At 43.1% G+C, this 72,089-nt stretch overlaps 2 protein-coding genes across 3 annotated transcripts; both read right to left on the reverse strand.

Annotated features, from left to right (window-relative positions):
* Nucleotides 1-13,003: 13,003 nt before the first annotated feature.
* LOC131554869 (ragulator complex protein LAMTOR1-like) lies at nucleotides 13,004-15,480 on the reverse strand. Its single transcript, XM_058800456.1, is given in 6 exon segments — nucleotides 13,004-13,096; nucleotides 13,786-13,871; nucleotides 13,874-13,911; nucleotides 14,974-15,028; nucleotides 15,133-15,136; nucleotides 15,343-15,480. Coding segments are annotated over 6 exon segments (414 nt in total).
* Nucleotides 15,481-17,095: 1,615 nt separating this feature from the next.
* On the reverse strand, nucleotides 17,096-36,949 carry C2H21orf91 (chromosome 2 C21orf91 homolog). Of its 2 annotated transcripts, none has more exons than XM_058825421.1 (5): nucleotides 36,889-36,949; nucleotides 36,375-36,504; nucleotides 23,494-24,009; nucleotides 20,108-20,170; nucleotides 17,096-18,115 (listed from the first exon to the last, which is right to left on the reverse strand). In XM_058825421.1, exons 2-5 carry the CDS (start codon nucleotides 36,496-36,498, stop codon nucleotides 17,955-17,957), a joined length of 864 nt encoding a protein of 287 aa, XP_058681404.1. In that variant the 5' UTR covers nucleotides 36,499-36,504; nucleotides 36,889-36,949; the 3' UTR covers nucleotides 17,096-17,954. The 2 variants fall into 2 exon arrangements, with proteins under 2 accessions (XP_058681404.1, XP_058681405.1); XM_058825422.1 differs by lacking the exon at nucleotides 36,889-36,949 and adding an exon at nucleotides 36,836-36,852.
* Between the last annotated feature and the right edge of the window lie 35,140 nt (nucleotides 36,950-72,089).

Below are 72,089 nucleotides of genomic sequence, written 5' to 3' on the forward strand. Positions count from 1 at the left end.
AGAAAGGATGGCTTTGGTGCCAACAGGAGCCTTTGTAGTAGATGCAATCAAACAAGTAGGGCTAGACCTAAAAGAACAGGCAAAATCCTCTCAAAGTCAGGTGTTAGCTGCTCTTGCACCTCTTCAAACGTCGGCAGCACTGCCTCCGACGGCTAATTGGGGCCAAAAATGCCACTCGGACACGCACAATACGAGTGCCTGCAAGCAGAGACCGGGAAGTACGAACCGCAGTGACCAGGCACCAACAGAAGTCGTCGCTGCAGCATCAGCACCTCCTCCTGCCTCCAACCCGCCACAGCAGGGAGCCTCGGCATGGACCTGGCAGCCGCAGTAGATGTTACACTGATGACTCCACACCCGCAAAAAATCCCGACAGGGATTCAAGGACCTATTATCATACAGGATAAAGCGGTGGGTGCTTTGCTCTTCGGAAGATCATCTGCATCTATGTTGGGACTATTTGTTTTGCCTGGCGTTATTGACGCGGACTATACGGGAGAGATTATGGTGATGGCATACACCCCTTTTCCCCCACTTCAGATTAATAAGGGACAAAGGATTGCTCAGTTGGTACCACTCGAACAAATGACTAAGGGAATACAACCCATAAAAGGACAATAGAGGGGGGAAATGGTTTTGAATCCACCGGAGGACTTAACTTATTGACTTTGAACTTTCCTGAGAAACCCAAGAAAAGGGTGGATGTGAAAATTTCAAGGACAAAAAAGGTCATTCTCAGGCCTACTGGATACTGGAGCAGATTCCAGCATCATTAGTCCTAGCTGCTGGCCTCAACACTGGCCTTTGCAGCCAGCAGCCACTGCAGTAACTGGGGTCAGAGGATTTACCCTGGCTAGCCGTTCGCCTCCCCTCCGAGTTCACATAGACAGAAAACAGCTCACAGCGACTTTTTCAGTGGTCCAGCTACCACCTACTGTGCAATGCTTTATAGGGTGGGACATTATGGCCCAGCTGGGGGTGGTTTTAACCCTTTGGGGTAAAAGCCATTGCTCAGACCGTGGCTGGGGAACCTTATAGAGATACTAAGTATGCTTTTAAATGCTTTTGTTTACTTTGCTTTGTATTTTTGGTTGTATTCAAGATATGGTCAGTAGAAGGATAGAAAAACCTGGCATACCAACCTCCTTGTGCAAAAAAGAAAAAAAAAAAGCGGGAATTTGTTGGAGAATTTTGCTCAGACATGGCTTGAAGGAAAAAAGGCCATGAAAATATACAGCTGATGGAAAAGTAAAAGGCAGCTGTAAAGCAGCAGTTCCCAAGCCTATTTCTGTAAATAACTAGGTTCTCAGGCACATTTTTATAAACAGCAGGATTCTCAGACAGTCTTCTCATAACAGGTAAACATTCTGTCCTTGGCTGTTATGGGAACAGACATGGAGGTTTTGAGAACCCTTCATATCAGGGTGAGAACAAAAATCTTGGTTTCAATAAACAAACCACAGGTATTGAAAACAAAGGGAGGGGTTAGTGTTTGCTCTGTAGACTATCGTGAGCTCGAATTTTGCAATATATATGATCTTAATTAACACGGTTATAAAAACGTGCCTTTTTGGATCAATAAATCTGGAGTTCAATGCTGATCAACAAGGATGGGTCGTCTACCTTCACTTCATCAGGTTAATGTTCAAAGTAGGTCATACATAGCCTCCTCAAGGTGTAGAAAATTGGTGCCCTTAACACAGCATTCTGTTGTAGCACCCCTTAAAGGAGATCCTGATAAAGCATTAGACCAATGCATTAAGGAACTACAGGAGTGGAGACTACAAGTGTCAGGAGCGGTCAAGTTAGGAGCGGTAAAGTTAAAGGTTGATAAGAAAAAGAAAGCGAGAAAGAAAACAGAAAAATGAGGCTTATTTTTGTTATACTGCTCAGTGCTGTGACGGCTGGAGCACTAGGAGTAACGCGCTTTAATCAACCAAGAGATAATATATGGATAACGCTTGCTAATCAAACTAACCAATCATCGCTTTGTCTTAGCCTTGGAGGGGTTACTAACCCATTTCGAACATGCTTGGTGGGACTCCCAGTGTGGTCTCCTTGGAAATTTTGCAGTCTGATAACCAAACTCTATGCATGCACAATATGACAAACATTAGGTTACCCATGCAACAAGGGTACACTGCAAGTCAAAGTAACTGTTACTGCCAATGATTAATAATCTTATCACTTAATACTACCTTGTATTCTCCTCCAGAGCAGTTGGATCTCTTCGGAAGTGCAAACGCCAGTATGACTAACAACTCAAATGGCGGATGGTTCAGTTTCGATCCCTTAGATCCCCAGAATTTAAATCAGCATAGAGGAACATGGGCTACCCTAGATTCATCCCTGAATTTGGGTACAGTGTCTCAGCAGCTTTACAGCCAATGCAACGGCACTAACATCACGGCACCGATGAAATTACCCACAGGGATATTTTTAATTTGTGGAGACAGAGCTTGGAATGGTATACCAGCCAGGCCACAGGGTGGACCTTGCTATTTGGGAAAATTGTCATTGTTTCACCCCAGTGTGTCTTTATTAATGCAATTGAGTCAAAATTCAAGCAGGGAGAGACGCAGCCTGCATGACTTAGACTGCAGCCAGATAGGAAACCCACAGTTTTGGAGTGAGTTAAAACAAGTGATAGTTTCAACTATCTTGCCAGGAGGAGCTGCAAATAAAGCTATGAACTTAGCAAAGCAATTGGGATGCTGGGCCAAGGATGAGTTAAACAAGACGTCACAAATTTTAGATATGCTAACTGCAGATGTGCAAAGTGTTAATCATGCTGTTTTGCAAAATAGAGCCGCTATAGATTTTTTGCTTTTAGCACAAGGACATGGATGTGAAGAGTTTGAGGGAATGTGCTGCATGAATTTGTCCGATCACTCTGTATCTATTCATGCTAAGATAAAAGAATTGCAGCAGGGATTTCACAATCTCAAAGAAGAAGAAGGTCTAGGAATCGACGAATGGCTTAAAAGCTTGGGACTTGGACCACGGCTTGTGGGATCTCAGCACATCAGACCTGATATGCAGAGTCACCGAGACAACCCTTGGGGGGCTCGGAGGTCCTGGAATGTTGCCAGAAGATTCTGGTGGCTGGACTTTGATCCTGCACAGGAGACAACACCTGTGTGAGGATGGGAGGATCTCACGGGGATAAATGGTGAAGGGATAGGTTAATTATAGTGTGAAACACAGGTTTTAGAATTTCGGTACAGGGGGGGTCTAGAGAAGTAAGATGGAGGAATTGGGGCGTTTCCTGTCCTTCTTCTTGGCCTCCATCTTCTGTGGTGGTGGTGGCACTTTGGGATTGGTTCTTACTAAAGGTGCACTTGTCAATAAGGGTGAAAGGCATTGGGGAAAATAGGTAAATATCTTATACGTAGTTTTGGGTATAAAGATAAGTGACCGCCCCGAGGGCTTGCAGTGTGCTCATGGCTGGCGTGCTGTGCGGACCTCTGTTGGGCCGAGAGAAAATCTTGTAGATAAAAACTAATAAACACTGAAGACTGAGAAAAAACCTGAAGACTCTTCTCGTCCTTTGGAGCGCGGGCTGTCCCAAGGCCATCCCGAGCCTTTCCAGGCCATCAGAAACAGCCGAGAACGGGACAGTGGCTGAGGAACCTTGTGACATATGCTATAGGGATACTGGGTGTGCTTTTAATGCTTTTGCTTATTTTGCCTTGTATTTTTAATTGTATTCAAAATATGGTTAGCTGAATGATAGAAAAAACCTGGCAGACTAACCTTCTTGCACAAAAAGAAAACGGGGAAAGTGTGGAGAGTTTTGTGCAGACGTGGCTTGAGGGGAAAAGCCATGATCATATACCGCTGGTTAAGCAGTAAAAATGCAGCTGTAAGCAGTAAGTTCTCAGCCTTCTGATTAACAGGCAAGGACACTGTGCCCTTGAGCAGGTAACTGTAAGACAACAACAACGGGATGTAAAAACAAGTACTACTCTCAACAGAAAACCACAAGCATCCTGAGAATGTAGCCACAAAGGAGGAGATGACATTTAACCTGTAGCCAATGATGAGCTTAGCTTTTGCAATATGTATGAGCTTGATTAACGCTATTATTAACGCATGTAAACCGGATCAATGAATTTGAGACTTGTTGATCATCATCGGATGTGCTTGTCTCCCTTCACTCTGTCATGTCTCTGAAGAGTGAAAGTTTTGTTTGGGTTTCTCTTATCAGGGACACAGAGACGGGCAGTACATAGAGCTGTTTTCACTTTTTGGTTTTGCTTTTGGCTATCTGCTTTGCTCGCTCTCTCTCTGTTCTTGCCTCTGCTCCTGCTTATTAGCTAGTTTAGCTAAACAGTCCAAATTCCTTCCTGGACTGTTTCTCCTCTCCTTTTTCTTCGACCATCTTGAACCTGCTCTGGACTGGGACCTGGGAACACCGAGGATTTGCACCGTTTAGCTGCAGCAGCTGCCCCAGCGCCAGAGGGACTAACAGAGCAAACGCCCCCGAAAGAGACTTTCTGATTTTGTCACCTTTTTCAGAGAGGTGTCATCCGGTATTGTTCATTTTGTGTGCTGGGGGATGCTGTGCCTGTTAAATAAACAGGTTCTTTCCACTTCTCGCTGAGGAATTCTTCCCGAACCAGTTGGGGGAAGGGGCCGTGTGGGTTTGCTTTCTGGAGGGGCCATCCTTTGGAGATTCTCTACCAAATTTGCCCTAAACCAGGACAGGGGGTTATGGAGACAAGATGGAGGAATTAGGTCGTGTCTTGTCCTTCTTCTTTCTTCTTCTTGTCATCCATTTTCTGTAGTGATGTTGGCACTTTGGGATTGGTTCTTGGTGAAGGTGCACTTGCTAATATGGGTGAAAGGTATTGGGAAATAAAGGTAAATATGATGTATGTAGTTTTTAGTATAAAAATAGATGACCTCCCAGTGGGAGGTCAGAGTGCCCTTGGCTGCCTTGCTAGTCAGACCTCTGTCGGGCTGGAAGAAAATTTTGTAGATAAGAAATAATAAACAATACTGAAGAATGAAAATCTGAAGAGTCCAGACTCGTCCTTTGAAGTGCGGGCTGTCCCAAGGCCATCCTACGTGTGACCGTGCAGAGACAAACAGCCGGACCGGTCACTTCGGATAACCTTTTTGCATCCTTCACAGGTGTTTGCATAAGCAAAGTTGTGAAGCAGAAGTGGATGAGCCCACATCATCTTCACACTGTCTCTCTAGATCTTGCCTGCTCTAGAGCTGTCAAGATGGAGGAATCAGGGCGTGTCTTGTCCTTCTTTCTTCTTCTTGCCATCCATTTTCTGTGGTGATGTTAGCACTTTGGGATTGATTCTTGGTGAAGGTGCACTTGCTAATGTGGGTGAAAGGTATTGGGAAATAAAGGTAAATATGATGTATGTAGCTTTTAGTATAAAAAGAGACGACAGCCCAGTGGGAGGTCAGAGTGCCCTTGGCTGCCTTGCTGGTGAGACCTCTGTCGGGCTGGAAGAAAATTTTGTAGATAAGGAATAATAAACAACATCAAGGACTGAAAATCTGAAGAGTCCAGACTCATCTTTTGAAGTGTGGGCTGTCCCAAGGCCATCCTACGTGTGACCGTGCAGAGACAAACAGCCGGACCAGTCAGTGGTTGCCTTCTTCAATATCATATTCAGTCAATTCATCCTGGCCTCTCTCCTGTCCATGAGTTTTGTACAGAGACCACGTTCTCTGTAACATGAAGCAGAATTCCCAGTCACACAGGAGCCACTGGGCATGCTGCCTCCCCTGAGCTGGCACTCATGGCCAGGAGGGCACAGTAATGCAAAGCACATAGCCCCAGGGAGAAGGGACATGGAGCAGGATGGGCTCCAGAGCTGAGATCCCAGTGGTCAGCCTTGGCCATTAGCTCTGATCGACTTTCATTCCCCTCCCTGGAACCCCATCCTAAATCCCAGCCTCCCCACCAACATCAACACAGAGAGTTCCATCTCTGGAAGGGGGGATATGAGGTGGGATATGGTGTCTTCCCTCCAGAAAAGGCTGAGCAAGAGTACAAAATACTTCCCATTTCCCCTCCCAGGATTTCTGCTTAGGTAAAGGTTTTCCACTGGGATTTGAAGAACTTGAGTCTAGGTACCCAGCTAGGAAAACTGCTTCAAGGCAGCATCACCAGAGCAGCTACTGGCACCCTGCCTTTCACACCCAGGACCTCCTTTGCTCTGAACCCAGGCTCTGGCAAGGATTTCCATCTGGAAGTTTCCCATCAGGAAGCTTTCCCTTCCACAGGCTGCTGCAGGAAAGCTGCTGGCACCTCACAAAGATGCTGATGTGGGTTCAGGGGGTCACTTTGTGGAGAGGGAAGCTGCAGACAGCAGGCCAGACTCTCTCAGAGGTCAGGGGCACTGAGCAGGGGCAGTCCCTTTCCCCAGCACCAGCAGAGGAAACCATGGATGAAGGAGATCCTCTCTGGCAGTGGCTGCTCCAGCACAGACTCCCCCTCCTTGATCCTGTGGCTGGAAGACTGCAAGGCTTGCATTAACTCCTTCTGGAGGGATTAGACCAACACTGAGGTTTGTGCAGCAGGGTTTGCTGAGCCAGGGCTGGCTCTGGGGCGCTGCTCTGCCTTCTGCCCCCACACCAGGGCCAGCAGAGCCAGGACCAACCACAGGGAGCAGAATCCCCCGGAATTCCCCTGCTGGAGCCAGGCAGCCAACACCCCCTGGCACTGCTTCCCATTCTGCCTGCCAGCCCCAGCATCCAGCACAGCACAGGGAGTTGTGGTGGCCCCACTGGCTGGGAAGCACCACAGGGGCCAGTCTGTGCATGCAGCCTCGGGCTTTTCTTGCTGGATTTTGGGAAGCTGAAGCTTCGTCTTGCACTTATTTGTGACTACACTCTTCCTGAGCAGCCACCAGTTCATGGAATATCCTGAGCTGGAGGAGACCCACAAAGGTTATTAAACCAAACTGCAGCTCAGAAATGGCATGCCCAAAACCCACACCAATCATGCTTGATCAGCACTGCTTCAGTACTGCCACTTACTCCCAACGTGCCAAAAACAAGAACCTGGCCTGGGACAGGGGCTGCCACGAGGATTTGCTCCTCCTCACAGACTTCCTCTTGTGCCACCAGGAGCTCTCAGATCAGCCAGCTGCTGTGGCAGCTGCCCTGCTGCCACCCCCCTTTATCAAGCAATGGCCAGGCCTCTTTAGAGAGCACACGCCACCAGGATCCCTGCTAATCCCAGCTGGAGCACAGAGCCAGGAGATTAACCAGGTCTGACTAAATATATCTGTGGTGCAGGCAGCTCCTTCCTCCCCACCCACTGCAGGCAGATCCCTGCTCCAGGCAGGCTCTCCTTACCCTGTGCAGGAGGTAATTATAGAGACAGGCTCCCAGTGAGCCTCCTACTGGAAGGGTTTGAAAGCAATGCACGGCAGCTTCACACCCTCTCCATTTGTTTTTGTCAGCTCTTCAACCACCAGGCTTCGTCCCACCTCTGATGCCCATTATGGCCTGTAGATTTTAGTTGCCCCTTGCTCCCAGGGAACACAATTCCTGAAGGAGGCATTCCTCCCACCCCTGGCCAGCCATGTCAGGTCCCAGGGCAGAGCACACAGGCTCCATCCTGACCACACCATACTCAGCAGCAGCCTGACATCCCCAGGCCACAGAAGCACCTCATGAGGCAGAAATTGTCATTCTTTACACTGCTTTCCAGATACAAGGCTTCCTCAGGATCCCAAGGCTGCCACTCAGGAAAAGTTGCTGGGTGTTCCCTCACCAGAGCAGCACCAACAGAAATGGATAATCACCTGTGCAGCTGCAGGAACCTTTGTGCCACTGGCAGCAGCACTCAGGTCTTTTCTACAACGCCAGGAGTGAACCCAGATGTTAAGTGCCAGATGTGATAACAGGTCTCAAAGGACAGGAACTCTGACCAAAACATTCCCTGGGCAGCTCTGTGGTACCCAACAGCTCTGCAGGCAGACCACAGCTGTGCAGTGCCATAGAGGAGATGCAGATCCCAGCATCTCATAGGCTAGAGGAGGAATAAATACCCCCCACCCCCACTCCCACCCTGCCCAAGACAGGAGCCCTTAGCTCCTGGGGGCTGAGGCCATGGCTCCAGGGACAGCACAGACCCAGCTGTATGGTCTGAAATGTGCACAGCTCCCCATACTCACATTTTGTGGATAATTCTGATGAAGACACTGCAGTCCTGGAGCTGGGACAGATCATTGACGGGATCAGGACAAACCTTGGTGCTGTTCACCTAGAAATGGGGTGGGACAGTCAGAAACCAACACTGTGCTGTGCCACTCATCACCTCCAGTCCTGGCAGGGGACAGCAAGACAGGTCTGGAGGTGAAAGTAAATCCACCCCTTTAAATCACCCCTTCCCAGGGAACAGAGGAACACGATCCCCACAGCTCCCCATCTGGGAGTCTGGCACAGGTCCCATTTATCACACTGCTGGAGCCCTGTTCCTTGGAGAGGCTGAGAGACCTGGGGGTGTTCAGCCTGAAGAAAAGAAGGCTCCAGGGAGACCTTAGAGTCCCTGCCAGTGCCTAAATGGGGTTCAAAAGAGCTGGAGAGGGACTTTGGACAAAAGCCTGGAGTGACAGGACAAGAGGAAATGGCTTCCCACTGACATAGGGCAGGGTTAGATGGGATATTGGGAGGAAATTCTTCCCTGTGAGGGTCGTCCAGAGAAGCCCTTGGCTGCCCTATCCCTTGAAGTGTTCAAGGCAAGGCTGGACATGGTTTGGAGCAACTGGTGTAGTGAGAGGTCTCCATGTCCATAGCAGGGCACTCCAGCTGAATGAGTTTAAAAGTCCCTTCTAACCCAAACTATTCTGAGTTTTTGCTTGGGCACAGCAGTGCTTTGTGAGACAGATCCAACAATGTGACCATGGTCACAGGGGTTTTCAGGTGCAAGGAGAGACGAGAATGTTGACTCCATGTTCAGAAGGCTTGATTTATTATTTTATGATATATATATATTACATTATAACTATACTAAAAAGAAAAGGTTTCCTCAGAAGCTAGCTAAGCTAAGAATAGAATAGAAAAGAATGATAACAAAGCCAGCTCTCTCGGACTCTGTCCAAGATAGCTCGGTCCTTGATTGGCCATTAATTATAAACATTCAAGATGGCCCAATCAAGAATCCACCTGTTGCATTCTACAGCAGCAGATAACCATTGTTTATATTCTTTTTCTGGGGCCTCAGCTTCCCAGAAGGGAAAATCCTAAAGAAAGGATTTTTAGTGAAAAAGATGTCTGCGACACAACAACACCTTTGCAGTACAGCTGCTGCCTGCTTCAGGCTCAGCTCCATCTCCCTTGGCAGCTTTCATGACCAGACCAAGCCATTCCAGCATTTCTGGTTGCTCAACAGGAAGGGTGAACAAGGCTTCTCCTGCAAACACCCACCTGCCCAGCAACAGTAGGAACTGGACTACCCTAGGACCTGCCCCAGCCACAATCCCTCCCTTGACAAGCCCCAGCATCGTTCCCCTCCAGCACAGGAAGGGGAACTTTCCTAATCAAGGAGAGCAGCAACTCTTGTGCCCTGAAGAGACATGGTGGCCAGCCTATCAGGTCCCTGCCCACATCTAAAAACAACAAAAAACGTAAAGTATAGTAACTAAGTTCCTAAATGATTTAGGCCCAGCACCTAAGGCATTTGTGCCCCCCAAGGAAGGATGTGTCCCTGCATCTGGCCAGCTGTGCAGGAGCAGCCAGCACCCTCCTGCTTCCCCACAAGCTCAGAGTGGGGAGCAATGCTGAGCAGCAGCCAGGTCCACTCCCACAGATTAGGATTCTGACAAGGGGTCAGTGGAAAACTGCTGCTCGGGCTCCTCATTCTCCTGCGGCGCCTACCTCCCTCGCCTGCAAATGTCACTAACATTTCTTGCCCAGCAAGGCAGTGGCCAAGCCATTGAAGAGCTGCCAGCTCCCCTTCCACTGCTGCTAGTGAAAGAACCACTTGCTGGGGGCACAGGGAGCTCACAGCTGCATTGGGTGGGAGCGGGGATGAGCTGGGATCACTGCCAGCTCCCCTTCACAGCCACCTTTGCCTCCACACTGGCTGCCCCCAGTGCCACCCTGGCAGTCTTCCAGGAGAGGGGACTGCTGGGAGCCAAAAAGTCACCCAGATGAGGAGGGGGCTCCTCAGCCTGTATTATTGCACCTGGACACCGGCACCGTGACGGGCCAGGAGCCTGGCTGGGATCTGCAGCTGCTCAGCACAGCACAGCCAACCACGCACGGTGGCTTTGGGGACTACAGAGCTCCCGCTGCCGTCAGTCCAGCTGGGAAGAATGGAGGGAGGACCTGTCCTGCTGAGGATCCCAATTTGGCAAAAACCCAGCTCCTTGTCCCATGGCTGGATCACTCAGCAACTACTGTCCCTCCCCCCGGTGGCACAGCCAAGACTTCTCCCTAAAAATCCACCCAAAGGCACCGGGCAAAGCACTCGAGCAGCACTGGATGCAGACCCTCAGGAGAACCCGTCGAGCTGGGTTTTACCAGAACCAGTTTGCGAAAGCACTGGTGCCTGGTGTAGGATCTGCACGGGCATGGCCTGGTGACACGGGCCACCCTGAGCACCTGAGACAGCGCCACGACCCTCCGTGAGGACGTGCCATTCATGATGGCAGGCGGGAAGCGGTCGGGGAGCGCCTTCCAGCTCCATCCACGCCGAGAGAAGCTGCAGGGGGGCGGCGGGGACCGGGGAACGAGCTCCGGAGGTGGCGGCGGCCGCGGCGGCATCGTCCTTCCCCTCCTTCCCTGCGCCGCTCCGGTCACAACACGGCGTTACGCAAGCCCGCGCTCCGGAGCTCCCGACGGGCCAATGCGCCGGGGGCTGTCCCAGGCCAAGGAAGCACCCAGGCGGGGAGAGTGAGCCACGGCAGCCCCCGGCACGGACGGGCCCGCAGGAGGCGCGGGGCAGAGGGAAGAGCAGCCGCCGACCCGAGCGCCCGGGTGTTGGCGAGCCTGGCTTGGCACCCGCGGCCCAGGGGGCTGGCGAGGGGTCGGGCCGGGAGCCGTACGCTGGGAGCTGGTGTTAATCTGCCACGAGCGCTGGCAAGCCGGGAAGGGCCGGGGAGCCAGCGGCCACGCACAAAAGAAAAGTTAAGCCTTTCTGCAGCGGGGCTGGCAGGTAGCGGTTCCCCTTCCTGGCCCCACGTCACCGCGGCGGGGCCGCACTCGTTAAAGACGCACGGCACAGAAACCTCCGGCGCCTCGCCACGGGGAGGGGAATCGTCCGAGCCCGGACGCGCTCACTGCCGTCACCCTGCCCGAGTCACTCCGGGTGACAGGGTGCCAGTGGGGCCGGCACAGACCCGCTCTCGGCCCCAGCGCAGCTCTGGGAAGCCGGGGCTCGGTAGAGAATGGCCCCTGATGCTCCGTCTCCTTCTAAACCTGAGTGGAGTCGCATGCAGCTGATCCCTGAAAATCTACCCCCGATACGCACACAGATTGAACGGAACCCGGACCCTACGGGTCACCAGCTAGACCAGGGAGGAGTCGGGCGAGGAAGGGACGCTCACCCCTCGCTGATGTTCTGGAGACCCTCGGAAGGAATCTCCCCAGCGCCCGGGCTGCCTGAGGAGCTCAGGGCCGCAGGATGGGCTAGGCTGAGCACGGCACAGGAAGGGCACAAGGAGAAGGTTCTTTCGAACCTGCGCTGGAAATAGCAAAGGAACCCGCGAGGAACGCGGCCGCCGAGTGCCGCTGGCGAAGCCTCCCGAGAAAAGAAGAGCCACACGCCCGCCCTTAGGGAAGGGGACCCGCCGAGGGAACCACCGCGTGTCAGCCTTACGCGTACCGTGGCTGGGGAATCGTGTCCATCTTCATCTCCTGCATCGCTGCCGAGGCTCCAGCTCTACCCGGGCGCCGATCCCGAACCGCTGATATTCGAAGGATCGCGCCGGCCCGGCCCCCCTGCGGCCCATTGGGCACCGCCGGACAGGGGCGGACTGGGGCAGGTCGGGGGCGGACCGGGGGCGGCCCGGGCCGGGGCCGGCACACACGGCGGACTGCAGGGGGCACGCTCTGCCCGACACCGCGACACACTGAGCATCCCGTTCCCACAGCACCGAGAGATAAACTGTGTGTCTCAAACATAGATAATCCTGGCTGTTTAGTCTAGCCAGGGCTGCAGGTAATAAACAACTGTAGGGCGGCATTGGAAAAACAACCTTGTTGTAGTTCCTGCGCTGTAGGATGTGAGTGTAGAATGAGATTAAGACCAAGTGTGTAATTTAGTAACAAAACTTTCTGATTATTTGCAAAGCCTCTGAGTTTTGACATTCCTTTCGACCATGAGCATTTATGAATCTTAGCTGCTTCCTTCCCCTTAGCTGGGTCATTATACCTTCTCTGTCCCCTTGTCCTCATGGGACATGATCAAAGAGGTGACAAGGGACAGACATGTGTGTACCCCCCACCAGGGCATGGCTCCTGCATCCTGTCCATGCTGTGTCTGACAGAGAAGAGTGGAGACACGCTCTGGATGAACATGGCATTATCTACTGTGGCAAAAAAATAATAGTAATTTAAAAAAACAACCAAACAAAAACAAACAACCAAAATAAAGGTCTAAATGTGTAAAAAGGAGAAGGGATGGTGTTGGAGCCACCAGGCCCCATGCAGAGCATCACATCTGCCTGGCTCCAGCCCACCCATCCTGGTGACCTGGCACATGGCGCTGATCCACACCAGGGCCTCCTTGCACCAGCTGTTCCCTTTGTGCTTGTCCCTGTGCAAGGCAGCATCCAGCTCACACAGCCTGCTCCCCACCGCACACATCCAACCATGAGGAGGAGAAAGCCTCAAGCAATTCAGGTGGGCTCAACGTGCCAATGATGGGCGCCTTGGCATTTAGTAGGAAACAGGGTATCTGTCCAAGTTCTGTGGCAGCAGCATGGGGAGGGAAGGGATATAAAGAGAAAAAAAAAAAAAAAAGAGGAAAAAAGCAAAAACAACCCAAAGCATTGAAGCAGCAGTGGTGAGGGCAGGTTCAGGGGATGCCAAACTGTACAACCAGTTCTTCTTTGGCGTTGACATGGATCTGTGAGAGAGCACTGGAGGCGTAGGCAGCTATCCGGGACACCTGCAGGCACGAAGACATGGCTGTGTCACTGGTGGCTACTGAAACCCCCAGTTATCCCAAAGACACTGCTGCAGGTTAGCCTCCAGCCCTTACAAGTCCCTAAGCCTGTCCTGAGCTTTGCCCCCACATCTAACAAGGCCTTAAACCTGACCTAGGCTTTGCCCTCAGCTCTAACAAGTCATGTGTGGTATTCACATGTCCTCTGAACAGAGAGAAGCAGCGAGAGAAGCAGAGAAAAGAATGATCAAAACAATTCTTATCTCATTTGCTGCTCCTGTGTTTTTGAACATGTGGAAGGTGCTGGAAGATTATTTACCTGAAGGGATTGCTTGATTGGATTCTGGTGATGGTTTTTTGATTAATTGACCAATTGGATCCATGTGTGGGTGTTGGGACTGCCAGCAGACAGGCACAAATTTTCAGTAGTTAGTGAGAAGTATGATGTAGTATAGTATGTATTTCTTTGATATAGTTACAGTATAATATAGTATAATAAAGTAATTAATTAGCCTTTTGATATCATGGAGTTCTGTGCATCATTCTTCCCTCTTTCCTGTGTTGGGGGATCCTCATAAATCCAAGTCATGCCAGGGCTCTGGGCAAGCTAGGAAGGCATTACTGCTCCCCCAGGACAAGGATGTGTCCCTGGGGAGCATCCCAAGGGCTCAGGTGAGCCCAGCCCTGCTCACCTGCTGCAGGTCTGCAAAGGGAACAGGGTCACTGGCGAGCACTTGGTGTGGCTGGTTAGTCAGGGATGGCAGCAGCGGGAACTTCTCCAGTGCGTCAGGTTGTTGCTGAGCATGGCCAGGCGTGTGCTGTGAGGGGAGAGCAGCCAACATCAGTGCCATGCCAAGACATGGGCACATCCAGAAGATGGGTGCTGCACCCCCAGAGAGAGAAAGGGAGAGCTGTGGTGCTGCACTCCCAGCATCCAGCCCTCTTCACTCCCTGCAGCAGGAGGGTGAGGGAGCTTCCAGCTCTCCCACACAGGCACCTGTCAAGCAGAAGCAGCCACATCCAGCCCCCCAGCATCTGCCCAAGGACTGGGTGAACACAGGAGCCCTTTGTCCTGGGCTCTGCTGCCTGCACTGCCATCAGCCTTCCTCTCAGGGCCTTTCTGGGTCGCTGTGACCCCAAGATTCTTCAAAGTCTCTTTTCCCAGCCCGGGCGCTTGAAGAATGAATTGGAGTTCTTCAGTTCTCAGTCTCAAGGTTGTTTATTGTGTCTTATCTATAAAAAATTTTCTCCTGTCCTGCCAAGATCCATCCAGCAGGACAGTTCCCCTCACTCTGCCTCCCCCAGGGCTGTGTTATGTCTTTATACTAAAAACTATGTATACAATGTTTACAATCACTTTCCAATAGCTATCACCTATGTTAGACAGTGAGCTTCTACTCTAAACCAATCTAAAAGTGCCAACATCACAGCAGAAGATGAAGGCCAAGAAGAAGGAGGAAGGCTGGACACAGCCAGTTCCCTCCATCTTGCCTCCTGAACCCCCATACCAAAACCCCCAAAATCTACTTTTCTACCCTGTGATAACTTCACTAATATTCTACTTAAACTGTTGTGGCTTGCTGATCTTCATATAAGGTTGGTAACTTGCTCCACGGGTCATAATCAAAACCACAGGTGTTTTGGGCTCTGTGCCAGGGCTTCTGAGCCCCCTGGCAGGGGTCTTGGCCATCCTGGACAGCCAGAGGGATGTCCTGGGTTCCCACATCTTCCCTGAGCAGGCTGCACCCTGCTCTCTGAGATGAGGCAACTCTTCTACATGCTGAGTTCACTGCCCCAGGCCAAAACCCCTGGGACCTGTCCAGGGACACACACAGCAGTGAAGGACTGTGGGCACCCCAGGGGAGAAGTGCAGGTCCCACCTGTACTGCCTGGCTCTGCCCAGGTACTCATGCTGCTCCATGCCCTGGGAATCCACTGTTGAGATGTAGGGGGACAGAATATAAGAAAATAAAGATGGTGTAGAAAGTAACCTTACCCCTAAGGAGTTGCAGCTGGGCCAATTATCAAAGATCAGGAACAGGCCTGACTTTAACAGGCCACAGCTGTAAGCAATGAGAAGAAGAGTGCTGTAAAAGAGTGGGGTGGCTGGTTGAATAAGGAATTGGCTGCTTTGTGAAGAGGAAAGAGTCAGTGCTCTGAGGAGCTGACCATAAGAAACAGCAAGAAGGTGTGAAACTTTTGCAATAAGGAGAAAACAGTGTGGACCCCCTACAATAAGATGACAACACTGACACATCAATGATGTTGCTGCAGAGACCTGAGACAGTGGCTCCCACTGGAGCCTCATTGCTCCCCCTGAGTTCCCTCCCCATCTCAGAGCATCCTCTGACCAGGGCAGACAAAGTCCAGCACCCCAAGACAAACATCTCAAGGCCCAACTCGCCTGGCCACAACTGTGCCAGGCTGGGCTGGCTGTTCTCCAGGAGGGAAATGCCAGGGACTGTTTGCCCACAGCTGCCCTGGGGCAGAGGGAGGCAGGCAGAGGCTGCAGGAAGCTGGGGGCTGGTCTGGGCTCTGGGGAGCTTGGCATGCAGCCACCTGGAGATAAAAGGAACCTCTGGGAGGACAATGTCCTTGGCAGATATCCTGAGAGCCCCTGTACCAGGCCCTGGGCTCACAGAGGACCTGGACCCTTGCCCAGGGCCCTGCTGAGCCCCATTGTATGCACCCCAGAGCAGAGCAGTGCTCAGAGCTGCTGTGGCCCTGCATGCTGGACGCACACAGTGGCCACTAGCTCTGCAATGTCAGGCAGGGGAGCAGAGGGGCCTACGAACATCCCAAAGCCCTCCCAGCCAGGCTGGACACAGCCCTCTCCCCACAGTGCCCCTGTACATTTGAGGAAAAGACTCCTCAGAAGGGGATGCAGTGCTGCTGGCCCTCCAGCCACCCTCTCCACATCCCCATGGACTCACTTTCCTACCCAAACCCTGGCCTCAGGTTGTGCCAGGGAGGTTTGGGATGGCCCCAGCTTCCTCAGCCTTTTCTTGTAAGACAGATGCTCTATCCCTTCATCATCTCTGCAACCTCTGCTGGAGCTGCTCCAGGAGCTCCCTGTCTCTCTTGTCCTGAGGGGCCCAGGACTGGACACAGCACTCCAGAGGTGCCTCACCAGGGCTAAGCAGAGGGGCAGGATTGCTCCCTAACCTGCTGGCAGTGCTGTTCCTAATCATCCCAGGATCCCCACTGGCCTCCTTGGCCACAAGGAAGCTCAGGGATAGTTTGTTCTCCACCAGGACCCTCAGGTCCTTCTCAGAGAGGCTTCTCTTACCTGACCCTTACCTTGGTACCAAATCAACAAGGTTTACCAACACACTTGTACCTGGAGATTAATCATCTTCTGACAACTAGAATCAGGGATTTTCTACTGCCCACTTACACAAGCAATGATGCTGCTGATTTTTTCCCCTCCTGAACTATACAATACTCAGATAAGCTCAAGCCCCTACTCCTGCATTTGTAGAGGGGCTTTGGAACAGCTGGAGGATATGGAAGAAAACAATAAAAAATAATAAAAACACAAACCCAACCTGTCCTATGACACCCAGTTATCACTAAACATAGGCCAATCAATAAACATGCTCTGAACTTTGGCTTATTTCTCAGCTTGAGTTTAAAATCAAACCTAAACCTTTCTTCATGCTGGTCATGCCTTCAGCTCAGCTATAGAAGTTACTCCATTGTCACTTCAAGAGCTAAAACCACATAAGACTTTTAACTTTTTTGTGTGTGTGTCTGTATCTTCCACTCATCCCATCCTCCCCCAGATTTTTTCAGTGCAACTCAGCAACTTTCAGCTACTCAAATGCAGCCCTGCAGTATTTTTGGCAGAGAGTAAGATTTCTTGTCATGGTAGACAGACATGAGTTTAAAAAATACAAAAGGCTGTTCTGATTTATTATGTATCATTACTACTTGCATTTCAGAATTAAAACACTTTATCAGTCTGATCCAACTTCATAAATAAATCATAACAAGGCAGTGTAGTATTACAAATTTATTGAGTTTTGTCAAAGTAATTTTTCAGCATTGAAAATTTCACATATATAAAACAACTTCTATGCATTAAAACCAAAGTATGGATTCTTTTTTTAATTTAAAGCAAATGCTGTGCTTTTTTAAACATCTCACGAACCAAATTCTTCAGTTATAAAGCTGATAAAAATAATTGATACACCACTAGTTTTTTCTTCAACATGTGAAATTCATCTCTTTGGGAAACAATACTTTTTAAAATTGTATCATGAAAGATACAGACCTGAAAAAGGATAAACAATCATACACAAGGCATAAACGTTACACAGAGTAACTCAGACATTTTATAAAGAGATCTGGAAAAGTACCTAAAATAGTGATATTTATTTAGTATAAAATTTCAATAATAAAATATTGCTCATAATAAATAAGAAGACATGAGTTTCATTAATACTGTTCTCCCCTTAAAGCTCTCTTGGATGTAACAGGATCAGACCTGATCAAATTAAAATTTTTATCTTGTCCTCTGTATGAAGGAGGCAGGTTTACAGGCTTCAGGTCATTCTTTGCTAGAAACAATTTTATTATAAACAAAACACAGAATTCATTTCAAGGCTCATGCGTAGTTATGGGAAAAAATAATAATCCCCAAATGTGAATAAACCTTATTACAGCAGATTTTAATACCCAAAATATTTGCCCTTTTTGTTAAACCCAAAGTGGAATAAGACTTCCCATGGATTATGAATACAAAGAGAAAGCTGCCCAAGTTTTCTCAAAAGCTTCTAAATCTGGGTGCAGGTGTACTTCAAGGTTATCAATGCTGTTAGGGACAGTTTGCTCTAGGGGGGATGGAAGTTGTTTCCCTTTATATGGGGACGTTGGATTTGGTCCCTGCTCTCCCCATCTGCAGGCAGGGCAGCTTGGAGCAGTTCTTGAGCAGCTGCTCGATGGCGATGTGGCGCACGTTGAGCTCCGAGGCCAGCGAGTCCTTCTCCTGCACCTGCTGGGCCAGCTCCTCAAACACATCTGCAACAACAGCATGGGGTCAGTGCACTGGGGCCCTGCACTCACACAGCCTCAGGAGGCAGTGACAAACAGCACTGGGGATGTGTGACGGTGTTCACAGGCGTTTTCGGATTGGGGAAGAGACGAGGATCTAACTCCATGTTTCAGAAGGCTTGATTTATTATTTTATGATATATATTACATTAAAACTATACTAAAAGAATAGAAGAAAAGGTTTCATCAGAGGGCTAGCTAAGAATAGAATAGCAAAGAATGATAACAAAAGCTTCTGTCTCAGACAGAGAGTCTAAGCCAGCTGACTGGGCTGGACAAGCCATATGAAGAGCGACTGAGGGAGCTGGGGTTGTTCAGCCTGGAGAAAAGGAGACTAAGGGGTGACCTCATCACTCTCTACAACTTCCTGAAGGGTGGCTGTAGTGAGCTGGGGGTCGGCCTCTTTCTCCGGGCGACAACGGATAGAACAAGAGGACACAGTCTCAAGTTGCGTCAAGCTAGATGTAAGTTAGAAGTAAGAAGGAAATACTTCACAGAAAGAGTGGTCAGAAACTGGAATCATTTACCCAGTGAGGTGGTAGAGGCATCATCCCTTGAAGAATTTAAAAAAAGACTGGATGTGGCACTTGCTGCCATGATCTAGCTGAACAGTTAGAACATCGGCTGGACTAGATGATCTTATAGGTCTCTTCCAGTCTTGAAAATTCTGTGATTCTGTGATTCTGTGACTGTGATTGGCCATTAATTAGAAACAACTCTATGAGACCAATCCCAGATGCACCTGTTGCATTCCACAGCAGCAGATAACCATTGTTTCCATTTTGTTCCTGAGGCCTCTCAGCTTCTCAGGAGGAAAAATCCTAAGGAAAGGATTTTCCATAAAAGATGTCTGTGACAGGGAAGAGGCACAGACATTTATTTAAGTGGGATCGTGCACAGGAGCTCTGCTTTTCCTGGTTCCAGCACAGCTTTGTATGCACGGCAAACTGAACAGCATCACTTTGTTTCTAGTCATAGACAACCTGAGCCAAGGTGGATTGTCACAGACATCTTTCATGAAAAATCCTTTCCTTAGGATTTTTCCTCCTGAGAAGCTGAGAGGCCTCAGCAACAAAATTTAAACAATGGTTATCTGCTGCTGTGGAATGCAACAGGTGCATCTGGGATTGGTCTCATAGAGTTGTTTCTAATTAATGGCCAATCACAGTCAGCTGGCTCAGATGGAGAGCCGAGCCACAAGCCCTTGTTATCATTCCTTCTTATTTTATTCTTAGCTAGCCTTCTAAAGAAGTCCTTTCTTCTATTCTTATAGTATAGTTTTAATGTAATATATATCATAAAATAATAAATCAAGCCTTGTGAAACATGGAGTCATCCTCATCTCTTCCCTCATTGAAAAACCCCTGTGAACACTGTCACAGACCTGAGGGGGCTCAGCCTGGGGTAAAGGAGGCTCAAGGGGGGACATTATCATTCTCTACAACTGCCTGACCAGGATGCAGCCAGGTGGGATAGGGCTCTTCTCCCAGGTAACAAGTGACAGGATGAGAGGAAATGGTTTAGTTTGCACCACACAAAGTTAGATTGGATATCAGGAAACATTTCTTCATGCACTGAAACAGGCTGCCCAGGAAGTGGTGGAGTCACCATCCCTGGAGGGATTTAACAGACATGGAGATGTGGCATTTAGGAACCACTTGGTTCTGGGGGGGACTTAGCAGTGCTGGGTTAATGGCTGCACTTGATGATCCTAAGGGTAATTTTCAACCTTAACAATTCTATGGTTCTAGTCAAATTCTTAAAGAGAATACTGTGACAATTTGCAGCACCAAAGCAGATTACATAATTCAATCTCTCTATATCACACATTCCCATGCAAAACAAGAGTCATCCATTGAAAACATAACTGACAGAAATCAAAATTTCTTTTCTAAAACCAGACTTTTTTTATGACAAAGCACCACAAACACAAAACAAAGAGTATTGAAAAATTCTCACCCTGGATTTGCTTGAGCAGTTTTTCATTAAGTTGCTTTAATTCTCCTAGAGTCATTGTAGTCACTGCAACAAAAAATCTGTTATTACTACTACCAAAGTCACACGAGCATCCCTAAGCAGACTCCTATTTTCTCAAGATTTCTCCTATTTGCATCCTAATAATCAACAGATGCATGGCAGTAAATCAGGCACAACAGTACTTATCAGCGATTTGGGGAAAATTTGAAAAATCTCTCTTTAATGTTGACACAGACAAGGATTTACTTACTCCATTAGAAAACCCTCTCTTCAGTGTTAAAAAGGTGGAAAATCAAGCCCTGAAAAGAGTAGCATCCAGAGTCAGAACTGCTTGGCACATTTAGATATTATACTTGGCACTTTTAAATACTATACCTGGCTCCTCTGACTGCAAAACATGACTTCCCCAGTGTAACCCATGAAAGCACATCTGTTTAATTGTGGACAATTAAAAGGGGACAATTCTGAGCTAAGCCCTGCTATGTTTCCCAGCCTGCAAGAAGCAGCTTCCTGGCAGAATTTTCAGCATGTGGCTCCCTGTTTTGGTCATCAAGGTTTGTGCTTTATGCACACAAGAATAACTTGCACAGTTACCACTGAGTATCTCAGTGACAAATGATGAAGGACAATCCTGCCTTGATATGAAGACCAGCATATAAAAATAGGTTTCATTCTGTGCTCCTGGTGAGAACTATAAGATCCTCTGTGTCATTCAAAAACCCTTTTGTATTTCAGGTTGTGTGCATTGATCACCTTCACAGAAAACACACAGAGGAGGGAACTGTGGAAGCGTTCTTCAGTGCCCTTGATCAGCAGCAGGGAATCACTGGTCTGCTTCCGAGGGTTCCCTGAACCCTGCAGTGGGCACACATGGTGCCATGGCTGCTGCTGAGATGCCCTTGTCACCACGGTGAAAAGTGACAATCTGAGCACCACAGGGGGCACTGGCCACTGGCACAAGCTTTAAGACCTTGCAATTCCAAAATACTGCTTTTAAACTTCAGCAAAGCTCTTTCTGCTGCAGCTTAGCAAAGCTCTCATTGCATACTTGAGAGAAAAAATGATGCTGTAGCTTTTTTCCAGAGATTTCTCTGTGCAAAAGGTTTCTACATGGCAAATTTAAAGTCCTGAATTCTGAAAAAGATGGGTTTTAGCTACCCACTGGATTATTTGATTATCCTAAGCCTTCCCTTTCAAACTTTCTCAGAGCTGGCAGTTGTGGGATGTTAAACTGCTGACAGTACTGCCAAGCCAAAGAAGCTGGCAATAGCTAAGACTTGGTACTCAAGACATAATCCCAGCTAAGAATAAAACAGATTCACCTTTCTCCTCCATCAGTCAGGTAAAATGGTGCTCCTGCCTACCTTCAGCTATCAATAAACCTGAAAAGTCCCTTCTCACACTTTACCACTCTTCAAGCACCATAAAAACCCTGACTAAATTTAATATAGTAATTAAGAGCTTAAAATTTCAAGATTTCCCCCCTTTTTATACCCAGTGATAGGATGCTAATTCCCCCTTTCTTCAGTATTTTCACTAACATTTTGTCATTGGGCAGACAGACTTGTTCACATGTTTCATGTGAATGAAACACTGGTTCACATGTTTCACATGTTTCATGTGAGTGTTTTGGGACAGGACTGTTTCATGGCACATTATTCTGATACAGAAGGGAAAGGGAAAAGGAACAGAGCACTGAATTTAAATGGTAAAATATTATTCTATCCACAGCTGAGGCAAACTCTGAAAAAATACTGGCCAAGCTATTTACATTTCCATTAATACTGTTTTTCAGTAGACAGCTATGTTGTTAAGACTGAAAGTATTGCAGTAAGAAGGTACCTAATTCTGGCAGTCTAAGTTTACATCTAACAGACAAACTTAATCATAGAGCCTTTAAATGAATGTCTTTTAAAGGTAAATACTGCAAAATACAAGCAAAAATGCCTCAAAGCTGCATTGTGTAGTCAGAAGAAAAAACCTGTTATTGTGCTCAATACAGATTTAGATTCCCATCCTGAAATCAAAGACTGGGGATAAATTCCCAGTCACTAACTTCAATTAGACAACCCCATAAACCAGGTCAAGCTTCCATAATTCCCCTGTTATATGCTGTCCTGATTTATGTAATCCCAATTTATGACTCCAGTGGACAGGTGGTCAAACAGCCCAGTGTATCTGTTTTGATTTATGGCTTTAAGGCTACTAATTCACTACAAATGCAACATGACACATCATGCAGCAGTTAAGTAAAATCCTTTCATAAAGAATGAGAAATGACTCAGCTTTGCAAGGACAGAGTTGTCAGTTTGTCAAAAAAGAAAAGGGAGGCTAAAGAAGCCAATTCCAACTTCTTACAGTACCTCTTTCTCTGACTCTTCTGACATTCTGATTTCATTATTAGCTTGTTTTTCGTCACCTGTTTTTCCCTGGAATATTTTATCAGTGCTTTTGTTTTCTTTCTCAGGTCTTTAGAAATTCAGAAACCCTCTCCAATCACTTGCCTCATCTCCAAATGTAAGAGTGGACATTCCCCAGTTCAGGACCAAGCATTGCCTAAAAAGCAGGATGGTAACAGCACATACCTCTAGGAATCTATTCCTAACACATTTCATGCACCCTGATTTCAAAGACACTAAAATATCCTAGCTTTTTCTAAAGATTTCTCCCAGGAAAGAATTAGGGAAACTCATTTTCTGTTATTTTCACCATCCCCACAGTCATCAAAACATAGTTCAGGTCTTCTGCTACAGCCTTTAAGAGGACATAGTGGCAAAAGGGCCTTCGCAGTTTCTTAAGCTCAAAAAATACAAGAAAAAAACAAATCCAGTAAAATGCACTGGAAAGTCTGCTGTTATTTCACAAGTTTGTTCTGCTACATGACCTCTAATTTCCCCTGCTGTTTAGGGCAGATCTCTGTGAAATGGAATTCAGGGCACTGTGCAAGTTCAATAAGAGAGAGATTTGCAGGAGCTGAGTAACCTCCACCTCCACAGGCAGGGCTGTGCAACTCCCAGGAATGACATATGGAAATTAAATGTTCTGCATACATTAGACATGTCCTGTGTCACACTGGGGTACAGCTAAGAGTAAAATAAAATAAAAATAAAATAAAAATAAAGTAAAATAAAGTAAAATAAAATAATAAAATAAAATAAAATAAAATAAAATAAACAAAATAAAATAAAAACAAAAACCACCAGCCAAACCACCCTATTTGCTCAGCCAGGTAGCTCTTTTTTCGCCATAATTTTTACATGCTGGACTTCAGGCTGAGAATTAATGCTCTGTGGAGACATGAAGTGGTCAACAGGTATTGAAAGAAAGCCCTTGCTTGCTAGGCTGTGTGTAAATGGATGCATACTCACGTTCCTCCCTGCTGTGCTGAGGATGTCTCCTATGAACACTGGCAAGTGAATCCCCTTCAGCTTTTTCAGCTTTCTGGACCTGGCTGCGGTTGGGCCACAAAACGCTGCTGCAGCAGAAGGTAGCACCGAGTCTGAAATCCGTGGATTCTCTTGGTTCCAGCAGAGTCTGTGAGCAGCTTGAGATGCCTCCAGATTTCCCATCTATCCATTTTGCAGAGTATCTAGGTACTGGGGACTCAAACTGTGGGAGTAACTTTCTATCAGTCTGATGTCTGAAGCTAAAAAGCTGGTGTTGGGATGGTTTTGAGCTTTCAGAATCAGAGTCTAAATCCTTGTTTTGTGCATATTGTATGATCCAGTTAATTTTTTTGCTCAAGATATTTTTTACTTCTGCATAAGGACTTCTAGAGAGCTTTGATCGTGGACAGTCCTGATTTGCTATTAAGTGGAATTTTTCAAAGCAGTCTCTGTGCCCCCTTAAAGATCTTGTATGTAGAAGGTCTGACTTTGGTACTCCTGTAAAGACACAACAGAAAGAAGTTCACTTACTGATAATTTTTTAATATCTTAACACACAAGCAACCAAGAAAACAAAAACTTTAGTGATCAGTCTTATCACTGAAGCAAACAAGGGTACATCACAGTCCAAAATTTGTGAAGTTTCCCTCAGGCTTGAGTCCTTGTCACACAAAGTGTTCTGCACATCACAATCTCTGGAGCAGGACTTCAGCGTGTGCCTCTTGCATGGTGACAGAGATGAAGCAAACTGACAACTCCACACATGCTGCATCCCCCCTACACACAAGTGTATAAGCTGCAGAGGTAAAATAAACCCAACTGTGCTCCAGCAAGTTCTATAGAATGATCCTGAAGAGCAGTCTGACAGCACTCATACAAAGCTCCCATCTTTATGCATAATGTTATGAGCCATCTGCTCAAATACTGCAGGGTGCAGGCTTGTCTCATTCAAGTGGTCAAACATAAGTCAGATCTCATAATATATAAACTATAATAATAGTTTATATATAAACTATAATAATAGTTTATTATTTTGCACTGGTACAGGCCTGCAGCCTAGCTAGGGAAGCAAGCTCCAACACTGTCAATCCTTGCCAACATTAAACTGTCCTGAAATTCATTTGAGGTGTGTTGGTTTTGGCTAGGATAGAGTTAATTTTTATCTCAGTGTAATATGGGGCTGTGTTTTGAGTTTGCACTGCAGTGTTTTCATTATCATTGAGCAGGGCTTACACAGTCAAGGCCCTTTCTGCCTCTCTCACCACGCTGACAGAGGCTGGGGGCATGCAAGGAGCTGGGGAAGGACACAGGTGGAACAGCTGATCCCAACTGCCCCAAGGGACATTCCACACCAGATGGCATCATGCTCAGTGTATAAAGCTGGGGAACAAGGTGAAAGGGAGGAATGTTTGGAGTGATGGCATTTGTCATCCCAAGTCACCGTTGTGCATGACAGAGCCCTGCTCTCCTGGGGATGGCTGAACACCTGCACAACCATGGGAAACAGTGAATGAATTCCTTATTTTGCTTTGCTTGTACAGGCAGCTTTTGCTCTCCCTTTAAAACTGTCTTTGTCTCAGACCACAAGCAGAAATTCTCTCCCATCCCACTGGGGTCAAACCATGACATCACACAAGATGGATGTTTATTCTCCTCTCTGCTCATCCTCCCTCAAAGACTGTTCAAATAGCTACAGCAGGTAACTCAAACCTCTAAGTAACAGCTAGTGATTGACAGGTTAAAAAGGAACACAATCTGTGAGGATCTGCACTTGGTGAGTGAACACAGATGGTATGAGAAATGACTATTCCAGAAAGTTAATAGTGCCCCACTACAAAATTACTTTCTGCTACTTCAGTGGATATTTATTTTTCTTCACATACACAGTAGATTCAGAATCCAAGTCCAGAATAATAAACAGTTTGTCATTTATCTCAGTGCCCCATATATTACTTGGAAGGGTCTCAATACAATGAAAACCAATTCTGTCAAACAAGTTTGTCACTGCAAATAACAATAACATACCTGTGAACCATAGGTTGAAAGTGCTTAATTTAAAAGTAGTATTTTGAAGTACTTAAAACAACAAACAATGTAACTGGATCTCTGAATCTAGACAACATGAACCAACCTGCAGCAATCCTATATTTTAGCTATTAAAAGTGACTAAAATATAAGAAAACCCATGAAATACAACAGGTAACAAAATCTGGTAACAGAGACATTTACAGACAGTCAGAACAATGCTACATGTTACAACAAGTCTCAGTTCCAGTTGATTTACCCTCTTAAATTCTTGTGGTAAAATGTAATCACCCCACCCATACAATTAACAAATGATACAATGTTTTTGTTAAGTTACTGAATCTCACAAAATCGCACCCTACTCTCAAAATTAATCTGAAAAGGTAAAATTTTTAACATGAAACTGAAAACAAACCTAAGCACTTCATTTTGATTATCTCACTTGCTGGTATCTGCTGTTTGAAGTTGGGGAGTTCAAACATCTAGAGTAGCCATCACAAATTGTTGATTTTCCACTCTTTGGGCAGCACTGAAATTTAAGTGCATTTATTTTCTGGCTGAGTTCCTGAGAGCGCACACAATTTATGGGGCAAAAATATCTAAAAAACTGGAAAATAAAAGAAAACAGCAGTGGAATTAATTTTGTTCTTAGGAGCAGAGGAAAAGGTAAAATCATGAAAACAGATGTTCCTTCTGCTCATGAGGTAACTATTAGAAGAAACAAAACTCAGATACACTCTTTACTCCAGAGGTAAGAGTAAGGGGGCACTTTATTCCTCCTTTCAGTGGGCAGTCAAGATTCTCCACATCTCAAAATACTTATCAACCACTTTCAGCAAACAAATAACAACTTTTCTTAAACTCTGCATAATCTGCTGCCTACTTGCAATGCTATTTTACCTCTTTATGGAGACTTAAAAAACCCCAACAAACATTTCTATTAAAAACAAGAAAGACAAGTCATTTGTTTTCATGGCTTATCAGCACCATTTAAATAAAGCAAGCCTGCTTAACTCAAGTAGCATGATGGAAACCTTAAGTCTTTAAGCCATCAAGGGAAAGCAAACACTGTCAAGTGAAATTATAAGGCAAATATATTCACAGCACTACAAACTCTAGAAAACTAGAGTGATTTGTTGAATGTTACTTGCTTTACCCAAGTGATTCTTCAATATTCTACTTTGCTGCTGCTCATAGTGCTTTCTTTTACTTATAGAAAATAATCAATGGGCTGAAAAACATGCTTTGCACAATTTTCCACACAATAATGCTCAGGAACCCACTTAACAAACACACCTGCACAATAAATGACAGAATACTGATGGTATCATTTATAAAAAGAAATTCCTTTGAGGCTGCTTCATTATTTCAATGAGAATTAATGTTACTTGTCCAGTAGGAGAGGAGCATAAGACCACACAAAATAGCCAGCACATAAATTGTTACACAAAGAAAGAACAAGTGCAGCATGACCTCATGAAGCCCCAAATGAATTATGTCCAAGTCTTAAGCTCAAGGTTATTCAAGTATTTCCTTCTGATGAATTTATCTTTTAAGAGTTCTGAACATTGCTAACTTCCCCATTCTAAAGGCACGCTGCTCAAAGAGATCTGTTTTATCTGAACTCAGTAATAGAGTGCCTGAAATGAGCAATTATTACAGAAGAAAAAAAAAGCTACTTCAAGAGTTTAGGCTTTGCTATTTATATGCCATAATGTCCCTCTTTCTGAGCACAGGGCAGGTTATTGCAAAACACTTCCCGTACACAGAATTTACATCCTACCCCTTCTCTTATTCCACCACAAAACCCTCAAAGGGGTCCTATCTAAGGAATCTTGAATAAAGTAAGGAACTGAAAATGTGCAAATCCAAACCGGTTTTGCAGAGAACTGCTAACAGACCTGCTTCAGCTTTCACAGAACTGGTTTGGATTTTTACTGTGACAATCACACACAAAACTAAAACAACCATCCACCTCTCTTTTGTCCTAAGGTGACAATTAGTCCTTTCCCATGCAGAGAACATCAGCCATAACCTTCTGGAAGAGCTGAGCAGGGACAGCAGCTGCAGTGCCAGCACAAACTAACAACCACACACCAGAATCACAGCAAGTTAAGGGATGGTTCTCTGGAACAAATCCTTCTGTTGTGGGCAATACCATCAGCCTCATGAGGCAGAAAAGATGTCCATTTCTTTTTGGGAAGATTTCATGCTCCACTCAGGCTACTTCATATTTTTCCCTTCATCATAACTGCAGAAAAAGCTACAATCTGGTGAGCTGGCATGGACAGAGTGATATATATATAAATCATTCAGTTTTATTGCTTTATTCAAAACAGATTAATAAAGCATGACAAGACTTCTGTACAAAACAAGAAGCAACACTGTAATTTTGATAAACAGCTATTGTGAGTTTCGGGGACTTTCACAGGGTTTCAGTTCTGTCTCCACATTTCTGTTTGCCAATATCAGCCTCAATCTTTGTTACTTTTTGTCTGGTTCTTCAAATCTGCAATCATGAAACCATCAACTTCCCCTCCCCACTCCCCCACTTGCAGGTATGTATATTTGCTCCTTGTCTTACTTTCCAAGAACAAGACTGCAGACTATGTCCAAGTACACTCTAATTTTCATGTTTACTTTTTCAGAGAAGGAAAAAAAACCCTCAAAAACTGACAAAAATACCCCACCCACCAACCATGCAGAGAAGAAAAGTTTAATTTGCAGGGCAAAAAAAAAAAATCCCACAGAATTCACTAATATCTAGAAGACCATATCTAACAAACTTAAGACAGAACAGATGCTATTAGGAAACAAGCTCATGCCAGAGATCATTCCTCAAGTGCACATGATTCACAGGCTGATGCCAAACCTCCAGACAAATCATAAAACAACATAACTGCTTACAATCCATTGTTTGTTTCTGATTCTAGTACCTCATGTGTCCTAGATGAAATATGAACATATCACTTCACTCAACAATATCTTTGCATACTGACTTGAAGAACAGGACTTCCTCCATAAGTGCCTAATGCTTAGGGGAAAAAAAAAACCTCAACCAAACCCTGGCTTTTAATTTATAAGCCATGCAAGGCAGCCAGTCAACATGATTCCTAATCCACTCCTACAAGGTAATTTTGTAAATGCATGACTAGCAATCAGGCAGTTTAATACATATTTTTTTAAACTTCTATTTATTCCTAACTGTAAAGAAGCTGAGGAGGGAGAATATTTACAAGATAACCAGGTGAGCAATCACTACTCAACAAATTCTACCCCATTTTAAGGCATTTGTACTTGAAAGTAAATGAGTTTTGATCATTAATTAAAGTTTTTTGCTTTCTGTCTCTTTTGAGGGTAAGAAACCTACAAAGACAATTTCTGCCTTTGCAACTGATTCACTGAGAACCTTCTTCATTATAAAGACACAGAACTAAAAGTGAAATCATTGCTCATATGGGCAAATGAAATGTTTGTTTATATAAAGCTGGCTAGCAGAGTTGTCCTATTTGGAGATTATAATACTAATCAATAAGTCAAATTCAAAAGGAATGTTCTTGAATAACAAGATTACTCCACATCCCTTCACAAATGTTTCCATAGAAAAAAATAAATCAGTGATCATTAGCCTGCTTATCTTCAACAGTGAGTTTTTTTTCATTTGTCTGCTATTCTCTTAAAAAAACCCCAACAAAATAACAACCAAACTTATTTGTTCTTTCAGATCCATCAGTTGGAAATAAGCTTACATTCCCCTCTTAGCATTTTCTAATGTGCTGCTGTAAACTAATTTATTTTTTGCAATGGTGAATAGCAGCTGAAGTAGAAAATCCTCCCTGAATCTAAGATGAACTAAAATTAACAGGAATATTTGTAGACACATGATTAGTCAATGAAAAGTTTGTAGTATGCCATTAGTTATTTAAAGCCTCCTTAAAGAATTTACAAATACTTATGGGTAAGATTTATACCTGAGCATCTTTCCTGCCTCCAGTTTGAGTTGGCTGTGGAGACCTAACAGGTAACAGGTAATTCCTTCACAGGCAGTGAAGAAATGCTTGTCAGGCAAAATTCACCTCATCTGAAACACTGAACTGCAAAGAGATTTGTGACAGACACCTCTGCCCTTCTCCTTTCACCCTAGAGTAAGCAAGAACCCTTGCCTGTGGCTGCTCACTTTCAGAGCCCTGGTCCTCACTGTGTGCTCCCAGATGTTCCAGCTGCTGCTCCCCTCAGCAGCACTCTGTACACAGGGATGTTCAGCCAGCTCATGGAACAGCTCCTGGACATCTGTGAGTGTCTACTGGAAGCACAAAGGTCAGATGAGCCCCAGTGTGGTTTACCTTGTGTGCAGACACAAAGGCTTCACAAGACATTCAATGCTCATGCCTGTTTATTTTAAGCCACTGCTGCTTACCAAGAGTGCTGAAAGAGGGGGGGCTCCCAGAAAAGCAGATCCCAAGACCTGTTCAAAATGCATGAGACAGAAGCAGCCCATGATAACCTAAGACAACAAGTTATCCACATGTCTAAATGACAAAAACCTGATACTCTTCAGCTGTACAATTGTGCCAACACTCAAAAGCAGGATCATTAGAGATGTGCATCTCCAGTACATCTGCTTGACAAGATGTAAAGCCAACTGCTATTTTTAAGGGTTTACATGCAATCTCATTTGAGAGTTAAATCTTATGATTTATTAGACTAGCTAGAAGGAAGATGCCAGTGCCATTCATTAACTTCTAAAACCAGACACTTTGCAAATACTAGATATTATCTTGTTCATAAATTAAAGTTCTCTCCTTGCTTTCATATGATAATGCTAGTACTTTCCATACATCAAGTGTGCACACAAATCACCTCCCACTTCATTCCTATCAGCTCATTTGTATTTTAGCACAGAGCAAAGATATCAGACAGAACAGAAATCCAGCTGGCCCCTTAAATATATTTTCAAAAATCATGTTCCTTATAAACTACTTTACTAAGAAGAATTTGTATTAAACAAAGCAATGACTGACGAAAATTTCACTACTGAAAATATTATATCACATAGTTTGCAAGAATAATCAGTTAAATAGACCTAGAAGAGAGTGGAAATCATAAACTGGTATTTCTGCAATCTGGATGATGCCAGGTAACATAAATACTCAATTATCTTGTTGGCATGGACAAACCTCCCAAATCTGCACATGAAGAATGCAAAAATGCTTTTATTGAACCAGCTCCACATCTTAGCATTACTCGGTGGTACTTGTACAGCATTCAGAGTAAGAACAGCATCTCCAATCATGCTCTGACTTGAATTTGTAGTTAAGAGCTTCAGTGTAAACTGCAGCTAATTTCACATGTCCATTCAACTTTGCAGAAATGAGTCATACCCCTGGACTGCAAATGCTACCTTGAAACAAGTTCTCATCTGTCTAGTTTAAAGAGCAACGATGGAAATTTTTATCTTTTATTGCCAGAATAATCTATTTTACTGTTTATCATTTCATTAACACTGAAAAAATAGGGATGTGTAATATTCTGGAACAGAATTAAATCAGTGATTTCCACTTGTTTCAACTATACCTTACAACACATTTAGTTCAGTGAGATATTCTTCTGTAGGGTGTAAAAAGGAGAAAAAGGAGAAAAAACCCTGAAATTCAAATGCTTACATGTTTGCAACAACTAAACCCACCCCCTCGTTTTTTTTTTTTAATGAACACAGAATGAGAAAATTATACAAGATTTTATAGACCTTAACAGGAAAAAAGCTGTGTGGCAAGACAGATTTATTTATAACATCCTTGTCTCAAACTGGAGACTCAGATGCACTAACCTGATGCTGAAATTGCCTCAAAAGCTGAGTCTATCAGCACTTGAAAGGACCATGGAAACCTAACTACCTCAACATAAATCAGGGGAATGGATGCCCAGTACTTTCACTGTCTCTTATATTACAGGACCTGGGATGGGAGCTGTCATTTGCTATTCAGCTGCTCGGCTCTAAACAGAAATGGAAGTGAGCCAGTTTGCTTGTCAGCCAGCACTCTCCAAGATATTATTGTTGCTAGCAGCACTGGACAAGCAAAAGAGTAAAAAATCATCTCAAACAATCACATTTTCCACTTCTATTACGATTTGCCTCTATTACAACTCTTGAATGTGAGGAAATGCAGGTTTTTAAATAATTCTTCATTAAGAAATACCAGCATAAACCAAATTAAAGCCAGATACACTATGTAAAGTAATGTAAAGGTAAGTCATAATTGTGGTAGACTTCTAAGTTTGGTGTTCAATATCTAGAAGCTGGAATTTCCACAGGTGTCCAGAGGATCCCAGGACACAGCTGCCTTGTGCAATGCCCTCCCATGGGAAGACACCTGAACCTCCAAGCAGCCCCACAGTCAGGAACCTCTGGCTGCTGCTGTGTGAGGGGTGAGACAGGGGACACACAATCACACAGAGCCACAGACTGGCCTGGGCTGGAAGGAACCCTAAAGATCATCTCATTGCAACACCTTCCACTAGAGCAGGGTGCTCAGAGCTCCATCTCACCTGTCCTAAAAACACTGCTAGGGATGGGAGCATCCACAACTTGGAAATGCTACAACCAGAGTTTCAAAACACCATATTCAGGCAGAGGATTTTGTTTTGTTGATGTATACATTTACAGACAGTTTTTATACACACACAAGCATGTATTTTTCAGTTTTCAGGCATTTCTCCCCATCCTTGGTATCACTGAGATTTGTTAGTACTGCATCTCTGCTAGCAGAGTTCAGTATTTTCTCATATGCTAATGAAATTATAAAGAAGAACTTTGTTTCCACTAACACACAACACGTGATTTCCTGGCTTATGCAAACCAGTCACAGATGAATTTAAAACATTTCCTGTTTCAATCCACTGATTACTACTGTGACACCCACTCAGAAAAGCAAACAATGCACCCTCTCTGATGCTCCCTTCATCTGTACAAGGCAAACAAAGCCCAACTTGAAGCCCAGCAGATCCTGCCCACCAGGATATTCTAAACCCCATGTACAACTTTAAAAACACTGCCCACAATCAGCTTCATTTTTCAATATGTTTAGTATTTCACATGTAAGTGCTTTGCATATTTTAAACCTTAAGAAGCACATTAATATTCTGTTGTATCATCTGACTGTGAACCTTCAGACACAAAAGCCAGTTTGGCAACAGAAGTATTTAGGTGCAGCTTAGTACACTCAGCTTCCCTGAGTGTGAATCCTCAAACTGAGTGAGCTGGATGAGCCAGTACAACTGGAAAAAAATACTGCCCTTTGCAGAGACAACACTGCTCTCACCCCTTCTAGGCTGAACACCAGAACCACTAAACTCTGCTGAGCATGTTGCTCTTTCCTTACTCAAGAAAGATAGATGACATTTAACAGGGTTCAGTTTAAACCTGCATGTTGGCTTTGGTTATTCCAATGCCCACGTTCTCTTTTCTTCCCCCCTTGCTATCACTCTGTCAATCAGCTTCAGAGAAATAGATCCTATAATCCATATGTATCCCTCCTGAATAAATTCTGGGATTGACACCACAGCTGATCTTCCAGTTACACTCAAACTAGCAGCTTCTGTGAATTAACAGAACTTAGTAAAAAGCATAATCACAGTTTATTTCACTTAAATACTAAAAATCTATTATTATAAAAATAATGATGGAGACCTGATATCTGATAAAAATGATAGGTTTTATGGCACAGTAACTGACTTCCTTAAATAGAAATTCAACAGTTGTTTAATCAAGACAGAAGACAGATTAAGCTTTCTGTATAGCAGTATTCTCTATAAAGGACTATAAAAGAAACACAATTTTCCCCCAGTTATGTAACACTACCAAGATACCGTCCAAACATAATAAAGGTTACAAATAAACACTCCAAAGTCAGGAAAGTAAGGGCTGAGCCATGTCGTAATATTAATCCAGACTTGAATCATTATTAGAGATGGGGATGGTCTCCAATTCCCCATTTCTAATTCCTCTTCTTACTGACCCAAGCCAATCAACAACAATCAGCCAATCTCAACCATCGAGACACAGGCAAACCTTTCCAGCTGCTGAACTCACAGATGCCAGGAGCTGCAGAGATTCACCACCACCAGATTACACTGTAATTAAGTGCAGCTAAGTAAATTATATTTCTGTAGTATTTTGTTCACAGACACTTGAGAAAGTCTGTTTCAAGGGTTCAGCTGCATCAGTTCCCAGTACATGGATTTGCCATCTCCAGGCTTAAGCAGTCACATGCTGCTGGCATGAGGGGAAACAGAACTGTCTTCGGCACTTTTGTTAATATGATGCCCTGCTAAAAAAAGAAAAAAGCCTACTGCCAGAATTTCATACCTAGACTCAGATATTTAGGTCAGAAAAGACCTTCAAGATCACCGAGTCCAACTGCAAACCTAGTATTGCCAAACCCACTGCTGGTCCTTGCACATCCATCTGTAATTCTCCTTTCTATCCCAACTCAGCTGCTGGTGCAGACTGCATGGTCAGGAAAGATGGAAGAGGTGCCACACATTCCAATTAAGTCAGACAGCACTTACCACATGGAAGCTAACAGGGTGCTGCAAACTGTGGGAGTACTCAAGCATCCTGCAAGATGCTGAGCTGTGACTAATAGCCTGCCTGCTCTCCAACAGCAGCTATTTCCTGCTTCTCCGAGGGAGCAGCTCCACACCAAAAATGAGCAAGCCTGAGTTAGCTGTTGCATGAGTATCTTTTTTAGAATTGCCTACTTCACTTCCTGAAATATTTAATTTATGTATGGGTTTTAATTGCTGGCAGTTTTAAATATGATGCTGCATAAAAAGACAAACGACCAGCGAGATTGACACTCGTTTGGAAGTGTGGGATAACACATCCACAGGAGTTGGTGCAACTTGCAGCTGATTCTGTTCAACAAGGTTTAATGCAGCTGAACTCCATTAAAACATAACCAGGAGGTCAGAGTGAAAACATCCAGCATAACATTGTGCTTTAGTGAATTACAGTTCGTGCTGTACCCAGGGCTGCAAAAAGACTTAGAAAAATCAGACTTTGTCACAAAAAAATACAGGAATGTAGAGATAGGTCAAAAGTAGGAAAAGTGTGACTAGAGGTATGGTAAAGAGCTGACTCATGCAGTAGTTCAGCTAAAAAGCCTTATAATGACTCTATATAAAAAGTCACTGACACATCCTCTGCCACTTTCAAGCCTCTCCTCCCTATGAGCAGTAACAGAACATCTTTTCAAAGTGGCACACAAAAGAGAGACTATCAGAAATTGAGGCATTTTGATGTTAACATGATCAAAGATATGTATACTTTTACTATGCAAAATAAAAGAATGGCCTATAACTTCAGGGAAGCTTTTATCACTATTCTATTCCATGCAGCCTCCTTTTAAAATTAACTGGAAATTTAGAAGATTATGTAAAGGTTTCCACAGATTAGTCTTTCCTAGCACCAAGGCTATTTAGAGCAAAAAATCCCAAACCTATTCCACTTAAAACACATGATCACTTTGTAAAGTCACAGCCATAACAAGCAGCTTTGACAAATCCACAGCTTATCTCAAACAACAGAGCACAGAAACCATCCAGCAATTTTTTAATGTGTTCTATCACTTTCAACACTTTCAAAACAAAACTAGATTAGCAGTGTAATGGAAGCACTTAATTCTCAGTGTGCTGGTATGTTTTCAAAGCCTATGGAGAGAAACATCCTCTCTCCATATTGAGAAGTCTAAACCTAACATTCCAAAGCAGTAAGAAAACTCAAAGAAACTGACTTAGGTTAGACAGCTGCTCTTGAGTTTCAACAAAAACTACAAGTACACAGGCACGTCTCTTCTAAACAAAAGGAAAAACATGTCAATTACCTCTGAAGTATCAGAGTAGTGTTCACATTGAAATACACTGCCTCTACTAGCAACAAAAGTCTACTACCTGTTATCAAGAAATGAGAACAGAAATGATGGGACTAATCACATAACACTGTTGAGATCCTCGTATTCAATTGCCTCACAGCAACATAAATTACTCTGGGTAGTCATATCTACATATAATTGGCAAAGATCACTCTGTGTAAGGGGAAGAAGTTACTTTGCTGCTCCCAAGACAAGCAATTTGACTTAAAAAGGGACAAAAATAATCTACTGCTCATTCTTGCATGAAGAAAAGCAACAAGATGGGGAAATTCTTTACCAAAACTGGTTTAAAATTTTGAAAATACTATTCTGGAGACCAAAATGGCTCTACAAGATTAGTGTTTTAAAAGATGGCAAAAATTCCTACTTTGCAATCTGCTGGCTTTAGGAAGCTTTGATAATGAATCGTGTTTTATCACACTACACATACCAACACTTTATGAAAACGAATTTCAAAATTTGTATCACAATTTCAAAAAGAAAATATGAAAACAATAATTCCATTCCCCTGAGCAGATCTAGTGAAAGCAAAGTGATCTGCTTCCAAAAACCCTGAATATCATGCTATAAAATTTGCAACTTAAGCTTGCTTTATACACAGACCCCCTCTAATTATTGAGCAAATAAAGACAGAACGTGATTCAGACCCCAAATCCAACATCAGCGGTCTAATGCTAGGAGATGGAATAAAAACATCAGGGCATTCCAGAGGCTCTGGAAAGAGAGGGCTCATCTTCACATCTGGAGGAGCAGCACCCACCTTTAGAGCTAGAAAACAAACTGATATAAAACTTTATGTACGGACAGGCGTTTCCAAACCCGACGGAAGCTTTGGAGGAGCCGTCTGTGCGCTCAGCCCCGGCCGGGCCGGCCCAGCAAGGCTCCAGCTCCCACGGAATCTCTCACCTTCGATGTTCAGCTCGAAACAGACGTGGCAGAAGGAGAGCGTTTCCTTCTCGGTGCCCAGCTTGCAGACGCTGCAGATGTTGTCATCGTCCAAGTCGATGCTCACGAACTGCTCCTCGTTCATAGTGCCCTGCGGAGGGGGGCACGGCACGGCGGGGTCACTGCGGGGCCACCCGGGCCGCGCCGCCGAGGGGAGGGCCCGCAGCGGGGCGGGAGCGTCCCGGCAAAGTTTCCCTTCAGAGAAACGGAGGCCAGGCCGCACGGACCGAGATTCCCCCTTCCCTCGCCCGAAGGCTGCCCCGTCCCGTCCTGATCCCCAGCAACTCCATCACCAGCTCCATCAGCGCTGCCTCTTCCCTCCCTCCACTCCTCCCTCCCTCCCTCCGCGCACCAGCGGCGCCCCTCCGCCGCCCGTACCGCGATACCCCCGGCTCTGCCCTAACCCCTACCGCTAATCCTACCCCGGTCCCGTATCCCAGCCCCGATCCTCAACGCCAGCCCCGTCCCCTCTCACCGCCGCCCGCCCCGGCCGCGCTCCGCTTTGTCCGCCCTCCCGCGCCGCCGCCGCCGCTCTCGGCGCCGGGCACCGCCCGCCGCTTCGGGCCGGCACCACCGCCCGGCGGCACGGGGGGACACCGGGGGGCTCGGACCGCGCCCCGCCGCACCCGGGCGGCTGGAGTGGCCTCGGACCTGGGCAGCGAAACGCGGTGAGCCAGGAGCTCCCGTTCTCCCCGGGTCTCCGGGCGGGCAGGGCGGCGGAGAGAGGCCGCGCTCCCCCCGCAGCAGTTGGTCTGCGCCGCGCGGGCGGCGGGCGGGCGGGGCTCCTGTCGCGACTGGCGCTGCCCGGCGTGACTCACCCGGAGCGCGGCTGCACCACTGGCACTTGTGAAAAATGCCAATCACTTGTTTTTAAAATTTTAAAAGTTTAATAGTGATAAAGTGGTTATAAAAATAGTAATACAATTAGAGTAATAATAGTTTGGACAATTTGAATAAGGAGAATATGAGACAATAGAGACAAAGAGTTACGGACGGTCCGGGTACCTCTTTCTGGGCAGCGCGAGCCCGGAAAAGGACACACGTTAATAGAGGATTAACCCTTAAAAACAATAGCCTGTTGCATATCCATACAGCTCATACATGATGCATAAATTCAATTCAAACACAGGATTCTGTCTGGTCAGTGTCAACTTCTTTGTCCGAATCCTAACAGCGCCTTCGAGGTGGGAAGAAGTTTGTTTCTTCTGATAAGAAGGCAATAAATTCTTTTTCTCTGAAAGATTTAGGTGTCCTGTGACTGCTATCTTGCTGTGAGTCTTTTCTTTAAAAAAAAGTATCTTACATAGCATAGTTTCTATTTTAACATTTTGTTATAACCTAAAACTATATTTAACACACTACTTAAGAGAATTAATACAACATTACTTTCTAAGCCAACACACATAATTTTAATATTCGCGAAAAGCCAATCATAAAATACATGCATTTTTCACACACTGATGCTGGGCACGCCTGGCAGCCGGGGCGAGTAGGTTTTGTTAGAGGTGGGGGCTAAAAACAAGAAAGGTGCAGTGGTGGAATGTAGATTCCAATCAGGAAACGATATTAAAACCCAGCCAGGGCTCTGCTGGCTCTCCAAAGAAAGCCACAACTGAATCAGAGCTGGTCACAGAATCACAGATTCTGGGTATGTTTGGAAGGAACCAGAGGGTCACTGGTCCCAGCTCCCTGCCCAAGCAGGGTCATTCAGAGCACATGGTACAGGATTGCATCCAGATGCTTCTGGAATATCTCCAGTGCGGGGGACTCCACACCCTCTCTGGGCTACCTGTTGTGGCATCTCTTCACTTGTGCAGTAAAGTTGTTCCTCAAGTTTAGGTGGAACTTCCTGTGCACCAATTTGTGCCTGTTCCCTCTTTTTCTGTTGGTTGGCAACACCGGGAAGAGGTCGATCCCTTCGTCTGGGGAATTTCCACAATTGATGGAAATTACGTACAGCACATTCCTACACGTCAAAGTGGGATTATTTATGGGAGAGCTAAGTGATCTTCCAGAGGCTCCTGTGTTGAAACACATCCCTGCAGTTTTGATTGTTTCTTTCATTGTGTTTTCTTGGGCTTTTATTTGATTTTATAAAAAAAGACAAATGCACAGCATGCCATCCAGAGGGACCTGGACAAGCTCAAGAAGTGGCCCTTGGGAATCTCATGAGGTTTAACAGACCAAGTCCAAGCTGCTGCACCTGGGTCAGGGCAGCCCCAGCACCAGTCCAGGCTGGGGATGAGCAGACCCAGAGCAGCCCTGGGAGAAGGCCCTGGGGGTGCTGTGGGTGAGAGGCTGGCCCTGGCCTGGCCATTGGGAGCCCAGAGCCCCCCGTGTGCTGGGCTCACCCAGAGCCCGTGGGCAGCAGGGCAGGGAGGGGATTCTGCCCCTCTGCCCCCTGTGCTGAGAGCCCACCTGCAGGGCTGCATCCAGCTCTGGGCTCCCAGCACAGCAAGGACAGGGACCTGCTGCAGCCAGCCCAGAGGAAACCACCAAGGGCATCAGAGGGATGGAGCAGCTCTGCTGGGAGGAAAGGCTGGGAGAACTGGGATTGTTCAGGTTGGAACGGAGAGGGCTTTGGGATGACCTAATTGCAGTTTTCCCAAAGGGAGCCTACAATAAAGATGGAGAGAGACTCTTTACAAGGGTCTGGAGTGACAGGATAAGGGGGAATGGCTTCAAACTGACAGAGAGTAGGTTTAGATTAGATATTAGGAAAAATACTGTGAGAGTGGTGTGACACTGAACAAGTTTCCTGGAGAAGCTGTGGCTGCCTCATCCCTGGAATGTTTAAGGCCAGTTTGGATTGGTGTTTGAGCAACCTGGTCTGGTGTGGTGTGTCCCTGCATGGCTGGAACTACAATATCATTAAGGTCCCTTCCAAGCCAGGCCATTCTATGCTTCTATGATTTCCTGAAGGAAAAGAAATCCTGCACTGTGCTGGGGTTCCATCCTTTACTGCTCTTAGGCAGCAAGTTGACTTTAGATTTGCTTCTGCTGGAGGATGATGGAGCTAACAGATTCCATCACAGACCTCGCTGGAATCTTCCTCAAATTGTTTCTGCCACAAGCTGAGAACTGGATCTGGGGGAGGGGATGCATTTCCTTCTCTCCTTGTCATCTGCTTTTCTGATGAAGGGTAGCAAAGCAGCAGCACCTTGGCTTCATTGCAGAAGAAAAAATAAGACAGAAAAAGGCACATCAGCTTGGGTTGGAAGATTATGAAACAGAAAGGAAGACCGGACAAGTGATGGTGGAGCTTTATACAATCTATAATTATTGAAGTATTTTCCCCTCTAGATTCTGATGTCTATTGAGTCTCAACAGCTCACTGCCACAGTGCAGCAGCAGCTGCTGTGAAATCCAAGGGCAAAAAAGTCATGAATCTTGTTAATAAATGACATGTGGGAGACCGTATGGCTCTCAGTAACTGAGCTGCTTTTCTTGTCAAATATTGCTCTAAAATATAGAGGTCATTGCAGTAAAAATAGTGAAGGAGAACTAATATTTCAGGCTCAAATTTCTGAAAAGCTAGCAAACCAAGATGAAGATTGTGAAATCGTAGCTGCTGCCCGTGGTGTGGTTTATATTTATTCATACGCATTTGTATTTCCTCCCTTGGTTTATCAGTGAATGTGATTCTAGCTAACAGTTTACTTACACCGGGAAATTATTTTAGTGGGAAACAAATCTGTTCTGTCTTTCTATATTTCTTTTTCCCTACTGAGTTTGCATTTTCTTAACAGGGAGGCTTTGGCAGTGATAGTGTTCCACTAATTCCCACTGCTTCACCTTCCCCCAGCTGCTTGGTCGTGTTCCCACACTGTTTTCTCTCGGTGTTTCTGTGTTTGTGAGGTGACACAAGGGACTGGATTGCTGGTTTAAAGGAAGAGAGTTAATTCTGCTTCAGGCTGATTCACTCTGGTTCACAGTGCAGCCTACAAGCACTGGGGGAAGGCAGCTGAAGGGGTAATGCATGGATGATGAGTACTCTGGACACTGAATCATAAAATCATGGCTTGAGCTCCATCAAGGGTCTTCCCTCCAAATACCAAAATTTTGGAAAGGAAAGCCTGTGGCAGTGTTTTATAAAACATACTGAGTTCCAGTTTTGTGAGAGAAGATTTAGGAGTTCTAAAGCTAAATGGCATTTTTACTGAAAAATAAGGGGTTAAACAGGAATCCAGGGGGAGGTGGGACAAAATACTGCAGTGGAGATTCCCAGTGGAGACCACAAATAATATTGACACTGCCCAAATGAAAGTATCTGTGTGGGTTTGCATATTAAAAGAAAAAAGTTTGTCAAAAATATGAATGTTAAACTCAGACTAGATGATGTAGGTCTGCCTCCCTGAAAATTAAGAAGTAACATTGAAATCAGCCTGACTTCTTTGTCTGTCCTCTCTGCTTTCTCCCTTCTGCTCTCCCCTGGGCTTGGGGATATTTTTCCCCTCGGTAGGTCAGGCGACTGTGGCTTTTCCAGGGACTCTGGCAGATCTCCATGTTCCTCAGGCATTTCTGTCTGCAGTTAATAAACATGCATTTTCTCCAACTCATCTGTTTTGCCTTTTTTTTGTTTTTCCTTCTTTTTGCGTTCTGATGGATTTTTTTTCCTAGTTTCTTTTACTTGTTGCTGTCCATTTTTTTACAGATCTTTTGTTCTTGTGTTCTCTGACCTTTCCTAGTTTACTTTATCTTTCACCTCTGGAAGACAAGTATGGATAGGAATGATTTGCTGTACCCCTCACTCGTCTATTTTGTGATCTGTTATATCTCCTTATTCTCCCAGTCCTCTTTCAACTTTATTCAGTGTGCAACCTTTACTATAATGTCCTGTTTAAAATCTTTATTGACTGGTCTTTGCCCCCTTAGTGTGTGGCATAAAACCTAATTGAAAAGGGGTAGCTCCACATTCCCTATCCCTTTTTCTTCCTTTGTGTTGGATCTGGTGATCCCATGGCTGCTGCAAGGTGAAATGAGTCACTGAGGAGGTACAAAAGAGAAGAAAACAAAATTAAAGAGAAAAATCAAAGCCTTTTTTCACCAGCTCATTGAAATGTCTCTGTGTTCAGCTATATCAGTGCTGGATGTGGTGTAAGGGTTTTTGGGGTGGGAATGCAACTGACCTTTCAGCAGCTTGAAATTTCATCAGACTTGATGTAACCACCAGTTTGATCTCTTGCTCCTAGTCCTTCTGTTCCTTCATCTGCCCCCTTTGCTTCATCTCTCCTCCAGGCCCTGATCTCATGATCCTCTTTTTTGGCAGCAGTGCTGGCTGAAGTATTTATTCACTGCTTCTACCCATTTTCTACCCTGGAATTTTTGGGGTTTTTCAGGGATATGTGCTGAAAAGTAACCAGCATCTGTCAGATTCCTGTCCAGTTTCCTACATGACTGCCCAAACCCTCAAGAGAGTGATAGTAGAGTCAATTCAAGCCAATTCCCTGGGTAAAAAGACACCCAGAGAAAGACCAGAGTCTTTCTTCTCCTGCCTTTTTCTGTTTTTACCTTCTTCCCCTTGTGACCGTTTTTCTCCTGTCCCTTTCCTCCCCATCACTCTGGTTCTGTCATATGAAACCAGACAGTTTCTCCACTTCTCTTTCTGTAAAACACCTCTGTCTGTGCTTTAGCACACCACCAGACTATATCTCTTGTCTCTCTTTTTCTTCCCAAGCTCACTGAACTGCATGCCTTCATTAAGGTGTCCTCCTGTGCATGTTTAATTCTGTTCATTAATCAGTGGCAGAAGATACAAGGCTGTTCAGAATGTTAACTAAACTCAGCAAAGTGAAATTTCAAAAGCTTACCATAATACCACTGGTCTGATTCACAGATGTCATCTCAGCAAAGCAGTGAGGAAAGGATGGGTCATTACTCATTGGTTTTTGGCTTCATGGTTGGCCTCTGAAATTAAATACCAAGCTAGTGTGGAATACTTTTTGGAAAGTCATGTACTGTATTTTTTGAGGTTAGAAAAACAAATCTGCCTCTCATCTAATAGGCCACAAAATGAAGGAAGCTGAGCCAACCTAAAATTACACGAAAGTCACAGCAAACAAGGTTGGAGCAACAATTTGTGTCTTATAAAGAAAGGCTTGGAGCAGGTTGCTGGCTGCAATGGATCAGAAATGTGATAGATGAGTGTGTGTGTATTCAAACAAGTCATGAATGAGAGACAGAGGAGGGGAGTGACTGCTATGTCTTCACACTCTGGTAAAAGGCTTTCTAGTAACTAATTTATCCTGATTTTCTAGTCAGATGAACACACACAAGATTTCCTAATCCTAGCAAGATCTCATTGATTAATTGTAATGATGAAATAGCACTTAATTTCTAAGTGATGTTTATACATTCCTTTTTCATCCATAGATTTAGATATCCTTTACAATGCCTCTTGCTCCTTTAATGATCGACTGTGCTCTTTAAAGCTCTTTTGACTTTTTTTTTTCCCCAAAGTTAACGGGATGTATTGTCCACTGCCACAGCCTTGTTTTTGGCACAGCCTCATTTTCCTTCTTGATCATCACAACAATCTACAAAGTTTTGGATGTTTGCAAGTCACAGAAAGTGCTGTCCCAAGCTGAGCATACCCTCCTCCTGCCCAGATCTCAGCCCTCCAATTCCACCTGAATCTCCCTTGCCCTCTCAGTGTCATCTGACAATTCAAGTCATTCCATCACTTCCAAAATCAGGATTTCATATTGGCTTTTGTGTTTGTCCATTGTGCCTTCTAATTCTTGGCTGTTTCTCTTAAAGCAGCTGGTTCTTGTTAATCAGCTTGTAATCAGGATCTGTAACACATCCCCTGAAGTCCTCATGGCTGTGAGCCTCTCTCTAGGTCTCTTATCCATTAATTTGGCATTGGCACATATCTGTGGTGATTCATGGCTCTTCCCCTCTATTGCTGGCCTGTCTTTTCATGCCCAGTTAAATCAGTACCTTTGCGCCACCTCCTTGAGGGCAGCTACAACAGCTTATACTTGGCACAGTACATTCAGGTCCTGTTTTTTTTGCTGTCATAAACCTCTCTTTCTCCATCTTTGTACTGTACATGTCTCACTGCCCTTCCAGCCATCTAGGTCTTTAAATCGAATACAATGATGCCTTAAGTTCTAGCTTTCATATTTTCCAGATTCTGTACTGCATTAGTATATAACTCTGAACTTCATATGAAGTGTTAGCAAGTTCTCTTCACAGTCTAGTTAGACAAAACAATCCTTTTCCAGCCTGACAACCAAGGCCACTGCTGCAGCTTCAGGCCCAAAAAATAGAAGAACCAGCAAATTGAGGAGAGCAATCTGGGAGGATGGGACTGTGGTAGACATCTTTTATGAAAAATCCTTTCCTTCGGATTTTTCCTCCTGAGAAGCTGAGACGCCTCAGGAACAAAATGGAAACATTGATTATCTGCTGCTGTGGAATGCAACAGGTGCATCTGTGATTGGCCCATGTTGGATGTTTCTAATTAATGGGCAATCACAGCCCAGCTGGCTTCGACAGAGAGTCTGAGCCACAAACCTTTGTCATCATTCTTTCTTTTTCTATTCTTAGCTAGCCTTCTGATGAAACCTTTTCTTCTATTCTTTTAGTATAGTTTTAATATAATATATATAATAAAATAATAAATCAAGCCTTCTGAAACATGGAGTCAGATCCTCGTCTCTTCCCTCAGCCTGAGACCCCTGTGAACACGGTGACATGGGACTTCTTTATCTGAAGCTGCAATTGGACAATTAATCCCAATGTGTAAATGGACCAAAACTGACAAAATTGTGAAAACATGTGACCTGTCATCCATCTGGGGTATGGCTTTGGCCAGGCTCTTGTACTGCCCAAGGTGTATCCTTTAAAGGCCTTTTAATAAATACCTCCTTTATTCCTTTAACTCTGTCCAGCCTCTGTTCTACACAGCCTCTCAAGGTATCAAATCTTGCAGTCTCTGTGGAGCTATACCTGAACAATGAGCCGATAGCATTTTGTTTCTTTCTGAAATGTCAGTTAAGAGATTCAGCCCTGTTGACTGTCCCAGTGTCACCTCACACCTCTGCTGTTCCCAGCTCCTCTGTGCGTCTCCTGCGACTTCCACTGTGTTCTCCGAAAGCTCATTCACAACTGCCCTGTGAGGATTACCTTCCTTGCTGACATCATGTCTGTGGCTCCCTTCTGGCTTTCTGGTTCATCAGCATGAAAGGCAAGCTCATTGTCCTCTTCAGAGTTTCTGAACAATTGACTCTGCAATGGCTCAGCATTATTGTCACACTGAGCGCAGCTCTCTGTCAGTAACACTTGTCCTCACTGTCTCATTAGTTTTTTCTCACACAGCCACCTCTGGCCTCGTCCTTTGCTGGAAGTTCCTCACAAACTTCAAAGGAATTAGTTCGTGCTGTTGTCTCACCCAAGACTTATTTCTGCATCGTTGCCCAGAGCAGAATGTGTAAAATGCAGTCATTGTGCTCTGTACCCCCATTCTCTTCACCAGTTTTACTCCTCCTATTTTTGCAACCCACAAGTTCTAGTCTTCTTTTTATTACAAACACTAATGCAGCTCCTAACAAGCCTTGCAGCAACATAACTGTGGTCTTCTGAAAATCATCTAAGGTAGTCTGCTAGTCTCATTCTGTTTGAGTAAAACTTTTGTGAAAGTTTTGGCTAATTGGTAAATATTATTATGTGAGAAATTTTGGGAAGAGCCAAAGTGACTCCTTAAATGTGAGGGCCACTGAGTAGCACAGAAAGTCCTGATTTTTGATAAGGAGAATCTTTGTAATAATATGTTGTAACAACATCAATAGAGCATTATGAAACCTCCATACACACCTGCAGCACGATGAAAGTTCTGTGGTTTTTAATGGCTTTCCACATGTTGAAATGTCAACAAGAAAAGGACACAATAAGGGAGTTATCTGTCTGAGAGAGCAGAGAGAAGTGTATCACTGCCTAATATACATATTGAGGAGTGGCTTCTGAAGCATGCTGGTGTTTCGGTATCTTGGCAAATGCTCTATATTTTCCTAGAAAACTGGCAGCATCACCTGTGCTATTGGAATACTGAGTGTGCTGTCCTCATATTAATCTTCTGTAGAAGCAAATGCAAGGAAAACAGAATCCTAATACGACTGTCCCAACAATTTCTTTTTATCCTAAACTGTTCTTTAACAGGATATCAGAAGGGGCTGATCCATTACATGGTTCCCTCCCCTTTTCATTTCCCAGAGTAAAATTTCAGTAAAAAAAGGAAAAATCAGATGCCAATGTAAAATTATACAAACTATGACAAACTAAAAACCTTTAGTGAAGGTTGTCAAAAATAAGTACCACCTTCTCTTTCAAAAATGTTATTTGAATTATTTCTTCTCTATCCTCTGTATTTTTGGGATAATGATCCTCCAAGTGGTAGGATTCCTCTGTGATGGAAAGGCTTGCCTCAAGAAACACATACCTGCTTGAAGTGTGTGACTTTTTCACTACAAAGCCAACTCCAGTTATGCTGCAACACAATCATCCTCTTTGGAAACTCATCTAACCAGTGACACTGCTGCTACTTATGCCTCTTATTGCTGTCACTGTTGATCTATTTATACACACACACATTTAAGGAAATGAGTCAGTAGGGCATCAGAGGGGATGCACTTGCAGAAGCAAGCAGCAATATGAATTTGCTCTTGTGTGGATGCTGAACCCACCATAATACTCTGGCCACTGATTTTCCCTGTTGCAAATGCTTTTCCTGTGTGTTTATGTGGAGAGAGTTTCTCTGTAAGCATGGATGTTGTATGCAGGCTATTGGCTTAGCCCTGCCTTCCAGCCCTGGTGGGTGTATTTGGGTGTATTTGCACCAATTGTACATCCAGAAACTGCCCACATCAGCAAAAGGAAGAGTTAGTGCCATACCAGGGAGTTCAAAGAGACCATTACTAATCCAGCCTGGATGCCTAAGCACTGGAGAAAATGAAAAACGAGGCAGAATGTAGCCTGTCAATTTTAGAATCACCTGGGCGTGACACACTGCAATATTTGCAATCACACGCTCAGCTGGGGCTGGCTGAGGCTGGAAGGGACCTCAGGAGATTGCCTCCTTCAACCCTGCTCAGCAGGTCAGCCAGAGCATCTTGCTTGTGTCTGCCTGGATTTTCAATGCCTTCAAGGTTGCAGACTGCTTGGCCTCAGGGCACCTTGTGCCAGTGTCCAACCACCCTCGCAGTCAAAAGGTTTCAGTGAAATTTCCCATATTTCACTCAGTACCCATTGCCTCTTGTCTTGTTCCTGGATACCACTATGAGCAGCCTGGCTCCCTCCTCTTCAATCCCTTCATGAGTTCTTTTTTACATACTGAAGACATCCCTCTGAGCATTCTCTGCTCCAGGCTGGGCACTCTCCGCTCTCTGTGTCTACCTGTGGGACAAATGCCTTCTGTGGTGGTGTTCACAGGGGTCCAAGGATGAGGGAAGAGACAAGGATCTGACTCCATGTTTCAGAAGGCTTGATTTATTATTTTAGGATATATATTATATTAAAACTATACTAAAAGAATAGAAGAAAGGATTTCATCAGAAGGCTAGCTAAGAATAGAAAAAGAATGAAAAACAAAAGCTTGTGTCTTGGATAGAGAGTCCGAGTCAGCTGACTGGGATTGGCCATTAATTACAAACAACCACATGAGACCAATCACAGATGCACCTGTTGCATTCCACAGCAGCAGATAATCAGTGTTTCCATTTTGTTCCTGAGGCGTCTCAGCTTCTCAGGAGGAAAAATCCTAAGGAAAGGATTTTTCATAAAATGTGTCTGTGAGAGCCTTCAGTCCCTGAGGACTCCCAGGCTGCCTGCAGTGACACTGCACCTCTCTCAGTGTCTGAGCCAGCCCTGCAGAGTGTGGATATTCTCACCAGGGCTGAGGAAAGGGAAAGGATTACCCTCCTTCACCTGCTGGCAGCACTCTGCTTAATCCAGCTCAGGAGGCTGTTGGCCTTCTGTACAGCAAGGGCACTTTTCTGGATTATGTCCCACCTGCCCACCAGAGACCTCAGTTCCTTTTCTGCAAAGCTGTTCCAGCCAGATGGTTCCAGCTTGCCCTGGTGCATGGGGTTATTCCTCCTGGAGTTCAGGACTTGGCACTTCTGTGTCAAACTTTGAACTCCAGGTCATTTCTCCAGCCTGTCAGGGACCATTTGAAGGGCAGCTCACCCCTCCCAGTTTTGTGCCAATAGCACTGGCTGAAGACACACTGTCCCATCATCTGGACTGGTGAGGATGTTAAACAGTCTTGGCTCTGCATCAGCCCCTGGGCTGCACCTTTAGGGACTGGTTTCCAGCTGAACTAACAGCTGCTGATCACAACTTTTTGAGCCCAGTTGCATCAGTTTTCAGTCCACCTCATGTACTTTTATCTAGTCCATATACCACCAGTTTCTCTGCAAGGATGTTATCAGAGACAGTGTTGAAAGCCTTGTTAAAGTCAAGATAATGAGGTACTGCTTGTACCTCATCCTCTCAACTACTTATTTTATGGAAGAAGGCTTTCAGGCCATGAGGCATGATTCTTCTTTCATAAATCCTTGCTGCTCCTAGTCACTTTCTTGTCATTCATGTGTTTGGAAATGATTTCCAGGATTATAGGTCTCATCCTCTCCCCAGATATCAAGGCAAGGCTGACCAGCCTGTAGCTCTCCTTCATATACATTATGGCCCTTCTTGAGGATAGAGGTGATGTTTGCTTTGTTCCAGTCCTCAGAAACCCCTCCTGGCTGCCATGGCCTTTCAATGATGATGGAGTTTGTCCTCACAGTGACATTGTCCAGCTCCATCAGCAGTCATGGGTGGGTCCCATCAGGTATCAGGGCTTTGGGTATGGCCAGGTTGTTTATGTACTCCCTATCTGATTCTCCCCCAGTGAGGGTTAAGCCCTCTCTGACGGTGTTCACAGGGGTCCAAGGATGAGGGAAGAGATGAGGATCTGACTCCATGTTTCAGAAGGCTTGATTTATTATTTTATGATATATATTACATTAAAACTATACTAAAAGAATAGAAGGAAAGGTTTCATCAGAAGGCTAGCTAAGAATAGAAAAAGAAGGAATGACAACAAAGGTTTGTGGCTTGGACACAGAGTCTGAGCCAGCTGACTGTGATTGGCCATTAATTACAAACAACCACATGAGACCAATCACAGATGCACCTGTTGCATTCCACAGCACCAGATAATCATTGTTTCCATTTTGTTCCTGAGGCATCTCAGCTTCTCAGGAGGAAAAATCCTAAGGAAAGAATTTTTCATAAAAGATATCTGTGACAGCCCTCATTGCTCCAGACTTTCCCATTAGGTCCCAGGTCTCATGGGCCTGTGATTTCTGCAGGCTGGTTTTTACTGGCAGTCACAGGCATTCCATACCATGGCCTTTTCCATGCCCTGTGTCACCAGATCCCTTGTTCTGTTAAGTAGTGAGCTCACATTTTTTCATGAAGAACCTCTTGTTGCCCTCCACATCCCTCACTAGACTCAACAACCTGTTGTTGGTTGGGTTTCCTGGCCCTATCCCTGGACATACCAGGTTCTTGACCATCTTGGTTCCATTTATCAGCCTCTGGAAAGTGCAGGTGGTGCTCCATGCAGCTGCCCAACACACATGTTGTCCCCAATAAACTTAATGAGAAGCAAAGGCTGTGTTTAGCTGTGTCTTTTTACTCAATTAACATTAAAATGACATGTCACTCCATGTGCTGGGCAGCCTTCATCTCCAGAGAGTGCCACTTAGTATTAGGCTCACTATTGACAGTGGCCTAGTTTCCATTGATGGAGTCATTTAAAGTTTTAGTCTGCAAAGTCAGGAAAAAGTGGTGGCTGATAGTCCTGATCTGAAATAAGGGAGGAAGAAAAAAAGCTCAAACCCAACCTGTTTTGTTAATCCATCCATGTACATGAAAACAGCACAGCAGGATTGGGGAGCTAATCCCATTTCAAATCAGATGCCTGCTGGTTCTATTTAATGAGCATTATGTCTGTTTCTTTTTTAACCCTAAAATATCTTAATTCATATCATAACATTCTGCTTTAAAAAAATATATATTTTTATCAATTCTGTTAAGGTATTTGCTTCTATAGCTGGACCAAAGATGGATTGCTAACTACCATCTTCACTGCCAAACCACACTCTGAACTTCATTCATATGGAAATACCCAGAAAATGGAATTGGCACAGGGGCTTGTGAGCATTAGTACTGATGATATTTCCTACAGATGTGTACATTTTGAGTAAACTCTGGTGTGCGGGAAGAGGTAAAGTTCTGGGAGATTGTCTTTGAGCTGAGATACTAAAAACAACTTTCTCTTCACATAGCTTTAGTACTCAATAAATATTTTATTCCCTCACACTCTACTCTTTCTCTGTGGATGTGCTCTGTCAAGATCTCCTCACCCGACATGCCCACTTTCATTAAATTTGCAAAAATATATTGTGACTTTTGTCTGACTACCAAATAAGCCTAATATTGGAGAAAGATCTAAAACCTATTAACAGAGGTTAAGGAGGGGCATTTTTCATTCCCCTCTACCAAAGACCATATCAGCAGAATGAGTGAGTGTGTCATGTACCATTTAAATTCAGCACTGTTTATATCCCTTGATAGCAATGCTTGCCCAGAGTCCAGGATAATGAAGAAATAATGATCCAATTCTATTGATTGTCAATATTAGCTTGGTATTATTCTCATAGCTATATTGTGATATTAGGGGAAATAAAAGTACATTTATGTAAATTTTATTATTCAATGTAGACATCAGCTATTATCCTAGTACTGTTTAGTCTCTCAACATCTACTATATTTATTTTTTGTCTGCTTCATAATTCTTGGGGAAAAAAAATCTTCATTCTTCAAAATATCTTTATCTTGGATGATGTCTAGAAATTTGTTAAAATAATATAGAACATGTTAAGAGGGGTAGAGACTTAATTAAAAATACATATAAATATACATATATACATATACATATATACATATACATATACATATACATATACATATACATATACATATACATATACATATATGTATACATATACATATACATATACATATACATATACATATACATATGTCTGTGTAAAGGAATGCCTGTAGTAATAATTTGTTCAGTTCTTTTCAGCCTAGACATCTTCATCATCTTCTGTTGGCTTATTTGTTTACTTTTAAAGCCAGGGCAGCCTATTCATGTATACAAGCAGCCTAAAGATTTCCCTCAATAGCAAAATACTTGTAGCAGCATATTTACAAAATACCTGTTGTCATGAATAGGAGGCTTGTGACATTAAAAATCAGGTAAAAAGGCCAGTGCATTCAATCACTTCAGCATACAATTGTCAGCTGACCAATTTTTATATTTTTCATGCATTTCAGACTTTGCATCTTGGGATCAGTGACTTGCATACGGGTATTTATCATTATCCCAAATCTTTGCTAATTTTCCATGTTGTTTGAATGATTCTTCCTTCTTCTGTGCAGCAGCTTAAAGGAAAAAATGTATTTTCGGATAGAAGAAACAAAAGCTTAGCAATTCTTGCTTTTTGCTATGATACTTGTCATAACACTGAGAAAAGAACACAAGTTTGCAAATGATGGGCTGTCATGGTTATCGGAAGCCTTAGAAATGGCTGGAACTAGAGGAGATTTCCACCTGTAAATGTATGTGAAAAACGCCAATCACTTGTTTTTAAAATTTTAGAAGTTTAATAGTAATAAAATGGTTACAAAAATAGCAATATAATTAGAGTAATAATAATTTGGACAATTTGAATTTAGGACAATATGAGACAATAGAAACAAAGAGTTACGGACAAGCCTTCTGAAACATGGAGTCAGTCTGGGCAGCACAAGCCCGAAAAAGGACACACATTAACAGAGGATTAACCCTTAAAAGCAATAGCCTGTTGCATATTCATACACCTCATACATGATGCATAAATTGTATTTAAATCTGTCTGGTCAGTGTCAGCTTCTTCTTCTTAATCCTAAGGGTGTCTTCATGGCTGAGTGAAGTGGGAAGAAGTTAGTTTCTCCTGATAATGGAGCAATAAATTCTCTTTCTCTGAAAGACTGAGGTGTCCTATGGCTGCTATCTTGCTGTGAGTCCTTTCTTTAAAAAAAGTATCTTACATAGTATAGTTTCTATTTTAACATTTTGTTATAACCTAAAACTATATTTAACACACTACTTGAGATAATTAATACAGCATAAGTTTCTAACATAACACATATAATATTAATTTTAATATTTGCAAAAAGCCAATCATAAAATACTCCTTTTTCACATGTATAAAGTCCTGTTTCAGTACAGAGGAGCTGCACTCCATGGAGCAGAGCAGAGAGAGGCAGACACACTGCAGAGGCAGTGCTGACCTACTTGAGCAGGCTGTGCAGCAACCAGCATGCAGCTCTGGCTCTGTTTCAGCAAAACAGTGTGTGACCTCCCAAACTGGAATGTAATTTGAAACATTAAATGACTAGACATATCTTTTGGCCATGAACTTATTAACTTTTGACTTTATCTCCAGCCCACAAGGCCTCCTTTTACATCACAGTGATGCAATGCCTACTAATTGAAAGTCAATTTTCTGCCAGCCAAGGACACAGCCAAGGCTACAAAAAGCAGGCACAAATGTGTGCAGAGGCAAGATATTATCATTATTTCTTCCTCTGACTCCCTCACTTTACCTGCCATCTCTCTTTGCCAGTCTTTCTTTCTCCCATCTGCCCACACATAAAAAACCCTTAAAGCACATCTTCTTTGGGAAGGAAAAAAAAGAAATGAAGTATTGTGGCCATAAGGAATGGTCTCACTATGAGAAACTTAAAAATTCATTCCTTAGGATGGTTCTTGGCAAAGTGAACTTGTGAACAGGTGTGTTAAATAACACTGCTACTTGTTTTTTGAGGAAAAGATAACAACTGTCTTGATGAAATCTTGAGCAAAGTCTGAACGAAACTTCTTTTCAGTGCAGGTTTGCTTAGATCCTGTTTATATTCAGAAGACATACAGGATTTAGAACTAACATTTCACAAGTCTGCCAAATGCTCCGTCAGCTTTTAATATTTTGGTTAGTGTTTTTAAAAAAACTGGTTCACTCATTCTCTATCCTTCCTGATATATTTATCAAAGGCACACTTTTGTACCAGCTATAAAAATCCTAGCAGAGAAAGATTGTTGACCTAGAGGTTTTCTGGATCATAAGCATTTAGAAATCTCTTTCATAAGTAAAATTAAATTATTGCTGAGTGTAGGAGATGCCAAGGTAGCATGTTTCTCTTTTGAATTGCAGCAGGTTTTGTACATAACATGATCCTGAATGCAGCTGCCTCTGACTGCTCACATTGGGAAAAGCATCCAAGAGAAATTGATTTATCCAAAATCTGGAGGGAGCTGCCTGGCTGAATAGAGGCAGAAGCAACCAAAATTATTAGAACATGGTTGGAAGGACTAGTGAGATACATCTGGAAGAAAGTGCAAATCACAGTCTGCTATTGGGAAGTGATTTCTCTCATGAGTATCCCAAATTTTGTTGCAATCATGTAGTTATAGAGTTCACTCACATAAAACTTCATTAATTCAACGAATTAATTTCAGTGGGTTTTGGCTCAAAGGGTAGTTGTCCATTCAGTTGTTGTCCCTCTCAGTTTTCCATAAGGTCTCTCACTTGGATGTATGGAAACTTCCTGTTTCTTGCTGCAAATCAGTGGGATACTCAACCAATGTGCTAATGTAGAAAGCTTGGCCAAATCCAGAAAGCTGAAAATTGTACAAGATACAATGAATAGTGATATCCAAAGCTGCTTTATGGCTTTAGCAGCCATATAGATATATTTTCTAAGTTAGGCTGAGCTCCAGAGCCTCTTCCACACCCAGTAGTGCCATTTTTGGCATATCTTTACATTTAAGATATGTAAGATATGTTACATATACTAAATGTATGTAACATTTAATATGAGTGAGGCTTGAGCGTATTTTGTGTTTCATCACTTTCTCATCTCATAACTATGTTTTTCTCTTTGCTGTCTTTGGGCTAGTTACAGAGCACCTGATGCTGAATTTCAGCAAGTGAAGTGTTAACTAATCCAAAGGAGCCTGCCTGACTTGCATGCTGATGTAAATGGAGTTGTGAATTGTGTCATATTAGCCTCATTTGCTTCCCATATGCTTACTCTCATTTTCCCCTCAGAAGCTGCAACTTCACTTTTTGTCTTCATTTGTATGCCCAAAATGCAGCAAGCTTAATTACCAATTATAACCTTGCTCATTTAAAGGCTAAATCAACTGGAAACAATGCTAGAGAGTGTTTCCCTTGAGAAGAACTGAAGGCTTTGTGTTAATTTACTTCCCATATTTTGATTGGTATAAAGCACTGTGTAACTTACAAGTTAATCTCCCCAAATGATGTTAATTTTGAATTGAAACGACACGTGCCCACTCGTGGGATGACAGCTTCAGGAACCTGCCTTGTCTTCCTCCTTCAACTCTGACCTGCCCTGCAGAATTATCTCTCCCTGGGAAGCCCTCAGTGGAGCACCAGAGCACCCAGGTCTGCCTGCAGCTTTTTATTTATGGCCACCTTTTCCTGCTCTATTTTTTAACTGCCTGACTGGTGCCGTTTTCTTGACTTTTGGAAGTCCCTTGAGAGTGTCTTCTAAATGCAATTTCTTCCATTGTAGGAAATGAGAACTCCATAAGCTTCCAGGTAGGTTTCATGGGACCCATGGAAGGGGTAATAGCTGTTTGGGTTGATGTACTAGTGATTGCCACACAGCATCCCTCCAGTCAATGCTGCAAAACTCTCAAACACTCTTTAGCTCCTGAGTGAATTTACAGCTCCTAGTGACAATCTCCATTACTGCAATAAAGACCAGTGGAACTGGAAGAAAAGGAAACTAGATTTGGAAACCTGCCATGATTATTTATGGACTGATTGCATGCTGTAATTCTTCAGCTACTTGGAGTGTGCCTCTGTTTATGGCAGATGTAAGACGTGTTTTTTTAGCTGTTCTTTTTATTTTGCAAAGCAAAAACTATAAGGCATTGAAAATTGTGTGCTTTTAAAATAAAAATAACAGAAAATAAAGCAAGTATTTGGAACTGGTCATGGGCTCAGTGCATTTACATTGCCTGTTGCTCAAGCTTCAGCAGAACCTAAGACTGTAATTGTTGTGCGTCCCACATTTGTCAGCAATCCATGTTTTCCATACAGAACCACCTGTATCCTTCCCTTATCTTCTTTTGAAAATAAAACAGTTGCAACCATGCTTCCATCCTGGGAAAAAAGGATACAAAGCATTCACAGCCCCCTCAATTTTTGTGGTTCATGCAGTTTTTTAGCTTCTGACTTAGTGGAAAAGTAGGTAAAGTCCTCTTTCATACACCTAGAAATGACTAAACACAACCTCATAATAGGACTAAGATGTTACATTGTGTTTGACATTTGCTCTGGTTTGTCCCTCTTTGATTATGTGACCTAGAAGTGATTTATGGACCACTGCTCTGACTGTGATGGATAAATAAAAAAGAGTTTTGTTGTTTTTCTAGGCAGAATTGTGATTTTTCCCTATGCATCTCTTTTCCCATTAATTATATTGTCCTTTCTCTAAAAATATGAAGGTAAGCTTTTGTTCTGTTCAGCTTGTAGCAGGAAGGCCTGAAGGAATATGATTGTTCTGTTTTAGTACTCTGAGCAAATGAGTGGGATGGAAAAAGCTCTGAAGAATGGTGGGGATATAGAAACAAATGTGTATAAGCTGCCACAGTTCATCTTGAAACCTACCAAAATGATCTAGTAATCAGGAGAAAATAAGGTTCTTGGAGCAGTGTGATGAGAAATCTAGACAGCTTTCATATGGGAGTTTCTAAACTTTAATAGTTTAATTAATATCTGTGAGAGCACCATGTTGGACTAAGGGGCTGAAATTTTCCATTCTTGTCTTAATTCTGAGGTTCTTTGTCTTTAATATCATCATGGAAGGACAGGGACCTGCTGGAGCCAGGCCAGAGGAGGCACCAAGGTGATCAGAGAAATAAAGTAGATATTTATTAAAAGGCCTTCAAAGGACACACCTTGGGCAGCACAAGAGCCTGGCCAGGGCTCTGTCCAAGATGGATCCAAGCTGGAGGACTGGTCATGAGTGAGTTTTCACACTTCTGTAAGTTTTACATAATGGGGGTAATTGTCTTATTATACCTTCAGTTTATGAAATTCCATCCTCCTCAATTTCCTGTTGTTTACACTTTTTGTGCCTGAAGCTGCAGCAGTGTCCTTGGCTCTCTCTCTTGGGAAAGGATGGTTTTGTTTAACTAAACTGTGAAGAGAACTTGCTAACACTTTACATGAAGTTCAGAGTCACATACTAAGCCAGTACAGAATCAGGAAAATATGAACACTAAAATTAAGGCATCAGTAATAATAGCAGTAGTAGTAGTAGTAGTAGTAGTAGTAGTAGTAGTAGTAGTAGTAGTAGTAGTAGTAATAATAATAATAATAATGACACAAAGACCTGCTGGAGCAGCTCTGCCGGGAGGAAAGGCTGAGAGAACTGGGATTGTTCAGCCTAGAACAGAGAAGGCTTTGGGGTAATCTAACTGTGGCCTTCCAGAACCTGAAGGGAGCCCACAAGAGAAATGGAGAGAGACATTTACAAGGATCTGGAGTGACAGGACAAGGGGAAATGGCTTCAAAAACGACAGAAAGTAGGTTTAGACTAGAGATTAGGAAGAAATTCTTCCCTCTGAGGGTGCTGAGGCCCTGGCACAGGTTTTCCACATAACCTGTGAATGCCCCATCCCTGGGAGTGTTCAAGGCCAGGTTGGATGGGGCTCTGAACCACCTGGTCTGGTGGAAGGTATCCCTGCCTTTGGCAGGGAGCTGGAATGAGATGATCTTTAAGGTCCCTTCCAGCTCAGGCCATTCTATGATTCTGTGTCATGGTGTACACATACACAGCACACAAATGCACATGAAGCTGCAGTGCAGGCAATTGATGTTTCCCTTTCACCAGTTTTTCACATTTCAGCTTCCCTTTTTTCACACCACCTGACATTTTTATTAAATTCCCCATTCCTGAGATGTATATGATGTTGTTTTTTCTTTTAGCTAAAGGGCAGGATTACAAATCTCTGTTAAGAGCAAGAGTGCACTACACTGAAAAACTGGCAGGCAAGAAAAAAAGATTTGGAACTGCTGAAGATACCTAGATGGGGATTTTCCTGCAAAGATCTAGATAGTGGCTTAAAATGTTGGTTTTGAGGGAATTTCTTCCCTGGCAGTTACCAAGGGAAGTTACTCTTGGGAAGACCTGGTGCTTTTGGAAGCTCTGTGGCAGAAATTCACATTTATGCTCCTCTTACATTACATAGGAGATGATGGTGTGGCTCAGTAATGATCTTCTGGTCTTATATTTTTTTAGCATATATCCATGCCATGAAAATTCTGCACACTGTGTTTCAATAAGCTTCAAAATAACAAATTACAGGGGTTTTGCAGCAACAGTGGCATTTCTGTCACCCATACCCCACTCTGCAGTGGATGGATCATCTTAATGCCTGGTGATTCCTGTAAGCTTTTTTTCTTCATGGCACTCAGCACCTTGTGTGAGGATTAAATTCTGAGAGCACAGCAGGTGTGTCTCTAAGTTTAGCTGCTCTATTTATAGTGTTTTCCTGTAAGCACAACACTGCAATTGTCACTCACACTGTCTTCTTCCAGTTCTGCATGACACCAGGTTAGGGAGGTAATGAACATGCTTTTATGAACATGGCCTTCTTGGAGAAATGAAAATTAATTGCCTAAGTGCCATCACTTAGAGAAGCTGTAATTAAACACAAAAAGCTTATTATGAAGGGGATTTAAAGTCAATGGTCATCAGGAAATTCTGAGCTGAATTTTAATACAGTAATTCATTTTATTTGGTAATTTCTACTTTACAGTGATAAAATTACATGAAATTACCTGAGAAAATTATACATTGTAAATTTGTATATATAAAAATTCATATAGACATATTTTATGCACAACAGATTGAACAAAAATAAGAGCACCGGAGAAGTGATTATTGCATTTCAAAATCAGTCATTAACTTCCCCTTAACCTAATTTGTAGCATAAGTTACAAGAGTACACAGACCAGTGCAAATATTTATTTTGTTCTAAAAATATTCTGAAGTGCAGACTGTAATAAATAATTTTGGGGCAAAGAACTGCAGCAAGAGACAACAACATTTAAATCTTATTTCAATTAATGTTTTATGTATGGGAAATGTTGACAGTGGTGTGGTTAGTGATAGCTGTTTGCTAAAGAAATTCTTGTGGACCCCTGGAAGCAGCTGTGTTATTGTGCTTTAGTTCTGCAGCAGACACAGGTGATGGAGGGAAAGTCAGCAGAAATCAGCAGAGGTCAAAACAGGAAATCATCTGTGCACAGACCATGTCCTTGCTCTTTGAGGAACCTTTACAACACCCCAGCAGTGTGAAAAAACATCAGTAAAACCAGAAATAGGCTTTGTTTTTTGAAATAATTTGCTGCTTAAGGAGAGTGATAGTCCATGGGGTTTAAGTAAGGTGACATTTTGCAGACCTTCTTCACAGCAAAGGTGCAGAAATGTAATCTGCTGGTTTAGATAAAAAACAGATTTTGGAGCACCCCTTTATAAGAGGGAATTAGGATTGCAACTAATTTTACTGCAGCTAAATTAAAGAAAATGCAAGGCTCTGTCTTTTAAAACAGAAGCTCACTCCATTTTTCCCCCTGGTGGTGACATAACATTTACATTTCCACAGATAATGAACTAGATCTTTCAGTGAACCAGCCCCACAGGAGACTCATTCCCAAATCCAAAGTGTTATTTTTCTTTCCTTCTATTCCATGAAGAGCTTGAAGTAATGTCTTATGAGGATCTTCTTAATGCCTTACGAGGATCACTGTTTCTTGAAAGCAAATGCACTTTTCATTGTCTTCTTTAAACAGAAAAGATCTTATTGCTACCTGTCCTGACTTCTTTGCTGCAGTTGCCATTACTGCTTTTAATTGGTAATTCACCAGTTTCAGAGATGAGGTTTTTGAGTCCATAAAACTGCAGGGAGCTTGCTCTTAGTTTAAATGGATCTTCTGGGGATGCAGGAAGACTCAACAGTGTTATTCACATCTCACAAAAGGTCATGGAAAGCCATGTCTATTACTTTTAAGCATTTTCACAGTCAACTGCTCCTTCCCATAGCTATGTTTATTTCTTATTAATCCTTAAATACATTCCAGGTGGGAAATTAAATAAGTGCCAAGGAAACACACAGCTTTTTTTCTGCCAGGGATCTCTCACAGAGCAATTCCCTTGCTCTCATCTCCCTGAAGTGTTTGTGCTACTGCCTTAGTCTTTGCAAAGGATTAGCATAAAAATCCATATTAAGGGCCAACACATCTGTCTCTCTGTCATGGAAATGGGATCAGTAGGATGCAGTTGCAATTCTCTCCAAATTCAAAGGTCTCTTCAAGGGCTGGTCTGTGACGGTGTTCACAGGGGTTCTTGGATGAGGGAAGAGACAAGAATCTGACTCCATGTTTCAGAAGGCTTGATTTATTATTTTATGATATATATTACATTAAACTATACTAAAAGAATGGAAGGAAAGGATTTCATCAGAAGGCTAGCTAAGAATAGAAAAGAAAGAATGATAACAAAGGTTTGTGGCTCAGACTCTCTGTCCGAGCCAGCTGACTGTGATTGGCCATTAATTACAAACATCCAAGATGGGCCAATCACAGATGCACCTGTTGCATTCCACAGCAGCAGATAACCATTGTTTCCATTTTGTTCCTGAGGCCTGTCAGCTTCTCAGGAGGAAAAATCCTAAGGAAAGGATTTTTCATAAAAGATGTCTGTGACACTGATCCTCTGGGGAAAGTTCTGTCCATGTCTTTTGCATGGTGGTTCCTCCCTTTGGAATACCCACCTGGCACTACCAAGGTGCTGGACCATGACATTGAGAGGGACCATGTACAAGGGCCTGGAGTGACAAGATAAGGGGGACTGGCTTCAAACTGAGAGTAGGTTTAAATCAGATATTAGGAAAAAATTCTTTACTGTGAGGGTGGTGAGGCCCTGGCACAGGTTTCCCAGAGAAGCTGTGGCTGCCCCATCCCTGGAAATGTTCAAGGTACGGTTGGACAGGGCTCTGAGTAACCTGGGATAGTGGAAGGTGTTCCTGTCAGTGGCAGGGGGTTGTTACTAGCTGATCTTTGAGGTCCCCTCCAAATCAGGCTATTTGATGATTCTGTCCTTCAGAGGCAAGATCCCACTGCCTGATGTGGAGCAGAAAGCAGCCAGTGGCTCAGCCACAGAATGGCTAAACACAGCTCAGGCATTGTCATCCTGAGCTGGGTGTCTGGGTGTAAGAAAAGCCAGGCTCACTGGCCGTGGAAGTTATGGGCATTGGCACGCTGGAAGAGGAAGGTCAGCTGCTGCTTCTCTCCTTCCAGAGTGATCATGGCATGCTCTTGCATGTGCTGCAGTGTTTTGCTGTGTTTCCAAACACCTCTAGGGACTCCTGAGCCCCACAACTTTTCTGGGCTGCAGCAGCCTGCCTGCACTCCTAAAGCACTCCAGGGACAGCTCATGGCTTTTCCTGCTGTCTCTTCCCTGGTCATCCTGCATCCCTCTGCAATGTAGGATGTCATTCAGGCTGGGACATGACCCATTTGGTCCAGGTTATAAAGAAGCATGTGAAAAATGGGATCATAGAATCACAGAATATCCTTAGTTGGAAGACACCCATAAAAATCACCAAAGTTCAGCTCCTGGCCCTGCACAGGACGACCCAAGAGTCCCACCATGTGCTGAGAGCATTTTCCAAAAGCTTCTTGAATTCTGTCAGGTTTGATGCTGTGACCATTCCTCTGGGAGCCTGTTCCTGTGTCCAACCACCAAAAACCTTTTCCTAATATCCAACCTAAACCTCCCCTGACACAGCTTCAGGCCATTCCCTTGGGTCTTGTCACTGATCACCAGAGAGAAGAGATCAGTGTCCGTCCTTCCTCTTCCCATTGTAAGGAAGCTGCAAACCCCAGTGAGGTATCCCCTCAATCTTCTCCCCTCCAGGTTGAACAAACCAAGAGACCTCAGCTGCTCCTTGTATAAATCTGGGAAGTTAGGCTGAGTGGGGGCCCAGTGAGTTCTGCATTTCCCATGGGAACTCTGCAATGTTGTGTGGCACCTCTGAGAAAACAGAGAGCAGCACCTGTAGGTGAAACAAAGGAACACTGCTGAATGGGAATCTTCAAACACTAAATGTAAGGAGAAGTGAAAAGGGCTGCAGTGACTTCTGGCTCTTTATGCATCATTTCTGTGCCTCTGAGACCTCTGTTAGACATTGTTTTCTCTTTTGTACTCATGTTGGCTTCCTATCTGACCCAACATTTTAAATGTTGGAGTTTATTTTTTTTTATGTTTTTTCTTTTTTTCTTTTTTCTTTTTTTTTTTTTTTTTCCCACAGGAAGACACTTACAAATGAAAGATATATGGAACAAATGAAAGTACAGAACTATGGTAAAGAAAACAGACAGCTCACAAAGGAAATTAACTGCATTGTTGTGATGCTCGATAAAGGAGGGTGTAGGACATGTTTTATGGTGTAAAAAGAAAGGCTTGGTTTTGGTTTATTTCACATATTTTCTTTTTTAGAGTTTTTTTAAGAACAGCTCTTGTTTATCCTTAATTGATCAGTAACTAGTTTTTACTCTGTGATTGCTCACTCAAACCCTTGCTGCGTACGTGCTGGGAAAAGTTGTTTGTGAGAGATTGTTTTTATTTCTTTATCTAACAGTTTAACACAGTTTATGTAGGTGGTTAGTGTTTATCACAGTTTTAAAATTCTTTCTCAGGGAAACTAGGTTGTTTTCTACAGTCTTAGAACTCTTTCTCAGGAAAAACAAGTTGCTTTTTGCTACTGCAGAACTGTTCCCACAAAGAGCTGTCAGCTTTCTCACGGTTTCTGTCTGCTCCAGCCAGGATTGTTTGTAGCCTGTTGGCCTTGCTGCTTCACTGCTGCAGACTGCTGCTTTTTCTCCACCTTACCTTGCTCTCTAAAGACAAAGGTTTTCAGTTTTTACTGACCAAAGTTTTTACTGTGGCATAGTAGCTTGGTAAAAACTGCAAGTAACTGGCCACAGGATTTGTACTGATTTGTGCTGATTTTGCAAGACCTCAGGATGAAGACTTGCCAGACTTGCTTAGTTTAAACTTGTCTTGGCCTGCCTGGAGCTTAGCTCACATGTATTTTAGATGCAACAGCAACCTTTCTAATGACCAGGTGGCTTTGCCCATGCTTTTTGTCCTTGTTTGTCTTTCTATGGTATGACTGCAATTTTATCTAGATAGTAGAACCATAGGAAATCCTGCATTGGAGTGGACCCATCAGGATCACAAGCCCAACTCCTGGCCCTATGCAGGACAGCCCAAGAATCCCACCATGTGCCTGAGAGCATTTTCCAAAACTCAAACATATTTTAATTTACACTATCAACTATGTGGATTTAATTTTATGTAATCCCTTGTTGGTTTTTTTTCCCTTAAGATCAAGGACTTTTCAATATAACAGATTCATTGACTTGTATCCTTTGATTTCAGTGACTTCATACTCATTCCATAATATTTGTTTAGGATTAATTTCTAAAGAAGACTAATGATGGGGGGAGGACATTTCTTTAGTAAATCTGAAAGTACTTTTCAGCAAGGATGCTTAAGAAAAGAATATCTTTTGAAGTGGCGATGAATGCCCCAATTACTATAATTTTGGTAATTACTTTTTTCCTCTTTTGAAATTGAAGTATATTAATTGCAACTTCTCCTCACCAAAACAGTGGGAAGAGAAAAAATTCATACTGAGGATAAACCCTCCTCATACAGCCACAGCACGACCCCATAGCCCAAAAGTCTGAGGGCAGGATTTTTCTCTGGTATTGGAAATACCACTAGAAGTGTTTGCAACCTTATTCCTGTGCAGAAATGCAAGTCACTTAGGGGGACATTTGGGTTTTAGTGCTGGTTAGAAGCCTTCTGCAGGGCTGTAGGAGTGGTCCTTAATCCCCCACAAGGATAATGAGCCCTATCTATCTGATGAGCTCACAGCAGCAGGCTTAGCCCCAGAGTCCCTTGGCAGAGGGAGATACTAAATTGATTTCTGTACTTATGGCAAATAGCCTTGATTGACTCCAGTGGGGATAATTTTTCATTCAAGCAAAGATCTTGGCTTGAATGCCAATGTTCCTTTAGAGGGATCTGATGAATAAAAGCATGATGGTCATGCGCAGCTTAGTTTGTTTATCACTGATCACCTCACAGAAGATATGTGAATCTGGCCTGACTTGTGCTCATGCAAGGATGTCACCATTGCAAAAATGATTCAGATGGAAGCAGAGCTTGATCCAAACTATACACAGAATTATTTTGTACTGTGCAGTACTTTTGGAGCATGCCACTCTTGGGGCTGAGCATTGCTCACTTGCTGTAGACATAACTCAATTACATCCTGGCCATTCAGGTACATAATTTCTGCTCTGTGAGTTACCTTGCAGCAAATTTCAGTTAATTGTAATCTGCAGAGAAATGCAAGACCTCTGCAGAAAGGATTAACTATTGTGTACCTGACAGCAAAAGCAAAGTGCCTTTTCTCCAGTATCAGATCTCATAAGAGAGGATATGTTACAGCATACAGGAATGTGATAAAACTGTGTTCTAGGGGAAGACCTGTCTGTGCCCTGCTTAAAAAAGAATGATAAATGTCTTTTTAGATCCATTCTGAATCTCCTGGTAAAAAATGCACTATTGCTAATAATATATTCATCAATATTTATAAAGAGCAGGAATATATTTGACTGGGAGAACCTAAAGATCTGGATTTTTGGCTTTCTCTTCCCTAGCCATATAAGTTCATCTAATAAAACCTGGATTCTTCTTTGTGTCATCATCATCATCATTGTTATTATTATTATTATTATTACTATTACTATTATTACCACCTTAATTTTAGCTTTCATATTTTCCAGATTTTTTCCATATTTTCCTGATTCTGTACTGCCTTAGTGTGTGTCTCTGAACTTCATATAAATTTTTAGCAAGTTCTCTTCACAGTTTAGTTAGACAAAACAATCCTTTCCCAAGAGAGAGAGCCAAGGACACTGCTGCAACTTCAGGCACAAAAAGTGTAAACAACAGGAAATTGAGGAGAGCAAACTGGGAGGATGGAATTTCATAACCTGAAGCTGTAATAGGACAATTAAAACTTGTATGTAAAACTTACAAAAGTGTGAAAACTCACTCATGACCAGTCATCCAGCTTGGATCCATCTTGGGCAGAGCCCTGGCCAGGCTCTTGGTGTATTCTTTGAAGGCCTGTTATTAAATATATCTTTTATTCCTTTAACTCTGTCCAGCCTCTGTTCCAGGTCAGCCTCTCCAGGCATCAGCTCCATTATGATTTCAAGCAAGTTAAAGCTAGAAACATAAAGGTTCATCTGACTGCACTGTATGTGGTTGTGCTACATATAACCATGAGGGCACCTGGTCTCCCCCAGAAAAATCTCAGTCCAGAGCTGGAATTTTAGGATTCCTAGGGTACATGGGAAGAATTAGACACTCAGGGTGGTATCAATGCATGCAGAGCAGGAAAGAGACACAGAAAACACTGAAAAAATTAGCAGTTCTGCACTTATCTTGGCCTTAAACAATTTATTCTGTGTTTCATAGGTCTAATTCTTCTTCTTCCAGCTCTCTCCAGGGTCTCTGCTTTGCTAAGAAGAGACTATTATATAAAGTGTGTGTAGGGAGGCCGATACAATTAAGTTTACTTTGTCAAGTAGCCCAACAGCACATCACTAGCTCACATTTAGTCTGGCATGCTTATTTCCGCAATACTGCCAAACCTCTGGCAGTGTTATCATTTAACCAGATGATCTTAAGGGTATTATCCATCCTCTAGCACTCTACAATATTAGGATTTTTTAATTTAAAAGATGCTTCTCTGTTAACAGGTGTGAAAACAAAAAGCATAGCTTTTCCCTATCAATGACACAGGAGATCTTGAACATTTCTGAGACAGGAACACAGCTAAATTATATATTTTGTTTGGCTGGGGGCTTGGGGGGCTGTTTTGTTTATAATTTGTTTTTCATAACTCACTGTGACAGTGTTCACAGGGGTCTGAGGATGAGGGAAGAGACGAGGATGTGACTCCATGTTTCAGAAAGTTTATTATTTTATGATATATATTACATTAAAACTATACTTAAAGAATAGAAGAAAGGATTTCATCAGAAGGCTAGCAAAGAATAGAAAAGGAAATAATGACAACAAAGGTTTGTGGTTTGGACTCTCTGTCTGAGCCAGCTGGGCTGTGATTGGCCATTAATTACAAACATCCAACATGGGCCAATCCCAGATGCACCTGTTGCATTCCACAGCAGCAGATAATCAATGTTTACATTTCATTCCTGAGGCCTCCTCAGCTTCTCAGGAGGAAAAATCCTAAGGAAAGGATTTTTCATAAAAGATGTCTGTGACAACTCACTTATTGTATACAGATTATATAATGCACAGGAAAGCAGAGAATACTTCCCACCATCCGATATGTTCTGTGTGTCAATTTTCCTTGTGAAAATGTGCCTTCCCGGATGTTTTTCCCGGGGTTTGTCCCGGCGGCGGCGGCAGGTTCAGCCCGCAGGAGGGCAGCAGGACACCGCGCTCGGCAGCAGGAGCCTCCCGCTCCCGAGCATCCCAAAATCTCCGCAATTCCCAGACCCTTTTATACATCCTGCTGGGGGCATAGAGCTTTTGTGTCCGGATCTTTCAGCCCCAGCATTGTGATAGTCCTGGGAGGTGATGGGCTGGGTGGATGTGGGTTGATTTAGGCTGTGAAAAACGCCAATCACTCGTTTTTAACATTGTAGAAGTTTAATGGTAATAAAATGGTTATAGAAATAGTAATATAATTAGAGTAATGATAATTTGGACAATTCGAATTAGGACAATATGAGACAATAAAAACAAAGAGTTATGGACTGTCTGGGTACCTTTCTCTGGGCAGCATAAGCACGAAAAAGGACACCCGTTAACAGAGGATTAACCCTTAAAAACAACAGCCTGTTGCACATTCATACACCTCATTCATGATGCATAAATTCCATTCAAATGCAGGATTCTGTCTGGTCAGAGTCAGCTTCTTCCTCCTAATTCTAACGGTGTCTTTGATCCTGAGCAATGATCAAAGTTTGTTTCTTCTGATAAGAAAACAATAAATTCTTTCTTTTTCTCTGAAAGATTTAGGTGTCCTGTGGCTGCTATCTGGTGCGAGTACCTCATTCCTTTCTTTAAAAAAGCATCCCATATCCATAGTTCCTATTTTAACTACAAAAGTTACATTTTAACTGCAAAACTGCATTTACCATACTATTAAAATGTTAATACAGCACTACTAATCAATACAACAACATTTGCATAGTAAATACCTGCATAGAGCCATATAATATGCACTTCTCACATAGGCCGATTTTGGCATGTTTGGATATGATCTTTTTTGTGAAAAGTGCATTTTATATGGCCCTATGCAGATATTTACTATGTGTATTATGTTGTATATATTAGTATTAACATTTTAATAGTATGGTAAATGTAGTTTTGTAGTAAAATGTAACTTTTGTAATTAAAATAGGAACTATGTAAGTGGGATATTTTTTGAAAGAAAGGAATGTATGAAGTACTTGAACCAGATAGCAGCCACAGGACATCTAAATCTAAAAGAAGTCCAAAAGAAAGAGAATTTATTGCTCCATTATCAGAAGAAATGAACTTCTTCCCTCCTCGCTCAGTCATGAAGATGCCATCGGGATTCAGAGGAAAAAGTTGACACTGACCAGACAGAATCCTGTGTTTGAATGCAATTTATGCATCATGTATGAGATGTATGAATATGCAACAGGCTATTGTTTTTAAGGGTTAATTCTCTGTTAACATGTGTCCTTTTTTGGGCTTTTTTTGCCCAGAAAGAGGTACCTGGACCATCCATAACTCTTTGTTTCTATTGTCTCATATTGTCCTAATCCAAATTGTCCAAATTACTATTATGCTAATTATATTACTATCTTTATAATCATTTTATTACTATTAAACTTTTAAAATTTTAAAAACAAGTGATTGGCGTTTTCCACATTTTTATGCATAAAGCCAACACATTTCTGCAAAATCTGCTGTTTAGGTGGCTTTAAAAGGATTTTGTGGGAAAACTCTTCCCATGTATCTCTAATATTGTTGCAATTAAAAAATTAACAAATTCAAAAGGATGTTCAACCTTGTGCTTCAACAAGCAAACTGATACTGAACTAGCAGAAATTGTGATGATGGACATAGGAGACAATGATATAAAGTTGTGAGAACTGAGTGAGAAATGACCTACAGGTGATCCTTCCTCTTCTCCAGAATGCCTGATTCTGATGACTGTTAGACCAGATAGATGTCAGACCTGATTTAGTGGGGCAAATTCAGCATTCCTGTTCCCAGGCCCATTTTATAATCTGATTTAAGATGTTGCTGTAGTTTACAGAAGTGAAACAGTCCATAGGAACCAGGCTGAGTCACCCTAAAATTTCTAGACAGTGTTGCACCTGTGCCAGTTAAAGGAAGGAGTTCCCCAAAATTTGGGGTGCATTCCAGGGTGCTGAGGTTGTTTCTGCTTGGACAGGAGTGACCATACAGAGGGTGGCTCTGGGCTTTTCTTTCCTCTGTTCACATTAATTTCCTCCATTTTGAGCTACCAGGTCATCCTTGCTGGAGCTGTGGTTTATTTTCCAGCAGTAGAATTCTGTGCTTGGAGACAAAATAACTCCTCCTCCTCTTTTTTTATTTATTTTTTTTTTAATGCACATGCACTGGACAATATTTTGTGTTATTACCACATTTAATATGTTTACCAGGAAAAGAAATCCTGAGTTTTTCCAGCAAGTACATTGAACACAGTGTTCCTGGCTGCTCTCCACCCCCTCAGTGTCTGATGCTGAAAATCAGCTACAGACCCTGAGTGTAGCCCTTCAGGTGAACATTTCAGCAGTATTAACACATCAAACTAAAAAAACAAACAAAAAAAGCTTGACTTGCACAATATTTCTAAATAGGAATTAAGTCCCTAAATGCCTTTCAGGATGTAGCTTTTAAGGTGTATCTGTGCCGAGTTTAAGAGCCGTGCACAGATCATCAAACTGGTAATGATCAAGCTGATTTTGAAACAGGAAACAATCTAACTGAGTTCATTAAACTAAATTCTTGCCCTAATGGATGCAATTAAAGAGCTCAAGAGCCAGGCTAATACGTCTGCCTGGCATTGTGTGGGGCATAGTCTGTGGAGGTGCTTTTGGAGGTAGGGGCCATCTCAGAGTTCTGAGAGATTTTGTGTCTGTTCTCCATTGCACCATGTAGACGGATCCTTCATGACCCAAGCTGGAGAATCCTGATTTTAGCATTGTTGCTTTACAGATCAACTCCCATGTGTGATAAAAACCTCAGCCATTACAGCACTGTTGTCTTTCCTTCCTTATAAAACAGCCTTTCTCGGTAGGTAACTGGAAATCACCTAAAAACTGAACTTTTAAAATGAGTATTTTTTTTGTGCTTTGGTGAGCAGACAACATGAACAAGAATGAAAATAGGAGGAAACATGAAAAAAGGAAACAATATGTAAGGAAGAGACATTTCACAGATGGCACTGGGGCAAAGTTATCATTATAGTGAGTTGTGATTAGGAGTCTTGTTATATGCAATAGTATTTGAGAGACACAATCACAGATTATAAATGTTGCTGAGCTGCTGTGTAGTCTTCAGGTTTTTTCACCTATTCTCTGCTTATTTTAAATATCAAAACACAATTGATGCAAAATTTTTAATCTTTTATGATCAGAAAAGCAAGATCTTAAAATTCAATTAATGTATGAGATAATGCAAGTCTGAGAAACTACATATAGAGCTCTGTAAACCTGTTTGTGCTATTGAATAAAAGGATAACGCTCCTGAAGTGAATAGTAGGTAGGTCCATGAAATTCAGGGGCTGCTGATTAGCACTGTAAATGATTCTGGGGAAGGAAATGCCGAAAAATATTCCAGCAGGCCTGTGTGTGTCAGGTTTGTGTCAGGTTCTGAGGGGTAGCTCAGCAGCAAGAAGAAAGGAGCTGCAAATGAAGCCTGAAGCCCTCTGTGCCCAGCCAGCTGCCAGGGCTGGGGCTGTGCTGAGGTGCTAATTGAGTGTGAGCCTCCTGCCTGACATCCTGGCACCAGAAAGGGGCAGAAATACCACACACATATTTTGTATTTTGGTTTTCATTCAACCATCCTATTATTTTATGAGTTACGAGGGAGCGTCGACATTTTTAATCTAAGGGAAAAATCCTCTCACATCTGCTAGGCATTTGTCATAGGAACGAGAAAAGACAAATCTTTTCTTAGCAGTAGCATGAAATCGCTTCTCCAGATTCCCTCCAGCTTTAAAAATAGCTTTGTGCTACAAACACCGTCACATCAGACTTGGCATCAGCAAAATTCTATAAGAAAGGAAGGAAGATTTGGTCAAAAAAGGGTCACTTTTACCCCAAAGCACAGTTTCCTTCATGTTCTTTCTACTTTTAGTTAGCAGAAAATAGGGAGAGGATAATCTTTTTCTATGAGATAAAGTTAAATAAAGAGACTTCAGCCTACTCAGAACTGTAAAAATAACAGCAGGATATTTAAAAAATGAAAATCCTTTTAATAGTCAATATTCATTGAGTGAACACATGTGATACCTTTAAATATGTTCATTTTGCTCATGCTAGATTATAGAAACAGTTATCCTTCAGCAAAGTGCACAGATATTTCAAAAGATTCAGTTGTTAGCTATTTAAATGATTCTCCAAAAACATACACCCCATGAATAAACACTACCACTGTGAGACACAATTAGTAACCTCCTACATGGTAGTTTTTGTTCAGGACCAGTGTACCTATAAATAATAATATAAATACCTATAAATAAGTACCTATAAATAAATAAACTATTCACATTTTCACCTCAAATTGAATAAATATAATTTTTGGCAAATATTTGTGAGTACTGTGATCTTACTGCAGCAGAATTTTTTTTATCATCGCATTGCAGCATGGTTTTCACAATGTAATTCAGGATTGAGATATATGCTCTGTCTGATAACATTTTGGGATTTTGGGTTAGACTTCATTTGGAGTTAGGCTTCCAAAAAACAGAATCACAGAATTATAGAACTGCCCAGATTGGAAGGAGCCCTGAAATTTCCTCTGGTCCAAGCTTTCATGGGAAGGGGATCTTTAATGGGAGTATCTAGCACCCTGTCCAGTCACATCTTGGAAACCTGCAGGAATGGGGACTCTACCATGTCTTTGGGGAGGTTGTCCCAGTGTTCTCACTGAATTAAAAATTCTGATATCATCTTCACTCCTTTGAACCCTCTCAGTCTGTCCCTGTCTTTATCAAATTGTGGGGATGGGAAGCGGACACAGGTGTGGCCTGAAAAGTGTCACAGACATCTCTTCACTAAAAATCCTTTTTAGGATTTTTTTCCTTTCTGAGAAGCTGAGAGGCCTCTGAAACAAAATGTAAACAATGGTTATCTGCTGCTGTGGAATGTATCAGGTGTGTCTGTGATTGGGCCATCTTGAATGTTTACAATTAATGGCCAACCACAGCCCAGATAACTTGGACTCTCTGTCCGAGCCACAGATCTTTGTTATTCATTCTTTTATATTCTTAGCTAGCCTTAAGAGGAAACCTTTCCTTCTATTCTTTTTAGTATAGTTATAATGTAATATATATATAATAAAATAATAAATCAAGCCTTCTGAACATGGAGTCAACATTCTCATCTCTTCCCTCACCTGAAGACCCCTGTGAACACTGTCACAGACAAGTGCTGAGTGGGATGGGATGATCCCACCTCTGTCTCTGCTGGCCCTGCCCCTGCAGATGCAGCCTGGGGTGTGTTTCACCTCTGCTGCTGCAGGGCTGAATCACCTGCAGCTTGTTGTCCAGCAGCACCCAGGTCCCTTTCAGCAAGGCTGCTCCCCAGGCACAGATCCTAATCTGTGGAATCCACTCACACCAGTGGGCCACGCTCGTTCTCCCAGACAGACCATTAGAGCCACAAAAACTCATTTTTCTGTCACTTCCATTTTTAGAGGCACATTGATAAACAGCAATCATTCAGCCAGCCCTTGCCAACTCATGTTAATTACATTTAAGATTAAGTATCATGAACTATTCCTTTATTTTAATTATAACTCTAATGGAAAAGTTGTACTGGTGATTTTATTGCCTTTATTATTTACTTTAAGTCACTCACTTTCATATACATTGCAGCTGTTTCATTTATTAATTTCCCCTTTCTCCCTTATTTTATTTTATTTTTTTCAGTTTTGGTTGTCAGCTTTAATTGCTCACTGTTATAATGAAAATCAGTAAGTACCACAAAAAGATTTTGGGGTGTGATGCTCGCTGTTACAACATCTGACTGTCTTGATGTCCTCAAAAAAATTCCTGGCTGTGAGACAAAATTTGATTGATCTTTAAAAGGCTTGTTGAGGATTGACCTGTCCTGAGTGGGAATGCTCAGATAAGTGAACCTTTCTCCTCCCCTCAACCTAGCTGTCCAACTCTGGATGAACAGACAGGGCTCCTGCTGCAATTTTCTTCCTTTGGAATGTGCTCTTAAATTTTTACTCATTTGATGTCAACCTTCCTTTGGAAGGAATAAAATTTTGGAGGTATATCATACTTCAAAATTCTGAGCTCTTCTTGAGATCTGACTTTATTTTGCTTTGGTCATTTCTTTAACTAAAGAGTAGAAAAGGCATAATAAGGATAATTAATCCAAACTTTTATCAATGTATATTATTAATTTAAAATTGTATGTGAATTGACTTAAGCAGGTTTGTAAGTCATTAATTAACTGACTTTCAAGAGTAGAAAAGTGTAAGTCTGGACTGTAGAGAAGTACAATCCATAATGCTCTAAGTAATCTGCAAGGAAAATGCTGTTATTTTATTTACAATTACAATATCAAAGGCATTTTTTCAGCCTATTTCTTATTGCAACAATTTTATATATATACATACACTTCAGTGTAAAAATACTTCTGTTGGAGTGGATATCAGAAAAGGAGGCAGTTTCTTGCTGAAAAATAACAATCACCTAACAGTTTCATTTCATCACATGTGCCTGGAGATAAACACATTATTTTCATGTTCTTTTAATGATATTGAATAGATAAAAATTATAACCAGGTGGGAATTATTGTCTTGCTTCCATCTGGAAACCATGAAATATGATTTAATTTAAGAAACTTACTGATGCTACTTTTATTCTTTACTTCCTTCCTACCATTATGGATATATTGACTTTTACAATGCAACATTGTATGAAGCTTGGATTTGAATTTACAGCCATAGCGTACAAATTTCCTACAATGAAAATGAAGATAATATTTAGGAATCCATTAAAAGTGTGCCATTTGTATGGCACAAAATGAGAAACAGTGTTCTTGGCATCCAGGTTTTCCATCAATAATTTTATGTAAGAACATTGACAGGCAATGTGATGTCTTCTGGTTTTGA

The sequence above is a fragment of the Ammospiza caudacuta genome, chromosome 2 (assembly GCF_027887145.1).
Source record: "Ammospiza caudacuta isolate bAmmCau1 chromosome 2, bAmmCau1.pri, whole genome shotgun sequence".
Taxonomy (NCBI): domain Eukaryota; kingdom Metazoa; phylum Chordata; class Aves; order Passeriformes; family Passerellidae; genus Ammospiza; species Ammospiza caudacuta.

Coding starts and splice junctions, on each gene's coding strand:
- C2H21orf91 (XM_058825421.1), bottom strand. CDS start 36,498: ATGAACGAGGAGCAGTTCGTGAGCATCGACTTGGACGATGACAACATC. Junction 24,010..36,374: donor TTTCGAGCTGAACATCGAAG/GTGAGAGATTCC, acceptor GTGTCTTTACAG/GAGTACCAAAGTCAGACCTT. Junction 18,116..20,107: donor ACTGCTCAAGCAAATCCAGG/GTGAGAATTTTT, acceptor CTGTTGTTGCAG/ATGTGTTTGAGGAGCTGGCC.